At 36.9% G+C, this 72089-nt stretch overlaps 2 protein-coding genes across 3 annotated transcripts; one reads left to right on the top strand and one right to left on the bottom strand.

Annotated features, from left to right (window-relative positions):
• Positions 1-23725: 23725 nt before the first annotated feature.
• Positions 23726-28690, bottom strand: LOC100378526 (ubiquitin-related modifier 1-like). Its single transcript, XM_002736280.3, has 5 exons — positions 28628-28690; positions 28257-28327; positions 27109-27190; positions 25988-26036; positions 23726-24117 (listed from the first exon to the last, which is right to left on the bottom strand). Exons 1-5 carry the CDS (start codon positions 28672-28674, stop codon positions 24049-24051), a joined length of 318 nt encoding a protein of 105 aa, XP_002736326.3. The 5' UTR covers positions 28675-28690; the 3' UTR covers positions 23726-24048.
• A 2556-nt stretch (positions 28691-31246) lies between these two features.
• On the top strand, positions 31247-59817 carry LOC100378227 (GDP-fucose protein O-fucosyltransferase 1-like). Of its 2 annotated transcripts, none has more exons than XM_006818397.3 (8): positions 31247-31354; positions 36739-36905; positions 37917-38041; positions 38937-39060; positions 46439-46604; positions 49972-50167; positions 58068-58310; positions 59406-59817. In XM_006818397.3, the coding sequence occupies exons 2-8, from the start codon at positions 36749-36751 to the stop codon at positions 59595-59597; spliced, it is 1203 nt and encodes a 400-aa protein (XP_006818460.2). In that variant the 5' UTR covers positions 31247-31354; positions 36739-36748; the 3' UTR covers positions 59598-59817. The 2 variants fall into 2 exon arrangements, with proteins under 2 accessions (XP_006818460.2, XP_085348178.1); XM_085492052.1 differs by having other exon boundaries at positions 31259-31337.
• Positions 59818-72089: the final 12272 nt, after the last annotated feature.

A 72089-nucleotide genomic window follows, 5' to 3' on the forward strand; every position in this document is an offset into this window, starting at 1 on the left:
ACTACTTTGCCGTACTTTGCCACTACTTTGCAGTACTTTGTCACTGCTTTGTCGTACTTTGCCACTACTTTACCGTACTTTGCCAATACTTTGCCGTACTTTGCCACTACTTTGCGGTACTTGGCCACTACTTTGCCATACTTTGCTACTACTTTGCCGTATTTTGCCACTACTTTTCTGTACTTTGCCACTACTTTGCCGTACTTTGCTTCTACTTTGTCTTACTTTGCCACTACTTTGCCGTACTTTCCACTCCCTTGCCGTACTTTGCCACTACTTTGCAGTACTTTGCCACTATTTTGCCGTATTATGCCTCTACTTTGTCTTACTTTGCCACTACTTTGCAGTATTTTGCCGTACTTTGCCACTACTTTGCCGTTCTTTGCCACTACTTTGCAATACTTTGTCACTGCTATGTCGTACTTTGCCACTACTTTACCGTACATTGTCAATACTTTGCCGTACTTTGCCACTACTTTGCGGTACTTGGCCACTACTTTGCCGTACTTTGCTACTACTTTGCCGTATTTTGCCACTACTTTGCTGTACTTTGCCTCTACTTTGCCGTACTTTGCCACTACTTTTCCGTATTTTGCCACTACTTTGCCGTACTTTGCCACTACTTTGCCATACTTTGCCACTATTTTGCAGTACTTTGCCACTAATTCGCCGAACTCTGCCACTACTTTGCCGTACTTTGCCACTACTTTGCTGTACTTTGCTGTACTTTGCCGTACTTTGCCACTACTTTACCGTACTTTGCCAATACTTTGCCGTACTTTGCCACTAGTTCGCCGTACTTTGCCACTATTTTGCAGTACTTTGCCACTAATTCGCCGAACTCTGCCACTACTTTGCCGTACTTTGCCACTACTTTGCTGTACTTTGCTGTACTTTGCCGTACTTTGCCACTACTTTGCCGTACTTTGCCAATACTTTGCTGTACTTAGCCGTACTTTGCCACTACTTTGTCGTTGTTTGCCACTACTTTGCCGTTCTTTGCCACTAATTTGCAGTACTTTACCCCTACTTTGCCGTACTTTACCACTACTTTGCCGTACTTTTCCACTACTTTGCCGTTCTTTGCCACTACTTTGCCGTATTTTGCCGTACTTTGCCACTACTTTGTCGTAATTTGCCACTACTTTACCGTACTTTGCCACTTTTTTGCTATACTTTGCCACTACTTTGCAGTACTTTGCCCCTACTTTGCCGTACTTTGCTACTACTTTGCCGTATTTTGCCACTACTTTACCGTACTTTGCCACTACCTTGCCGTAGTTTGCCACTTCTTTGCCGTACTTCGCCACTAATTTGCAGTACTTTGCCCCTACTTTGCCTTACTTTGCCACTACTTTACCTTACTTTGCCACTACTTTGCCGTACTTTGCCTCTACTTTGTCTTACTTTGCCACTACTTTGCCGTACTTTCCACTTCCTTGCCGTACTTTGCCACTACTTTGCAGGACTTTGCCACTATTTTGCCGTATTATGCCTCTACTTTGTCTTACTTTGCCACTACTTTGCAGTACTTTGCCGTACTTTGCCGTTCTTTGCCACTACTTTGCCGTATTTTGCCGTACTTTGCCACTGCTTTGTCGTAATTTGCCACTACTTTGCCATACTTTGCCACTACTTTTCTGTACTTTGCCACTATTTTGCCGTACTATGCCTCTACTTTGCCATACATTGCCACTACTTTGCAATACTTTGTCACTGCTTTGTCGTACTTTGCCACTACTTTACCGTACTTTACAAATACTTTGCCGTACTTTGCCACTACTTTGCGGTACTTGGCCACTACTTTGCCTTACTTTGCAACTTCTTGCCGTACTTTGCCACTACTTTTCTGTACTTTGCCACTACTTTGCCGTACTATGCCACTACTTTGCCTTAATTTGCCACTACATTGCCGTACTTTGCCACTACTTTGCCATACTTTGCCACTACTTTGCCGTACTTTGCCACTAATTTGCCGAACTCTGCCACTATTTTGCCGTACTTTGCCACTACTTTGCTGTACTTTGCTTTACTTTGCCGTACTTTGCCACTACTTTGTCGTACTTTGCCACTACTTTGCCGTACTTTGCCACTAATTTGCAGTACTTTGCCCCTACTTTGCCGCACTTTGCCACTACTTTGCCGACTTTACCACTACTTTGCCGTAATTTGCACTACTTTGCCTTACTTTGCCACTACTTTGCCAAACTTTGCCATACTTTGCCACTATTTTGCCGTACTTTGCCACTACATTCATCGTACTTAGCCGCTACTTTGACGTACCTTACCACTACTTAGCCGTACTTTGCAAATACTTTTCCGTACTTTGCCACTACTTTGAGTTACTTCGCCACTACTTTGCCACTACTTTGCCGTACTTTGCCACTAGTTTGCAGTTCTCTGCCGTACTTTGGCACTACTTTACCGTACTTTGCCACTACTTTGCCGTACTTTGCCACTAATTTGCAGTACTTTGCCCCTACTTTGCCGTACTTTCCCACTACTTTGCCGTTCTTTGCTAAACTTTGCCACTAATTTGCCGTACTTTGCCACTACTTTGCAGTACTTTGCCGTACTTTGACACTACTTTGCCGTAATTTGCACTACTTTGCAGTACTTTGTTACTACTTTGTCGTACTTTGCCACTACTTTGCCGTACTTTGCCACTACTTTGCTGTACTTTGCCACTACTTTGCCATACTTTGCAACTACTTTGCCGTACTTTGCCACTAATTTGCCGTACTTTGCCACAACTTTGCTGTACTTTGCTGTACTTTGCCGTACTTTGCCACTACTTTGTCATACTTTGCAACTACTTTGCCGTACTTTGCCACTAATTTGCCGTACTTTGCCACAACTTTGCTGTACTTTGCTGTACTTTGCCGTACTTTGCCACTACTTTGTCATACTTTGCCACTACTTTGCCGTACTTTGCCATTAATTTGAAGTACTTTGTCCCTACTTTGCCGTACTTTACCACTACTTTGGCGTACTTTGCCACTAGTTTTCTGTACTTTGCCACTATTTTGCCGTACTATGCCTCTACTTTGCCATACATTGCCACTACTTGGCAGTACTTTGTCACTGCTTTGTCGTACTTTGCCACTACTTTACCGTACTTTACAAATACTTTGCCGTACTTTGCCACTACTTTGCCGTACTTTGCAACTACTTTGAGTTACTTCGCCACTACTTTGCCACTACTTTGCCGTACTTTGCCACTAGTTTGCAGTACTCTGCCGTACTTTGTCACTACTTTGCCGTACTTTGCCCCTACTTTACCGTACTTTGCCACTACTTTGTCGTACTTTGCCACTACTTTGCCGTACTTTGCCACTAATTTGCAGTACTTTGCCCCTACTTTGCCGTACTTTGCCACTACTTTGTGGTACTTTGCCACTACTTTGCCGTACTTTGCACTACTTTGCCTTACTTTGCCACTACTTTGCCAAACTTTGCCATACTTTGACACTATTTTGCCGTACTTTGGCACTACTTCATCGTACTTTGCCGCTACTTTGTCGTACCTTACCACTACTTAGCCATACTTTGCAAATACTTTTCCGTACTTTGCCACGACTTTGCATTACTTTGCCACTACTTTGCCGTACTTTGCAACTACTTTGTCGTACTTCGCCACTACTTTGCCACTACTTTGCTGTACTTTGCCACTAGTTTGCAGTACTCTGCCATACTTTGTCACTACTTTACCGAACTTTGCCCCTACTTTGCCGTACTTTGCCACTACTTTGCCATACTTTGCCACTATTTTGCAGTACTTTGCCACTAATTCGCCGAACTCTGCCACTACTTTGCCGTACTTTGCCACTACTTTGCTGTACTTTGCTGTACTTTGCCGTACTTTGCCACTACTTTACCGTACTTTGCCAATACTTTGCCGTACTTTGCCACTAGTTCGCCGTACTTTGCCACTATTTTGCAGTACTTTGCCACTAATTCGCCGAACTCTGCCACTACTTTGCCGTACTTTGCCACTACTTTGCTGTACTTTGCTGTACTTTGCCGTACTTTGCCACTACTTTGCCGTACTTTGCCAATACTTTGCTGTACTTAGCCGTACTTTGCCACTACTTTGTCGTTGTTTGCCACTACTTTGCCGTTCTTTGCCACTAATTTGCAGTACTTTACCCCTACTTTGCCGTACTTTACCACTACTTTGCCGTACTTTTCCACTACTTTGCCGTTCTTTGCCACTACTTTGCCGTATTTTGCCGTACTTTGCCACTACTTTGTCGTAATTTGCCACTACTTTACCGTACTTTGCCACTTTTTTGCTATACTTTGCCACTACTTTGCAGTACTTTGCCCCTACTTTGCCGTACTTTGCTACTACTTTGCCGTATTTTGCCACTACTTTACCGTACTTTGCCACTACCTTGCCGTAGTTTGCCACTTCTTTGCCGTACTTCGCCACTAATTTGCAGTACTTTGCCCCTACTTTGCCTTACTTTGCCACTACTTTACCTTACTTTGCCACTACTTTGCCGTACTTTGCCTCTACTTTGTCTTACTTTGCCACTACTTTGCCGTACTTTCCACTTCCTTGCCGTACTTTGCCACTACTTTGCAGGACTTTGCCACTATTTTGCCGTATTATGCCTCTACTTTGTCTTACTTTGCCACTACTTTGCAGTACTTTGCCGTACTTTGCCGTTCTTTGCCACTACTTTGCCGTATTTTGCCGTACTTTGCCACTGCTTTGTCGTAATTTGCCACTACTTTGCCATACTTTGCCACTACTTTTCTGTACTTTGCCACTATTTTGCCGTACTATGCCTCTACTTTGCCATACATTGCCACTACTTTGCAATACTTTGTCACTGCTTTGTCGTACTTTGCCACTACTTTACCGTACTTTACAAATACTTTGCCGTACTTTGCCACTACTTTGCGGTACTTGGCCACTACTTTGCCTTACTTTGCAACTTCTTGCCGTACTTTGCCACTACTTTTCTGTACTTTGCCACTACTTTGCCGTACTATGCCACTACTTTGCCTTAATTTGCCACTACATTGCCGTACTTTGCCACTACTTTGCCATACTTTGCCACTACTTTGCCGTACTTTGCCACTAATTTGCCGAACTCTGCCACTATTTTGCCGTACTTTGCCACTACTTTGCTGTACTTTGCTTTACTTTGCCGTACTTTGCCACTACTTTGTCGTACTTTGCCACTACTTTGCCGTACTTTGCCACTAATTTGCAGTACTTTGCCCCTACTTTGCCGCACTTTGCCACTACTTTGCCGACTTTACCACTACTTTGCCGTAATTTGCACTACTTTGCCTTACTTTGCCACTACTTTGCCAAACTTTGCCATACTTTGCCACTATTTTGCCGTACTTTGCCACTACATTCATCGTACTTAGCCGCTACTTTGACGTACCTTACCACTACTTAGCCGTACTTTGCAAATACTTTTCCGTACTTTGCCACTACTTTGAGTTACTTCGCCACTACTTTGCCACTACTTTGCCGTACTTTGCCACTAGTTTGCAGTTCTCTGCCGTACTTTGGCACTACTTTACCGTACTTTGCCACTACTTTGCCGTACTTTGCCACTAATTTGCAGTACTTTGCCCCTACTTTGCCGTACTTTCCCACTACTTTGCCGTTCTTTGCTAAACTTTGCCACTAATTTGCCGTACTTTGCCACTACTTTGCAGTACTTTGCCGTACTTTGACACTACTTTGCCGTAATTTGCACTACTTTGCAGTACTTTGTTACTACTTTGTCGTACTTTGCCACTACTTTGCCGTACTTTGCCACTACTTTGCTGTACTTTGCCACTACTTTGCCATACTTTGCAACTACTTTGCCGTACTTTGCCACTAATTTGCCGTACTTTGCCACAACTTTGCTGTACTTTGCTGTACTTTGCCGTACTTTGCCACTACTTTGTCATACTTTGCAACTACTTTGCCGTACTTTGCCACTAATTTGCCGTACTTTGCCACAACTTTGCTGTACTTTGCTGTACTTTGCCGTACTTTGCCACTACTTTGTCATACTTTGCCACTACTTTGCCGTACTTTGCCATTAATTTGAAGTACTTTGTCCCTACTTTGCCGTACTTTACCACTACTTTGGCGTACTTTGCCACTAGTTTTCTGTACTTTGCCACTATTTTGCCGTACTATGCCTCTACTTTGCCATACATTGCCACTACTTGGCAGTACTTTGTCACTGCTTTGTCGTACTTTGCCACTACTTTACCGTACTTTACAAATACTTTGCCGTACTTTGCCACTACTTTGCCGTACTTTGCAACTACTTTGAGTTACTTCGCCACTACTTTGCCACTACTTTGCCGTACTTTGCCACTAGTTTGCAGTACTCTGCCGTACTTTGTCACTACTTTGCCGTACTTTGCCCCTACTTTACCGTACTTTGCCACTACTTTGTCGTACTTTGCCACTACTTTGCCGTACTTTGCCACTAATTTGCAGTACTTTGCCCCTACTTTGCCGTACTTTGCCACTACTTTGTGGTACTTTGCCACTACTTTGCCGTACTTTGCACTACTTTGCCTTACTTTGCCACTACTTTGCCAAACTTTGCCATACTTTGACACTATTTTGCCGTACTTTGGCACTACTTCATCGTACTTTGCCGCTACTTTGTCGTACCTTACCACTACTTAGCCATACTTTGCAAATACTTTTCCGTACTTTGCCACGACTTTGCATTACTTTGCCACTACTTTGCCGTACTTTGCAACTACTTTGTCGTACTTCGCCACTACTTTGCCACTACTTTGCTGTACTTTGCCACTAGTTTGCAGTACTCTGCCATACTTTGTCACTACTTTACCGAACTTTGCCCCTACTTTGCCGTACTTTGCCACTACTTTGCCATACTTTGCCACTACATTGTCGTACTTCGCTACTACTTTGTCGTTCTTTGCCACTACTTTGCCGTACTTTGCCACTATTTTGCCGTACTTTGCCACTACTTTGCAGTACTTTGTCACTGCTTTGTCGTACTTTGCCACTACTTTACCGTACTTTGCCAATACTTTGCCGTACTTTGCCACTACTTTGCGGTACTTGGCCACTACTTTGCAGTACTTTGCAACTTCTTGCCGTACTTTGCCACTACTTTTGTGTACTTTGCCACTACTTTGCCGTACTATACCACTACTTTGCCTTAATTTGCCACTACTTTGCTGTACTTTGCCTCTACTTTGCCGTACTTTGCCACTACTTTGCAGTACTTTGCCACTACTTTGCTGTACTTTGCCACTACTTTGCCATACTTTGCAACTACTTTGCCGCACTTTGCCACTAATTTGCCGTACTTTGCCACAACTTTGCTGTACTTTGCTGTACTTTGCCACTACTTTGTCATACTTTGTCACTGCTTTGTCGTACTTTGCCACTACTTTAGCGTACTTTGCCAATACTTTGCCGTACTTTGCCACTACTTTGCGGTACTTGGCCACTACTTTGCCGTAATTTGCTACTACTTTGCCGTATTTTGCCACTACTTTTCTGTACTTTGCCACTACTTTGCCGTACTTTGCTTCTACTTTGTCTTACTTTGCCACTACTTTGCCGTACTTTCCACTCCCTTGCCGTACTTTGCCACTACTTTGCAGTACTTTGCCACTATTTTGCCGTATTATGCCTCTACTTTGTCTTACTTTGCCACTACTTTGCAGTATTTTGCCGTACTTTACCACTACTTTGGCGTACTTTGCCACTACTTTTCTGTACTTTGCCACTATTTTGCCGTACTATGCCTCTACTTTGCCATACATTGCCACTACTTTGCAGTACTTTGTCACTACTTTGTCGTACTTTGCCACTACTTTACCGTACTTTACAAATACTTTGCCATACTTTGCCACTACTTTGCGGTACTTGGCCACTACTTTGCCTTACTTTGCAACTTCTTGCCGTACTTTGCCACTACTTTTCTGTCCTTTGCCACTACTTTGCCGTACTATGCCACTACTTTGCCTTAATTTGCCACTACTTTGCCGTACTTTGCAACTTCTTGCCGTACTTTGCCACTACTTTTCTGTACTTTGCCACTACTTTGCCGTACTATGCCACTACTTTGCCGTACTTTGTCACTACTTTGTCGTACTTTGCCACTACTTTGCCGTACTTTTCCACTACTTTGCCACTACTTTGCAGTACTTTGTCACTGCTTTGTCGTACTTTGCCACTGCTTTACCGTACTTTGCCAATACTTTGCTGTACTTTGCCACTACTTTGCGGTACTTGGCCACTACTTTTCCGTCCTTTGCTACTACTTTGCCGTACTTTGCCACTATTTTGCCGTACTATGCCTCTACTTTGTCTTACTTTGCCACTACTTTGCAGTACTTTGCCGTACTTTGCCACTACTTTGCCGTACTTTGCCACTACTTTGCAGTACTTTGTCACTGCTTTGTCGTACTTTGCCACTACTTTAGCGTACTTTGCCAATACTTTGCAGTACTTTGCCACTACTTTGCGGTACTTGGCCACTACTTTGCCGTACTTTGCTACTACTTTGCCGTATTTTGCCACTACTTTTCTGTACTTTGCCACTACTTTACCGTACTTTGCTTCTACTTTGTCTTACTTTGCCACTACTTTGCCGTACTTTCCACTCCCTTGCCGTACTTTGCCACTACTTTGCAGTACTTTGCCACTATTTTGCCGTATTATGCCTCTACTTTGTCTTACTTTGCCACTACTTTGCAGTATTTTGCCGTACTTTGCCACTACTTTGCCGTTCTTGGCCACTACTTTGCAATACTTTGTCACTGCTATGTCGTACTTTGCCACTACTTTACCGTACTTTACAAATACTTTGCCGTACTTTGCCACTACTTTGCGGTACTTGGCCACTACTTTGCCTTACTTTGCAACTTCTTGCCGTACTTTGCCACTACTTTTCTGTACTTTGCCACTACTTTGCCGTACTATGCCACTACTTTGCCTTAATTTGCCACTACTTTGCCGTACTTTGCAACTTCTTGCCGTACTTTGCCATTACTTTTCTGTACTTTGCCACTACTTTGCCGTACTATGCCACTACTTTGCCGTACTTTGTCACTACTTTGTCGTACTTTGCCACTACTTTGCCGTACTTTTCCACTACTTTGCCACTACTTTGCAGTACTTTGTCACTGCTTTGTCGTACTTTGCCACTGCTTTACCGTACTTTGCCAATACTTTGCTGTACTTTGCCACTACTTTGCGGTACTTGGCCACTACTTTTCCGTCCTTTGCTACTACTTTGCCGTACTTTGCCACTATTTTGCCGTACTATGCCTCTACTTTGTCTTACTTTGCCACTACTTTGCAGTACTTTGCCGTACTTTGCCACTTCTTTGCCGTACTTTGCCACTACTTTGCTGTACTTTGCCACTACTTTGCCGTACTTTGCTTCTACTTTGTCTTACTTTGCCACTACTTTGCCGTACTTTCCAATCCTTGCCATACTTTGCCACTACTTTACAGTACTTTGCCACTATTTTGCCGTATTATGCCTCTACTTTGTCTTACTTTGCCACTACTTTGCAGTATTTTGCCGTACTTTGCCACTACTTTGCCGTTCTTTGCCACTACTTTGCAATACTTTGTCAGTGCTATGTCGTACTTTGCCACTACTTTACCGTACTTTGCCAATACTTTGCCGTACTTTGCCACTACTTTGCGGTACTTGGCCACTACTTTGCCGTACTTTGCTACTACTTTGCCGTATTTTGCCACTACTTTGCTGTACTTTGCCTCTACTTTGCCGTACTTTGCCACTACTTTTCCGTATTTTGCCACTACTTTGCCGTACTTTGCCACTACTTTGCCATACTTTGCCACTATTTTGCTGTACTTGGCCACTAATTTGCCGAACTCTGCCACTACTTTGCCGTACTTTGCCACTACTTTGCTGTACTTTGCTGTACTTTGCCGTACTTTGCCACTACTTTACCGTACTTTGCCAATACTTTGCCGTACTTTGCCACTACTTTGCGGTACTTGGCCACTACTTTGCAGTACTTTGCAACTTCTTGCCGTACTTTGCCACTACTTTTGTGTACTTTGCCACTACTTTGCCGTACTATGCCACTACTTTGCCTTAATTTGCCACTACTTTGCTGTACTTTGCCTCTACTTTGCCGTACTTTGCCACTACTTTGCAGTACTTTGCCACTACTTTGCTGTACTTTGCTACTACTTTGCCGCACTTTGCCACTAATTTGCCGTACTTTGCCACAACTTTGCTGTACTTTGCTGTACTTTGCCACTACTTTGTCATACTTTGTCACTGCTTTGTCGTACTTTGCCACTACTTTAGCGTACTTTGCCAATACTTTGCCGTACTTTGCCACTACTTTGCGGTACTTGGCCACTACTTTGCCGTAATTTGCTACTACTTTGCCGTATTTTGCCACTACTTTTCTGTACTTTGCCACTACTTTGCCGTACCTTGCTTCTACTTTGTCTTACTTTGCCACTACTTTGCCGTACTTTCCACTCCCTTGCCGTACTTTGCCACTACTTTGCAGTACTTTGCCACTATTTTGCCGTATTATGCCTCTACTTTGTCTTACTTTGCCACTACTTTGCAGTATTTTGCCGTACTTTACCACTACTTTGGCGTACTTTGCCACTACTTTTCTGTACTTTGCCACTATTTTGCCGTACTATGCCTCTACTTTGCCATACATTGCCACTACTTTGCAGTACTTTGTCACTACTTTGTCGTACTTTGCCACTACTTTACCGTACTTTACAAATACTTTGCCATACTTTGCCACTACTTTGCGGTACTTGGCCACTACTTTGCCTTACTTTGCAACTTCTTGCCGTACTTTGCCACTACTTTTCTGTACTTTGCCACTACTTTGCCGTACTATGCCACTACTTTGCCTTAATTTGCCACTACTTTGCCGTACTTTGCAACTTCTTGCCGTACTTTGCCACTACTTTTCTGTACTTTGCCACTACTTTGCCGTACTATGCCACTACTTTGCCGTACTTTGTCACTACTTTGTCGTACTTTGCCACTACTTTGCCGCACTTTTCCACTACTTTGCCACTACTTTGCAGTACTTTGTCACTGCTTTGTCGTACTTTGCCACTGCTTTACCGTACTTTGCCAATACTTTGCTGTACTTTGCCACTACTTTGCGGTACTTGGCCACTACTTTTCCGTCCTTTGCTACTACTTTGCCGTACTTTGCCACTATTTTGCCGTACTATGCCTCTACTTTGTCTTACTTTGCCACTACTTTGCAGTACTTTGCCGTACTTTGCCACTACTTTGCCGTACTTTGCCACTACTTTGCAGTACTTTGTCACTGCTTTGTCGTACTTTGCCACTACTTTAGCGTACTTTGCCAATACTTTGCCGTACTTTGCCACTACTTTGCGGTACTTGGCTACTACTTTGCCGTACTTTGCTACTACTTTGCCGTATTTTGCCACTACTTTTCTGTACTTTGCCACTACTTTGCCGTACTTTGCATCTACTTTGTCTTACTTTGCCACTACTTTGCCGTACTTTCCACTCCCTTGCCGTACTTTGCCACTACTTTGCAGTACTTTGCCACTATTTTGCCGTATTATGCCTCTACTTTGTCTTACTTTGCCACTACTTTGCAGTATTTTGCCGTACTTTGCCACTACTTTGCCGTTCTTTGCCACTACTTTGCAATACTTTGTCACTGCTATGTCGTACTTTGCCACTACTTTACCGTACTTTACAAATACTTTGCCGTACTTTGCCACTACTTTGCGGTACTTGGCCACTACTTTGCCTTACTTTGCAACTTCTTGCCGTACTTTGCCACTACTTTTCTGTACTTTGCCACTACTTTGCCGTACTATGCCACTACTTTGCCTTAATTTGCCACTACTTTGCCGTACTTTGCAACTTCTTGCCGTACTTTGCCACTACTTTTCTGTACTTTGCCGTACTATGCCGTACTTTGTCACTACTTTGTCGTACTTTGCCACTACTTTGCCGTACTTTTCCACTACTTTGCCACTACTTTGCAGTACTTTGTCACTGCTTTGTCGTACTTTGCCACTGCTTTACCGTACTTTGCCAATACTTTGCTGTACTTTGCCACTACTTTGCGGTACTTGGCCACTACTTTTCCGTCCTTTGCTACTACTTTGCCGTACTTTGCCACTATTTTGCCGTACTATGCCTCTACTTTGTCTTACTTTGCCACTACTTTGCAGTACTTTGCCGTACTTTGCCACTTCTTTGCCGTACTTTGCCACTACTTTGCAGTACTTTGTCACTGCTTTGTCGTACTTTGCCACTACTTTAGCGTACTTTGCCAATACTTTGCCGTACTTTGCCACTACTTTGCGGTACTTGGCCACTACTTTGCCGTACTTTGCTACTACTTTGCCGTATTTTGCCACTACTTTTCTGTACTTTGCCACTACTTTGCCGTACTTTGCTTCTACTTTGTCTTACTTTGCCACTACTTTGCCGTACTTTCCAATCCTTGCCATACTTTGCCACTACTTTACAGTACTTTGCCACTATTTTGCCGTATTATGCCTCTACTTTGTCTTACTTTGCCACTACTTTGCAGTATTTTGCCGTACTTTGCCACTACTTTGCCGTTCTTTGCCACTACTTTGCAATACTTTGTCAGTGCTATGTCGTACTTTGCCACTACTTTACCGTACTTTGCCAATACTTTGCCGTACTTTGCCACTACTTTGCGGTACTTGGCCACTACTTTGCCGTACTTTGCTACTACTTTGCCGTATTTTGCCACTACTTTGCTGTACTTTGCCTCTACTTTGCCGTACTTTGCCACTACTTTTCCGTATTTTGCCACTACTTTGCCGTACTTTGCCACTACTTTGCCATACTTTGCCACTATTTTGCTGTACTTGGCCACTAATTTGCCGAACTCTGCCACTACTATGCCGTACTTTGCCACTACTTTGCTGTACTTTGCTGTACTTTGCCGTACTTAGCCACTACTTTACCGTACTTTGCCAATACTTTGCCGTACTTTACCACTAGTTCGCCGTACTTTGCCACTACTTTGCCATACTTTGCCACTACATTGCCGTACTTTGCCACTAATTTGCCGAACTCTGCTACTACTTTGCCGTACTTTGCCAATACTTTGCTGTACATAGCCGTACTTTGCCACTACTTTGTCGTTGTTTGCCACTACTTTGCCGTACTTTGCCACTAATTTGCAGTACTTTGCCCCTACTTTGCCGTACTTTACCACTACTTTGCCGTACTTTTCCACTACTTTGCCGTTCTTTGCCACTACTTTGCCGTATTTTGCCGTACTTTGCCACTACTTTGTCGTAATTTGCCACTACTTTACCGTACTTTGCCATTTTTTTGCTATACTTTGCCACTACTTTGCAGTACTTTGCCTCTACTTTGCCGTACTTTGCTACTACTTTGCCGTATTTTGCAACTACTTTACCGCACTTTGCCACTACCTTGCCGTAGTTTGCCACTTCTTTGCCGTACTTCGCCACTAATTTGCAGTACTTTGCCCCTACTTTGCCTTACTTTGCCACTACTTTACCTTACTTTGCCACTACTTTGCCGTACTTTGCCTCTACTTTGTCTTACTTTGCCACTACTTTGCCGTACTTTCCACTCCCTTGCCGTACTTTGCCACTACTTTGCAGGACTTTGCCACTATTTTGCCGTATTATGCCTCTACTTTGTCTTACTTTGCCACTACTTTGCAGTACTTTGCCGTACTTTGCCGTTCTTTGCCACTACTTTGCCGTATTTTGCCGTACTTTGCCACTGCTTTGCAATACTTTGTCAGTGCTATGTCGTACTTTGCCACTACTTTACCGTACTTTGCCAATACTTTGCCGTACTTTGCCACTACTTTGCGGTACTTGGCCACTACTTTGCCGTACTTTGCTACTACTTTGCCGTATTTTGCCACTACTTTGCTGTACTTTGCCTCTACTTTGCCGTACTTTGCCACTACTTTTCCGTATTTTGCCACTACTTTGCCGTACTTTGCCACTACTTTGCCATACTTTGCCACTATTTTGCTGTACTTGGCCACTAATTTGCCGAACTCTGCCACTACTATGCCGTACTTTGCCACTACTTTGCTGTACTTTGCTGTACTTTGCCGTACTTAGCCACTACTTTACCGTACTTTGCCAATACTTTGCCGTACTTTACCACTAGTTCGCCGTACTTTGCCACTACTTTGCCATACTTTGCCACTACATTGCCGTACTTTGCCACTAATTTGCCGAACTCTGCTACTACTTTGCCGTACTTTGCCAATACTTTGCTGTACATAGCCGTACTTTGCCACTACTTTGTCGTTGTTTGCCACTACTTTGCCGTACTTTGCCACTAATTTGCAGTACTTTGCCCCTACTTTGCCGTACTTTACCACTACTTTGCCGTACTTTTCCACTACTTTGCCGTTCTTTGCCACTACTTTGCCGTATTTTGCCGTACTTTGCCACTACTTTGTCGTAATTTGCCACTACTTTACCGTACTTTGCCATTTTTTTGCTATACTTTGCCACTACTTTGCAGTACTTTGCCTCTACTTTGCCGTACTTTGCTACTACTTTGCCGTATTTTGCAACTACTTTACCGCACTTTGCCACTACCTTGCCGTAGTTTGCCACTTCTTTGCCGTACTTCGCCACTAATTTGCAGTACTTTGCCCCTACTTTGCCTTACTTTGCCACTACTTTACCTTACTTTGCCACTACTTTGCCGTACTTTGCCTCTACTTTGTCTTACTTTGCCACTACTTTGCCGTACTTTCCACTCCCTTGCCGTACTTTGCCACTACTTTGCAGGACTTTGCCACTATTTTGCCGTATTATGCCTCTACTTTGTCTTACTTTGCCACTACTTTGCAGTACTTTGCCACTACTTTGCAGTACTTTGCCGTACTTTGCCGTTCTTTGCCACTACTTTGCCGTATTTTGCCGTACTTTGCCACTGCTTTGTCGTAATTTGCCACTACTTTACCGTACTTTGCCACTTTTTTGCTATACTTTGCCACTACTTTGCAGTACTTTGTCAATACTTTGTCATACTTTGGCACTACTTTACCGTACTTTGCCACTACTTTGCCGTACTTTGCCACTAATTTGCAGTACTTTGCCCCTACTTTGCCGTACTTTCCCACTACTTTGCCGTTCTTTGCTAAACTTTGCCACTAATTTGCCGTACTTTGCCACTACTTTGCAGTACTTTGCCGTACTTTGCCACTACTTTGCCGTACTTTGCCACTACTTTGCAGTACTTTGTCACTGCTTTGTCGTACTTTGCCACTACTTTACCGTACTTTGCCAATACTTTGCCGTACTTTGCCACTACTTTGCGGTACTTTGCCACTACTTTGCCTTACTTTGCCACTACTTTGCTGTACTTTGCCACTACTTTGTCGTACTTTGCCACTAATTTGCCGTACTTTGGCACTAGTTTGCAGTACTCTGCCATACTTTGTCACTACTTTACCGAACTTTGCCCCTACTTTGCCGTACTTTGCCACTACTTTGCCATACTTTGCCACTACATTGTCGTACTTCGCCACTACTCTGTCGTTCTTTGCCACTACTTTGCCGTACTTTGCCACTATTTTGCCGTACTTTGCCACTACTTTGCAGTACTTTGTCACTGCTTTGTCGTACTTTGCCACTACTTTACCGTACTTTGCCAATACTTTGCCGTACTTTGCTACTACTTTGCGGTACTTGGCCACTACTTTGCAGTACTTTGCAACTTCTTGCCGTACTTTGCCACTACTTTTCTGTACTTTGCCACTACTTTGCCGTACTATGCCACTACTTTGCCTTAATTTGCCACTACTTTGCTGTACTTTGCCTCTACTTTGCCGTACTTTGCCACTACTTTGCAGTACTTTGCCACTACTTTGCTGTACTTTGCCACTACTTTGCAACTACTTTGCCGCACTTTGCCACTAATTTGCCGTACTTTGCCACAACTTTGCTGTACTTTGCTGTACTTTGCCACTACTTTGTCATACTTTGCCACTACTTTGCCGTACTTTGCCATTAATTTGAAGTACTTTGCCCCTACTTTGCCGTACTTTACCACTACTTTGGCGTACTTTGCCACTACTTTACCGTACTTTACAAATACTTTGCCGTACTTTGCCACTACTTTGCGGTACTTGGCCACTACTTTGCCTTACTTTGCAACTTCTTGCCGTACTTTGCCACTACTTTTCTGTACTTTGCCACTACTTTGCCGTACTATGCCACTACTTTGCCTTAATTTGCCACTACTTTGCCGTACTTTGCAACTTCTTGCCGTACTTTGCCACTACTTTTCTGTACTTTGCCACTACTTTGCCGTACTATGCCACTACTTTGCCGTACTTTGTCACTACTTTGTCGTACTTTGCCACTACTTTGCCGTACTTTTCCACTACTTTGCCACTACTTTGCAGTACTTTGTCACTGCTTTGTCGTACTTTGCCACTGCTTTACCGTACTTTGCCAATACTTTGCTGTACTTTGCCACTACTTTGCGGTACTTGGCCACTACTTTTCCGTCCTTTGCTACTACTTTGCCGTACTTTGCCACTATTTTGCCGTACTATGCCTCTACTTTGTCTTACTTTGCCACTACTTTGCAGTACTTTGCCGTACTTTGCCACTACTTTGCCGTACTTTGCCACTACTTTGCAGTACTTTGTCACTGCTTTGTCGTACTTTGCCACTACTTTACCGTACTTTGCCAATACTTTGCCGTACTTTGCCACTACTTTGCGGTACTTGGCCACTACTTTGCCGTACTTTGCTACTACTTTGCCGTATTTTGCCACTACTTTTCTGTACTTTGCCACTACTTTGCCGTACTTTGCTTCTACTTTGTCTTACTTTGCCACTACTTTGCCGTACTTTCCACTCCCTTGCCGTACTTTGCCACTACTTTGCAGTACTTTGCCACTATTTTGCCGTATTATGCCTCTACTTTGTCTTACTTTGCCACTACTTTGCAGTATTTTGCCGTACTTTGCCACTACTTTGCCGTTCTTTGCCACTACTTTGCAATACTTTGTCACTGCTATGTCGTACTTTGCCACTACTTTACCGTACTTTGTCAATACTTTGCCGTACTTTGCCACTACTTTGCGGTACTTGGCCACTACTTTGCCGTACTTTGCTACTACTTTGCCGTATTTTGCCACTACTTTGCTGTACTTTGCCTCTACTTTGCCGTACTTTGCCACTACTTTTCCGTATTTTGCCACTACTTTGCCGTACTTTGCCACTACTTTGCCATACTTTGCCACTATTTTGCAGTACTTTGCCACTAATTTGCCGAACTCTGCCACTCCTTTGCCGTACTTTGCCACTACTTTGCTGTACTTTGCTGTACTTTGCCGTACTTTGCCACTACTTTACCGTACTTTGCCAATACTTTGCCGTACTTTGCCACTAGTTCGCCGTACTTTGCCACTACTTTGCCATACTTTGCCACTACATTGCCGTACTTTGCCACTAATTTGCCGAACTCTGCTACTACTTTGCCGTACTTTGCCAATACTTTGCTGTACTTAGCCGTACTTTGCCACTACTTTGTCGTTGTTTGCCACTACTTTGCCGTACTTTGCCACTAATTTGCAGTACTTTGCCCCTACTTTGCCGTACTTTACCACTACTTTGCCGTACTTTTCCACTACTTTGCCGTTCTTTGCCACTACTTTGCCGTATTTTGCCGTACTTTGCCACTACTTTGTCGTAATTTGCCACTACTTTACCGTACTTTGCCACTTTTTTGCTATACTTTGCCACTACTTTGCAGTACTTTGCCCCTACTTTGCCGTACTTTGCTACTACTTTGCCGTATTTTGCCACTACTTTACCGTACTTTGCCACTACCTTGCCGTAGTTTGCCACTTCTTTGCCGTACTTCGCCACTAATTTGCAGTACTTTGCCCCTACTTTGCCTTACTTTGCCACTACTTTACCGTACTTTGCCACTACTTTGCCGTACTTTGCCTCTACTTTGTCTTACTTTGCCACTACTTTGCCGTACTTTCCACTCCCTTTCCGTACTTTGCCACTACTTTGCAGGACTTTGCCACTATTTTGCCGTATTATGCCTCTACTTTGTCTTACTTTGCCACTACTTTGCAGTACTTTGCCGTACTTTGCCGTTCTTTGCCACTACTTTGCCGTATTTTGCCGTACTTTGCCACTGCTTTGTCGTAATTTGCCACTACTTTACCGTACTTTGCCACTTTTTTGCTATACTTTGCCACTACTTTGCAGTACTTTGTCAATACTTTGTCATACTTTGGCACTACTTTACCGTACTTTGCCACTACTTTGCCGTACTTTGCCACTAATTTGCAGTACTTTGCCACTACTTTGTCGTACTTTGCCACTACTTTGCCGTACTTTGCCACTTTTTTTGCCGTACTTTGCCACTACTTTGCCACTTCTTTGCAGTACTTTGTCACTACTTTGTCATACTTTGCCACTACTTTACCGTACTTTGCTAATACTTTGCCATACTCTGCCACTACTTTGCCGTACTTTGCCACTACTTTGCTGTACTTTGCTGTACTTTGCCGTACTTTGCCACTACTTTACCGTACTTTGCCAATACTTTGCCGTACTTTGCCACTAGTTCGCCGTACTTTGCCACTACTTTGCCATACTTTGCTACTATTTTGCCGTACTTTGCCACTAATTTGCCGAACTCTGCTACTACTTTGCCGTACTTTGCCACTGCATTGCCACTACTTTGCAGTACTTTGTCACTACATTGTCATACTTTGCCACTAATTCACCATACTTTGCCAATACTTTGCCGTACTTTGCCACTACTTTGCGGTACTTTGCCACTAATTTGCCGTACTTTGCCACTACTTTGCAGTACTTTGCCGTACTTTGCCACTACTTTGACGTACTTTGCCACTACTTTGCCATACTTTGCCAATACTTTGCCGTACTTTGCCACTAATTTGCCGTACTTTGCCACTACTTTGCAGTACTTTGCCATACTTTGCCACTACTTTGCCGTACTTTGCCACTACTTTGCCGTATTTTGCCGTACTTTGCCACTACTTTGCAGTACTTTGCCGTACTTTGTCACTACTTTGCCGTACTTTGCCACTACTTTGCCGTACTTTGCCACTACTTTGCCGTACTTTGCCATACTTTGCCACTACTTTGTCGTACTTTGCCACTTTTTTGCCGTACCTTGCCACTACTTTACTGTACTTTGCCAATACTTTGCCGTACTTTGCCCCTACTTTACGGTACTTTGCCAATAATTTGCCGTACTTTGCCACTACTTTGCGGTACTTTACCACTACTTTGCTGTACTTTGCATCTTCTTGCCGTACTTTGTCACTACTTTTCTGTACTTTGCCACTACTTTGCCGTACTATGCCACTATTTTGCTTTACTTTGCCACTACTTTGCCGTACTTTGCCACGACTTTGCCGTACTTTGCCACTTCATTGCCGTACTTTGCCACTACTTTGACGTACTTTGCTACTACTTTGCCATACTTTGCCAATACTTTGCTGTACTTTGCCACTAATTTGCCGTACTTTGTCACTACTTTGCAGTACTTTGCCACTACTTTGTCGTACTTTGCCACTATTTTGCCGTACTTTGCCACTACTTTGCCGTACTTGGCCACTCCCTTGCCGTACTTTGCCACTACTTTGCCGTACTTTGCCACTACTTTGCAGTACTTTGTCACTACTTTGTCGTACTTTGCCACTACTTTACCGTACTTTGGCAACACTTTGCTGTACTTTGCCACTACTTTGCCGTACTTTGCCACTACTTTGCTGTGATTGGCCGTACTTTGCCACTACTTTGTCGTACTTTGCCACTACTTTGCCGTAATTTGCCACTTTTTTGCTGTACTTTGCCACTACTTTGCCACTACTTTGCGTACTTTGTCACTACTTTGTCATACTTTGCCACTACTTTTCCGTACTTTGCCAATACTTTACCACTACTTTGCTGTACTTTGCTGTTCTTTGCAGTACTTTGCCCCTACTTTGCCGTACTTTACCACTACTTTGCCTTACTTTGCAACTACTTTGCCGTACTTTGCCACTACTTTGCTGTGTTTGGCCGTACTTTGCCACTACTTTGTCGTACTTTGCCACTACTTTGCCATACTTTGCCACTACTTTGCCGTACTTTGCCACTGCATTGCCACTGCTTTGCAGTACTTTGTCACTACATTGTCATACTTTACCATACTTTGCCAATACTTTGCCGTACTTTGCCACTACTTTGCGGTACTTTGCCACTAATTTGCCGTACTTTGCCACTACTTTGCAGTACTTTGCCGTACTTTGCCACTACTTTACCGTACTTTGCCACTCCTTTGCCGCACTTTGCCACTACTTTGCAGTACTTTGTCACTACTTTGTCGTACTTTGCCACTACTTTACCGTACTTTGCCAATACTTTGCCGTACTTTGCTACTACTTTGCGGTACTTTGCCACTATTTTGCCGTACTTTGCAACTTCTTGCCGTACTTTTGCACTACTTTTCTGTACTTTGCCACTACTTTGCCGTACTATGCCACTACTTTGCCTTACTTTGCCAATACTTTGCCGTACTTTGCCACTACTTTGCCGTACTTTGCCACTACTTTGCCGTATTTTGCTACTACTTTGCCGTATTATTAGCATGAAAATGTGTACTTTGATCCTAATTATATTTTATATACTGAAATGACTGGTTTAAATCCTGAACTTAACGTTGTACAAGATACCACCTTTAACCGGGCTGCTCCGTTTTATATGCCTGTTCTCTAAAGTTCCAACAAGATATTTCAGAACTACAGAATGACTCACTTTGAACAGAAAGTATTTGTTTCGATATAAGAAAGAGTTGAAGCCGAGACTAAGTTTTGAATAATAAGTTATTAACATGAAAATTTGTACTTTGACCATAATTATTTTATATACTGAAATGACTTGATTGAACCCTGAATTTAACGATGTACAAGATCCCACCTTTCACTATAACCCGTTATTCAAAAATATGACGCTAAGGGCTAAAATACCGAACTTAAGATTAAATTTCCGGGCTCTACCGACAGATAAACGGTATGTTATTGGTCAACTGTAACCCATTATTTAAAATTACGCCCGCTAAGGGGGTTGAACCATTGACCTTAGGAATAAAGTCCCACGCTCTACCGACTGAGCTAACCGGGCTGCTCGAATTGTATGGCTGCTCTCAAAAGTTACAAGATAATTCAGAACTACAGAAGGACTCACTTTGAACAGAAAGTATTTGTTCCGATATGACAAAGAGTTGAAGCCGAGACTAAGTTTTGAATATTAAATTATTAGCATGAAAATGTGTACTTTGATCATAATTAATCTTTTTTTACTGAAATGACTAGTTTAAATCCTGAACTTAACGATGTGCAAGATCCCACCTTTCACATTTGACTATAACCAGTTATTCAAAAATACGACGCTAAGGGGTTAAAACCCTGAACTTAAGATTAAATTTCCGGGCTCTATGGACATATATACGGTATGTTATTGGTCAGCTGTAACCCATTATTTAAAAATACGCCCGCTAAGGGTGTTGAACCCTTGACGTTAGGATTAAAAGTCCCACGCTCTACCGACTGAGCTGATATAAAAAGAATATATAAAATTTGAACATAATCAGTCAAAGCATATCAGAGATATGGCGTTTGAAGTGCATTCATTTAAACAAAATGGCCGCCAGTCATTCGGAATCTGATCTGAAAAATAAATCCCACAATGTCCAACGTATGTACCAAGTTTGAACAAAATCCATCAGTAAATGCTTGATTTTGATTTTAATAATTTTTTAGCACAAAAATGGCCACCATTCGGCCATCTTGAATCAGAAAAACTGATTGATGTGCATATGTATAATATTATGTATGATGTATGTGTGAAGTTTGATTGTGATTGGTCCAGACATGTCTAAGATACGGACGCACGCACGAACACACGGATGCATGTCTGAACGGGGACTAATAAAATGGAAAATGCTTAATAGTATACACTTGTTTTGTTGACTTTAGAAAAGCTTTCAACAGCATTCAGAGGGATGTGCTCTTTCTCCAGTTACAAAACATTGGTATTAAGGGGAGCTTTTATGAAATAATAAAATTTTGTATGAGGATAATAAAGTAAAATTACCAGAGGGTATAACTGATGGATTTCAGTCCACTTGTGGAGTTGAGCAATGTTGCAATTATCACCAACTTTATTTAACATTTTTCTAAACAATCTGCCAGAATTATTTGGGGATCAAATTGACAAACCAGTTCTAATGGGTGAGAAACCTATAAATTGCATCCAATATGCAGATAACCTTGCAATTAATTCAGAAACAGAAGGCAGCTTATAAAGCTGTCCTAACAAATTAAATGATGTTAAAGTAAACGTAAAGAAAACTGATTCAAAACATGAATTTTAAAATCAACACACAAGAAATAATAACTGTTAGTGAGTTTTGCTATTTAGGGGCAATATTTACTACAAATAAACAAAACTGAGAACATACAAATTATTCAGAGTAAGTTATAATATGGAAAATTATTTGCAAAACATTTCAGCCTCAGGAAAATGCTTTCAAAATTCCTCAACCACAACCACAACTTAGAAATAGAACGATCAAGGTAGAAGAACAAAGTCCAAAATAGAATTAGGAAATACACATTGTAAAAAGTGTAACACTGAAGCACTAGGGAGATGAAAACTATTTCTTGTTATTTTGTACTTGCTATATAGAACAAAGAAAACAAATTTTTGATGAGTGTGCAATAAATATTTACACAATGGATGTGAATTCCATATTTCAAAAGATTATGGAGAATAATATAGCATTAACAAAATATTTGAAGACCACAATTTTTAAAACCACAGAAAGTAATTAATTTATTTTTTCTTTTATTTTCCCTTTTAATTTTATTTCTTTTGAATTTTTTTGTATTTGTATTGTATTGTATTTGTATTGTTCTTTACCATACAAAAACCCTCTGAAGGTTTTTAGTAGTGTAATAAAGTTATTATTATTAAATTTCCAGGATCCATCGACTGATCTTAACAGGATCAGTTAACTCAGTCATAGAGCATGGGACTTTTAATCCTGTGGTCAAGGGTTAATCTCCCTTACCAAGGGTAATTTCAAATTTGTTGCAGTAGACAATATGTTATATTTGTAGGCATATTTTGAAAATATTAAGCTTTTGAATTTTAAGCTTGATTTACCGGTAATCATTTATTTGAATGGTGTAAAATTCATCTAAAAATGCTTGATTTTGGTCATGTGATCTTAATGATCTATACTGTTAATTTACTTCCAATTGTCTTGATATACTTCATTGTAGCTGGAGTGGATGCTTTAACCTTTTCATCACCAGTTCTTTATTTATATCACAAATTCACAAAATAGTCCCGTTTATAGTCTGTAATGTCAGTCAGAAGATTGAGACAAAAATGAAAATTGACTCAGATTTTGTTTGTTGGCTCCAAGTTTAGGGTTCATTTACAGAAATATTGAAGAGTATAAGAAAAAGTGCAGAACAATTTGGGCGAGAAATTCTGGTGGTAAAAAGGTAAATATTGAGTGTTATGCAAAAAATAAAGGTATTGCTTCTCGTCTTAGTGAAAATTTAAAAATGATAAAGTGACAAGGTTCTCTATTTTATTGTGTATTAAGATTATTTAATAGCATAACAAGATATATATTCTATATTTAACCTTTATTAAATAAATTGTGAAATGGAAAGCAAACATTTCCCTGTTCTACACTGGTATGCAAAATGTGTGAGGTACGGGTTATTTTTGAGAGCCATACTGAGAAATATTATTTGAGCAACTTTGATTTTTTTCTTCACCTTCACCTGAAATGATTTTTGATTGGCTTGTAACCAGTCACATGATCAAAGTTGAAACACTAACTCGATATGAAAGTGAAATTATCTGCATTTTGGTGATTTATTCACCTTAAGTTTATGAATGTCATCAGAAATATACATATTTACATAATAAGCAATAAATCATTATTTTTATCCACCATGCAATGTTGAAATGAACACTATATTGTCATTTTCTTTAATCTCATACTCCAGTTCTCCCTAGAAAAAAAACAATAAAATACTTCAGAACATTTATCTCTCATATGATGGGTAAAAAAACATACTTGACATAAATTTCTAGATACACCCTAACTCAACATTTATTTCTAGTCACCCTAACTCAACATTTATTTCTAGACACCTTAACTCAACATTCATTTCTAGACACCCTAATTCAACATTTATTTCTAGACACCCTAACTCAACATTTATTTCTAGACACCCTAACTCAACATTTATTTCTAGACACCCTAACCCAACATTTATTTCTAGTCACCCTAACTCAACATTTATTTCTAGACACCTTAACTCAACATTTATTTCTATTCACCCTAACTCAACATTTATTTCTAGACACCCTAACACAACATTTATTTCTAGACACCCTAACTCAATATTTATTTCTAGACACCCTAACTCAACATTTATTTCTAGACACCCTAACTCAACATTTATTTCTAGACACCCTAACACAACATATATTTCTAGACACCCTAACACAACATTTATTTTTAGACACCCTAGCTCAATATTTATTTCTAGACACTAACACATCATTTATTCCTAGACACCCTAACATTTATTTCTAGACACCCTAACTCAACATTTTTTCTAGACACCTTAACTCAACATTTATAATGATTATAAGAACTGCGGCAATATTTTGCAGTATTCATTCCTGACAATATCAAAAATAATAAACATTTGCTAGTTTTAGATATATTTTGAGTCAATAATTTGACAAGGCAAATCATTTGACGTTTGACAGTCATTCCGCATCAAATAATTTTGTATTCCACAACAATAATGAGTTCCAAAGTATGCACAATATTGTGTCTGCTGCCCTCGTACACCACTTGGGCACTATTTGTTATTACTGGGTCAGTTCTAATATGCTTGTGCTGTATATGCAGTTGTACATACAAAGATCTCTAATTATTTCTCGGACATACATACATAGACACCCTAACTCACTATAAATTCTTGCTTTAGTACATGCTAACTCAGTTATCTCACAAATGCTACAGAACACTCTAACTCGCCATAAAATCTAGCCTTACTACACCTAACTACACCCTGGTAAATATTACAGTAAACCCTAACTCACCATGCATTCTTGCCTTAGTACACCCTAACTCATTTAACTTCCTAATAGAACAGTGAACCTTAACTCACCATCAAATCTTGCCAACTTAGTAGATCCCAAGGGACGACGTCAAAAGATCGATGTCGGATAAAAAACTTAATTCGTTTGGTTTTTTCCCACTGAAACTCAATTGATAAATATCGATCATGGCGTCAGACTACATACACCATTAAATACAAATTTATAATCGGACAGTAGTATGGCATAGCAGTTGGTTGTAATAATGAAGCGGAATATACGTATGCGCAAACTACTTTCTGGGTTCTGCGCATGCTCCAGGTCCATGCCCTGAAATTGACCTCATTTGATGCACATATTTACACTCCGACCAAACCATTTTCTCGTCTTGGATGTTTGTTTTTTCATTTTCTGTTATTTTTGTCTATGATTGGATGGAAAAAAAAAAACTACAAATACTCCAAGATTTTTTTGACTTCATTAAAAAATAAAATCGTTTTTGTAGGGTGGAAAATTTTGAGGTCAACCCCCCCCCCCCCACACACACACACACACACACACACACTAAAGCAAATAAGTTTTTTATCCAACATTGATCTTTTGACGTCGTCCTTAACTCAATGAATTACTAGATACAACAGTACAACTTGACTCACTATACATTTTTGCTTCAGTATACCCTAACTCAGTTACCATAAATTGTAAACTAAATAGTATACCTTAACTCAGTTAACTCCTAGGTAAACACAATAGCCAAAGACTCACCAATAATTCCCAATCAGCATCATTGACAAGAACCAGGATTCCAGGTCTCCTAAATTAAAAATATAAATAATAATAAACTGTATAAATGATACTGTTGATAATTCTATCATATTTTATTAAATCACAAAAACTACAGAAAAAAATAAAATTAAGTCTGATGACTCAATTAGTGAAAATGGCAACCACTCGGCCATATTACTGCATATTAGCTGCTTTATTAGAGGTATTCACGTTTCAGATCTCGGTATGTGGTGAGAGTCAGTACCAAGTCAGCATGCGTGCAGAGATCCCATAACGTGAATGTCGTAATTGTCGTTGAAAGCCAGTGACATTGTGTGGCTAATAGCCTACAATATCTCAAACTGCAATGTATGAAAAGATCACGACAGATTAATTTTGATATTTCATATTTGATAACAGATCCAACATCATTCTATGTTTTTTAATTGTTCTGGGAGTGATGTTTCACATATTTCACATTCCATAAAATTGTACCATATATTTATTTATTCTGGCTCCTATAGTTATACTCACATCTAGATATACTTCAAAGATCTCACCAACTATGGTCTGTGAGTGACCATTACTCTGATTGGCTGATAAATATAGTATGCTGCTAATCTGAATATGCTAATTTTCCAAACAATAGATGACAGTTGTAAATTGTCTTCATTATTTCACAGTGACGAAAGTGTGATCATTTATTCATTTATGATGTTGCATAAGTTTACATGCTTAATGAGCAAGTTCAGAATTTAGTAGAGAATGGGTAACCAGTGAAACAGTTGTCTGCTAGACAGGGAAATTATTTTCTCTGCTTTTCATGATCTGCATAATATGCTTGATACAGCTCTCAATAATACCAGTTATTCTGAGATAAATTTACACTTAAATTTGTGTTCATGTCTTTAAAATGGGGGGTAGTCACCTGTGTATGCGCTGGAATTGAGTCCCAAGCCTGAGCGATTATAACACACACTAAGAACGCAAAGGCTCATGGGTAGACACTTGTTTACGCTATAGCCACCTGATGCATCCGTAGGTGACAACTTCCCCGCTTCAACTGGAAAATGTTGGAAAATTTGGCAAAGACATGTCAAGCATCATATCATTTAACTTACACAGTCTCTCCTTGTAGAAACAGTTCAGGTCTTTCTTTTAGTAAATTATCCTTCACCCAGATTAACAATTTCTTTATTGTCCCTGTAAATACAGACATTCATGTACAATAAATCAGTGTCTATATTTCAGTGTGTTTGGTGAAGTCAGTGTACATTGTACATCAATAGAATATTAATGATTAAATACAGTGAATTTCGTAAAGAGCGGCATGCATCTTCTTCATATAAAGTATTAATAAATGTTTAATAAATTTCAAATGATGGTTGAAAACAATTTTGATCAATCACATTAACGGATACAATGCAATACATTAGCCAATGATTGAAACCAATCTGCAAAGACTCATGGGTCTATGAAAACACACTTTTTGGATTCGAAATAAGCACAAGTGTCTTCCACTGCATATCACAGCCCAAAACACTACAATTTAATCAGTTTAACTCCTTTATTTCCCATTTGGCAATTGACTGAGAAATATTATTTATTTATTGATATGTTTTGCAGCCAGTTGTCAATACTGTAGTTGACATTTGCAACCCAAGACCCATGGTTACAAATGGTATATAATGGCCAGTAAAGATCAATTCTTGGTATGTTGTTAATCACCTGTTATTTAAAAACACTGCCTACGTCAGCTTTTTAAAATGAGGTGATTTTTTTTTAGCAATAAAATAAATATCATTATAACCAACGACCAATTGTGTTTTTGTTTTACATTTTCTGAAAGCAGTAGCGCCTGAAATTCTGGTCTCACAATTAACCTTCTTATACATTCCGAGCCATTAGGGGCTATACCAATGTAAAAACAGGGGAGGCTAGATTATTTTGGAAAATAAAATTGTTAGAAAAGCAATTGAAATTGAGAAAGAACAATTTTTGTATTTCCCACCATAATATAAAAGTATGGGGGAAAATATGAATACACGAATTGTCGTTTTGCATAATACTAATAATTACTTTATTGCCTCCTTGTAAATAATTAAACATTGGTTCATACTAGCAAAAAGTTATATTTTATGAAATGTGACATACATAAGTCAGATAAACTCATCATAATTTGTTATCTCTACTTGAAAGTGACAACAATGTACACAACATTGTGCTGTTCTCCAGGAACACAAATAAAATTACGAAATCGGATACTTACACGCTGTGGTCGATTCGTCTAGTGATATGTGGTGTTTTTTCACTTTGCCAAATAATAGTTCTGCGCCCCCACTACGAGAGATGTAAACAGATGATATTAAAGGGCGGTGGTCGTCGCGCAGCGCGTGTTCGAATTTAATGTAAACAAAAACGCGCCGTATACGTCGCTATGAGGCTCATATCAAACAGCGGCGGCGCGATGACCACCGCCTTTTAACAAACACAATCCTTGACAAAAAAACGCTAGTTTGCCATAGTTATGAAATATATACTAAACAATTCGAAGATCTTCAATGTGAAATGTTCCAAACAGTAATCGAACTTTAGGTGAAATAACTCATCAAGTAAACAGACAAAGTATAATACGCGCACCTAAATTCAAGCGTAATCGACATGCCGGTTTGGCTGGACGCTGCCATTTTGTTTTGTGTGTGTGTTTAGAGTCACTCTACTCAAGTAAGCAAAATATACTCAAATTTCGTACGAGAAGTAAACGACTACTAGTTTTGTTCACATCCAACCTTATAAGAACAATACTAACTACCTATATATACTGTGTGGTCACGCTGCTTATTCATTAATCAACAGACCGTGAGAAATTTCATTTTTACACGCATTGTAATAATAATTATCTTTATATTGCGTTTGTATCCCTAATAGGATTTTGACTAAAATGCAATACAGATGTGAATAAAGACAAACAAACAATTCAAGTGAGAATACAATTACACACAGGAAAAACTGACAAGCAAATAAAAGTAGGTGAAAAAAAGCAAATTGGATTGTTTTCCATATTTGTGTTGGTGAATGTTTGGATTACTATTGTATGTACATGACCTTATCTTGCGATAGCTGACTATAATGTTTTCAGATTTTCCTCCCTTGTTTTGAAACAGTTCTCTATTTATTTGGCTATTTGTATTATTGTTCTCTCATCTTTATTATTTAAAATGTATTTTAGTATTTCTTTATTTTTTGCTAAATGTGGGGGTGATAACAGCTGATAAAGTGTTTCTCTTTCTCCCGCGTAGAGATCACATGTTAAAAGAAAATGTTCTTTGTCCTCTATGCCGTTATTTTCACAACATATATGTTTTCTGTCAGATATATCTGTGTTGTTATATCTCCCGGTCTCTATTTGTAGTCTGTGAGCACTAATCTTCAATTTTGTCATTGATGACCTGTGATGAGTATTTTTGACTACGTGTAAGTAGTTTTCAAAGCCAAAGTCTGTTTTCAGTTCTCTGTAAGTGCGCAATTTATTTTTGTGATCTTTCCCTTTGTTATCATTGTCTAAAATCTGTTTGTTCGCATTATTTTCTTCCTGCCACAAATGGTCTATATCTAGATCTTTAAGTATAAGTTTTAACCCGGAAACCCAGTTGTAGGTGCCAGAGTTGTCTAGTTCTAAGCCGAGACTGTATGCTTCATGTACCAGAGAATTTTCAGGCATTTTTTTTATTCGAGACCAGTATTTGATCATCTGTTTTATCCCTGTTGTAACTAATGAATACCTTCCTAATTCTAAAAGACATGCCACATTGGTCGCTTTGCTGTTAACTTTGAGTAGGTATTTGCAGTATTTCATGTGTAATTGTTCCATTGGTGACATGATATTCATATACATCTTTTGGTGTTTAATTATACTATCTGACCAGATTTCTGCACAGTATAAAAGTATTGGTTTTATCATGTTATCAAACATTTTAAGATATGTTTTTATTGGTATATATGTATCTGAGAATAATAACTGTTTCATTTTGAAGCATGCTTTCATAGCTCTATTTTTAAGATCTTCTTGAGCCAAGCAAGTCAAATTTACCATTTGTTTTCAATTTAATTCCAAGATAAGTGTATGTTGACACTCTTTCTAGTTCTACACCATCTATGTGAAAATTTTGGTTTTTAATGTGTTTATCACTTTTGTTGAATATCATGGTTTTTGATTTATTAATATTAATGCTTAATTTCCATTTTTCGCAGTAAATTTGAAGACCGTTTAGTGCATTCTGCAAACCTGAACTGCTTTCTGATAGTAGAATTATATGTCGTCTGCGTTTAATAAACATGACAGTGTATTATTTCGCAAAGATGGCAGATTGTTCTCTCCCATGTTTATATGTTCTTTAATGTCATTAACGTATATAATAAATAATAGTGGGCTTAGGCCACCCCCCACCCCCCGCCTTATGCCTCTTTCTACTGGAAATGTTTTTGTTAAGCCATTTTTTGTTTTTACGCATGCAAGGGAATTTTGGTAAATACTATTAATTATTTGGTAAAATTTTCCTGTGATACCATTTTTTCTTAATTTGTACATTAGTCCAGGGTGCCAGACTGAGTCAAATGCTTTTTTGAAGTCAATAAAACATGCAAAAATGTATTTCTTGTTAAGATATTTTGTGACTAGTTGTTTAAATACAAATATGTGATCCTTTGTTCCAAATTTTATATTTTAGTTAAAGTCTTTTTTATTGAATTCATCAATTAGCTTGTCTATTTCTTTACTATATAAAGCCCTGTTAAAGTGCAATTTAGATTCGTTATTCGTTTGTAAATCACGTCACTATGTATGAACATGGAAGGTACTCAGTTAGTGCCTTCCATGGTATAAGTCCCAGGATGCGACCATCGCCTTTTAATCTTTCATTTTTACGCGAGTAGAAACATACTGTATTAGGAAACTGTACATACATTGTATACAATAGGGTTTTATTCAGAATGTTGATGATTCTGACAGCATTGCTTATCCGAGAGCAAGTGTTGAAATTTTTACAACTACAAATACTGGATTTGAACGGATTTCTGTTACTGTGATCTGTGATCTGCTATAAATATCATTTATGAACTTTCTAATTTTATTTACATTTTTTTAATGAATTTGGTGTTTCTGATATAATTCAATGCTCGCTGGCTCGCTTCAATTTGCTCAGAAAAAAAGCCCGCGTAAAGATATTGGCATATCGCCCTCAATGGCGACAAGATATCCCGGAAATAAAAATAAACAATCTGCCTCAGTAGCGGGCATGTGAGCACGATCCAAGCAAGAGAACGCCGTTTACGTGGCTGCTTTTAACAAATAGTGAGTAAGAATTGTTGGTGAGTTGAAGCCATTGATTTTTAGTTAACGGAAGTATCTCCTGACACTTCAGCACTTCAGCCTCGGACATATGACTATCATAACAAGATTAACCGTGGTTTGTAATATGGCGACCACGAGCCAAACGAGCGTTGCGCGCAATGGCGTCACGGCTTTAGCGGGTGGATATTTTTAATAAGTCAAACATGTGGTGAGCTGAGCCAATTGCATGGGGTCATGAGAACGCCAATGAAAGATTTGAGAATATTGCAATGTTATACTGTCGTCCTATAGAAACGGTTGTCTGTTGGGTCATTCCAGTTTGTATCCACACCCCTACATGAATGGTTATAGTTAAAAATGTGCCCCTCAAATTAGTTTTTAATAAATCCTCCCTGGATATATACAACGGTGTTTCAACACCCCCTGGATGATCATTCCCCCAAATGTACCCCACCGAATTAACAGTCCAAAATTTACCTATCAGATTTAACATCTAACCACAGGACTGTGATCTAACTGAATGAATCATACAGTGACCCCTAACTAGGGGAGGCCCCGAACAGAAAAAAAGTTGCAGATACAAACTGCAATAACCCAACCCTATGAAATCCCATAGTAAAATGATCACCCTGTGGAATTCATTTATGATGACCCCTCCTCCCGGAACAGAAAAAGTACATTATTTTATACCCTCCAGAATTATATCATCCATATGGGGTGGTGGGTGGGTTGTGGGGGTTGGATACAAACTGGAATGACCCATTCCTCAGACTACTTTGGTCAGATGCATGCCATGATTGTTTTGGGGCTTAAAGGGTGGTGGTCGTCGCGCTGTGCATGTGCGACATTTGTGTTGATAAACATTGATTTTATCACAATCCAAAGTCTTCATCTTTGTTTATATGAGACCCGTATATCTCACACATGCGTGGCTACAACTACCGCCCTTTAACTTTTTAATCCAATAAAAAAAACGATCAAACTAACAATACTATAATGTAATAAAGTGATGTCCGTTATTATTTCATCTAATAACGCAAGATAGTGCCAGATGTTCACAGGCAGTAGTATTACTAGTAGTTTTTCTTGAATAAATAATCTCTACAAACGGGACAAAACATATGCAAATTATTTCTGTGTTTATTCTCTATATTTCTGTAATTATGAACCAAACAAGAATAGAGATAGCTTTGATAAAATATCGGCTTCCTACTGAATATTCAATTATTTCAATTGCTTATACAGTTTACAAACGCATTGTCCACAAAATCTATGAAGCGTCAACGCCAACACCGCCATTTGACCTTTATAGAAATATTTTCTCGTATTCTGGGAGAATTCAAAATAATTAGAAATACTACTATAAAGTTACTCATTATATATTCATAAATGTTGTAGATGAAAGTAGGAAATATTAAAAATGCTGTTAATAACCCAATAATTGGTCAATTTGAACAGAAACAATGACGATCGAAAGGTCAAAATACACAGATTTAATTTCTGGTTAGATCAAAAAGTATGCACCTGTATGTATGCACTAGAATGACATTACAGTAGTCTGAGTCTATTCTCGAAGAAGGAGCTACGTCAAAATCTGATAAACATTGAACCAATCACAGACAAGAATATACAATGTTTCCTCCCATGCTAAAGTATAATGACTTCCTGTTCTGGTCCATCTTTGAGAATAAAACATAGAACACAAACAAGAGCCACGATCTGAGAAACAATTTAATTAAATTGCATTCCTATTTATAAATTCAATTTAATTACAATTTAAAATTATTCAATTATATTACAGTTATCATTTAGTAATTAAACTATAAACTATATTAATATTTATATCAATTAAACTATATCTAGTTATAATACCTTAAGTTTAATTAAAGTTAAATTTAATTTAAAGTATCATGGTATTAGCATTAGGGTGAAGGGATAGGTAAAAACAGTAATGCCAAGACACAACCAATAAAAAACCATGTTTCAGTATGAATTGAAATTTATGATAAAAATCAAAAGAATGGTTTTGTGGTCATTGTAGTAATTTTAAACCAATTACAGTTGCAGCTTATTGAGTGAACAACAGAAACCTGAGGATTTTATAAACTTTTTATAAATATAAATTTTTATAAATTAGAAAAATTGTTCAATCAAAAAAAAAAATTTTATTATTGAGTTACCATCCAATCAGAAAAGGCTTTACTTTGAATAAGTGGTCGGTCGTAGTTACTATTTTAAATTACACATGTTATTTATTTTCACTATTTTGCTGAAGGGATGAATCAGTGAAAATACCATTTTTGCCATATTTCATGTGGCACTCATCAACAATCAGTGAAAATACCATTTTTGCCATATTTCATGTGGCACTCATCAACAATCAGTGAAAATACCATTTTTGCCATATTTCATGTGGCACTCATCAACAATCAGTGAAAATAAACTTCATACAAATGTCTTTTCAGGATAAGATTTAAAGTATTTTACAGTACATGTGACTTATTCATATTTTGGGGAAAGTTAATATTGAGCCAATATCTATCTACTATTTGAATGAAATTAACTTGACAAAATATGTAAATTATTTACTTACAGATAGTGATTACCCCCAATGGCAAATTCAAAGTCACGATGTTATAAACCTAAAGTGTGAAGAACAGAAAGCTCTATTCTCACTGTAAGATAATTGGGATTTAAACATAACATTATTTTTCATTTTTGACAAAATTATTCCCTAAATTTTGGTCTATGGTAGGGACATCTTGGGACATAAAAGTTCATACAATTCAATCATAGAGCAGGTTCAAATAAACTCCAAACATATAGAAGGAAATACAAAAAAAAACGTTTTAAGGGCAAATCACAAACTTTACAGTTAAAAAGTAGAATGCTACTTGTGATTTTTTTTACACATGTGTATATTTTAGTGCATGTGGCAGTACCGGTAGTAATATTTTGTGTCAAAGTCTGTTCACAATTATTCGTTTTAGTATTACCGGTAGTCAACAGTATGTGAACCATTTTTATTCACTGTCAATCTGTATTTTGAGAAAAACGGTAAAATAATATGAATAAAATAATATGAATAAAATAATATGAATAAAATAATATGAATAAAATAATATGAATAAAATAATATGAATAAAATAATATGAATAAAATAATATGAATAAAATAATATGAATAAAATAATATGAATAAAATACCATGTTAGTAGTGGTTTCCATAGACCACAATGAAAACACATTTCCTTCGATAAAACCTACCGGTATTAAAAATTGTGTCAATTTTTTATAACTTCTAGACACCAGGAAGTACTTTGTAAGACACTATATTTCTTTTTTCCACCATATTTTACCAAGCTCAATTTTGAGATATTGAGATATATCTGTTATCCATAGGAAACTATGGAAAAATGCCCTAAAATGGACAAAACATGCTATTTTCACTCCATTTTGTACATTGATATTCTCTGAACTGAGTACGGTGACCCCATATTTTTATTCCATTTTCTTCATCCTCTTGACATGAAATATCAAATAAAATATCATGTATAATATTTTTAATTCTGTGTAGTATTCTACCTTTAATAACAGAACCCATAGGTACTAGTATAATCTAAAATGAATTACTGGTAATAGTAATAATTTTACTTGTTCTCAGTTACATGTTGAGTGTATTTTTGTCTGCATGTATAGCCAATACACAATTGTCAACTATAGAACTGTGAGAAGTATGGAAAAAGTGAATATTGTGCATTTGCACTCAATTTTTAAATGTTGTATAAATTTAAAACACAGCTAAGGCATGTAACGGGGTATATTATAAATAATTTATGATCTCATGCAGTGATGTAATGTGTTCTAATTTATGTGTTTAATTAATTAGATGCAATCTATTGTAGATTTGAATGAGACTGAGAGTCAGTAGAAAACCATTGAGTTAATAATGATAAGAATGAACTTTTCCTGACTTTAGTGTACTACAGTGCCCAACAGAAACCTGTACCATAGTTCATAAATGTATTTATATTTATTTATTGATCCAAATTATGTTATTGTAAATGGTTGGGAAACTCAATATAGTCTACATATAGTTTACACCCATACTGATCACATGGCTTCATTCAAATATGGATGTGACATACAGGTAGTCATTGACGCTGCAGGTCAGCATTCTTTAACACCAACCTGACGCATATCGTGCACAGAGTGCCGAAAGTTTTTTTGAAAACCTTGAACATTTGGAAGTCATTGAATGGTCAGGACGTATTTGACTGATTAAATTATTTCACTTATTTCTTAGAGACATCATAGAAATGAGCAGGGCCAAAAATTGTGCACTCAGCAGTCGGAGTGTACACCGATAGTTTCTTGAATGGAGTACGTTCTAAGTGTGATGCTTTTGTGCCCGAAAACGTTTCATTTTAACATTTCCAGCTATCTGAAACCTGAAATTACACAGGAAATTTCGAACTGCAAACACAAATTTAATTGGCTTTATTATGTGATGGTTTTTGCTGTTACAAAGATTAAATTATGTACATATATAATACTAATATTTCACTCACTGAACAATATTTCACTGAATTGTGTAATTAGAAAAAGAAGTATCAAGTTCCGTGCATAAACACTAGTGTAAAACAGCGGCGGAGCGCTATTTTAGGCAAAATTTGCTAGTAAGACGTCATATGACACAGGTTTGTGCTGAGACAGCAGTGACGACACAACGGTGACATAGTGTCTGTGATAGCCCACTTATTCAAATTAAAGTAATGCTGATTGGATGTCAGTTGACTCATTAATTAGTATTAATATATAATTACTATCACATCTTGGTTACTTGGAATTCTAACAGCTTACTAGTACTCCTACAATAACCTTATCATTATATAAATGGTTTGTAGTAATAATTTATCAGGAGATCATAGACCAAATGACATCAAACGTTTGTGTGAGTGCTGAGATTCTAGTACCATGATACAGCAATTCTGCGTCCAATGTAAACAAAGGAAAGCATCAATTATTGCCATATTGTTGTTGTAGTTTACCTCATTAGTAATAGTAATTTGTTATTGTATCTTTAGAAAAAGAACATTTCTATCAGTTGTTAGCAATAAATATATATGTAACAAAAACTAAAAAGTAATACAAGTAGCATTAAACAAAAATTATGCAATTTCATTTTGTGCTGTGAAGCACCTGTTTACAAAACTTCCCATGCTTTTGATCATGAGAGTTGATCAAGAGCTTTTTACAGAGCAGCAAATGTTATTGTTTGCAACTAGATGTATAGTAATTACTGGTATATATCGTTGTGTGGCTTTTAAGCAACAAATGGTCTTTGCTACATGAATTCATTACCTTCATCTTCTCCTAATGGGTGCAATCATATATTTCAGGTTAAACAAAATGACTGCAATTCATCTGGATAGAATTATTATGCTCCAAATCATTTTGCTATCTTCCAATATATTTTCTAATATCCTGAGTTTCACTCTGGTGACAGCAACATTCACAGAATCTGAAGTTGATCCTAATGGCTACATTCTGTATTGTCCATGCATGGGTAAGTGTTATTCATGAACATTGGTCATACTGTAAATGTATTAATTATTCACTGGCTTAATCTAAATTAATCTACGTTGTTTCCTTGACATCTTCATGAAATTAAAACACAGTGATATGCTCAAAACATCAAAATAGTGAAATTAAATGTTAGTGAAAATAATTTGTTTTACAGTAATCAACACATAGTATATACTGTATATATATATCACATCTTTAATAGAAGTGCACATAAAGCAAAAATTGCGTTTACTGTATAGAGGATCATTAAGATAGACTTATTTTGACCATAGACATACCACTGTCAATTACATAGGTATGTGTGCTACCAATAATTTTATGGGCCTCGTGTCATGACCTAGGCACATAGTCAGCCATAGCTGTAAGTTGTGGGTGATAATTTCCAACATTATGATTATGGTTATCTGCATAGCATTCAAGGGATGTTTGAACTTTAACTTCATTTTGGCTTCAAGTTCAGAACAGAACCTGCTGAAATCTAAGAACTATGGGTAATTGAAAGATAAATGTAACGAGCTATGGTCAAACCGTGTTGAATGACCACCCAATGGACTTCATTAAAATGGTCTTTACAGACAAGTTTTTATATGGAAGTTTGATTATTTTGTTATGAATCGCCAACTCAGACATTTGACGTAATATTTGTTGAGAAAAATTTAGTTGGTACTGTTGCAAAAAAAACATATTTATTTGAGTTATTATAAATAAAATTAAATTAGTTTAACTAGAGGAAATAAAAAATTGTTCTGTATAAACTAAATTATTCTGTTCACTAAAGAAAATATTGCTGAAAGGGTGATCAGATAAGATAGGCTATCACTATACACAGTTTTTAAATACAACTGCATACAAATATAGGCAAATGGTTGGACTGTATTTAAAATTACACAGTACTGTAAAGACCAATCATGTATTATTATGTATGTGTATGAAACACAAATAACTCAAATATGGTTCAAATTTATAACAAGGATTGATCTGTTTTTTCAAGGTCGCTTTGGTAACCAAGCTGACCACTTCCTTGGAGCATTGGCTTTTGCGAAAGGATTAGATAGAACTTTGGTACTACCTCCTTGGATTGAGTATCCCCCAGCTGGAAGCCCTGGACCACGATCGGTGAGTTACAATAACCTGCAATATGAATGCGTATTTAGTGGAGTTGGATGAATTGGAAAGACAATATTTATTAATTAAACATGGTTCTATTTTAAATTATTAAATTTGGACTGTACACTTAATTTCACTTAGGCATGAAAGTATTTCCCCAGAAAACACTCACGTACAAATCAACAAATTTTCAATGATTAGAGAAGACTTTTGTTATCGTGAATTTGAGTGTCTTTCTCTACATCACGACTGATTTGTAGCTTTGGACTCTACACTGCAAATAGATTCCATTAATTTTATTAAAAACAATTCAAAAAAACATATACAGATGCATGTGTATATTTCAAATGGTACAAGTGATACTGTCACTACAATTTAGCACTGAAAGCTTAAATTCTAAAGTTTAAACATGAATTCTGTATGACGGTTTACTGGTACATCTACTAAAGCGTTTGTCAAGTTATTTTCAAATTTATCTTGCAATGTAATTATTTTATATAAAAAATGCCTAAAAGAAATTTAGTTTTGGAATAGTAATATGTTAGAGAAGTGTTAAAATTAGAGATTTATCAACTCTCATTTCAGATGGCTGCCTTCATTGGCTATAGAAATAATATAAAACACAATTTTAATAATAAATAATTAATATCCTCAAATTTGGCTCTCGAATATATGTAATACCTAATCATAGAATAAATTATAAAATTTGTTAGAGAATTGTTGAAGTTCACACCAAAAAGAGAAATACAGTACATCAGTTTAATTAGTCTGCACTACTTCTTGCAATCCATAGTAGAGTATATTTTGCTTGACACAAACTTACGTAGTAAGACATAATTTAGGGTCAACTGAATATTCTGTCAACATAACATTTGTAGTTTATATTATTAATTTTTTTTTACAGATGCAGATTCCATTTGATAAATATTTTCAAGTGGAACCTTTACGAGAATACCATAGGGTGATCACTATGGAAGAATTCATGGAAACCTATGCACCACAGTTATGGCCGGTCAGTCAGAGAATTGGTAAGTTATGCACCACATATATGGCCAGTCAGTCAGAGAATTGGTAAGCTATGCACCACATATATGGCCAGTCAGTCAGAGAATTGGTAAGTTATGCACCACAGTTATGGCCAGTCAGTCAGAGAATTGGTAAGTTATGTACCACAGTTATGGCCAGTCAGTCAGAGAATTGGTAAGCTATGCACCACGTATATGGCCAATCAGTCAGTTAATTGGTAAGTTATGTACCACAGTTATGGTCAGTCAGTCAGAGAATTGGTAAGCCATGCACCACATTTATGGCCAGTCAGTCAGAGAATTGGTAAGTTATGCACCAAATATATGGCCAGTCAGGCAGAGAATTGGTAAGCTATGTACCACAGTTATGGCCAGTCAGTCAGAGAATTGGTAAGCTATGTACCACAGTTATGCCCAGTCAGTCAGAGAATTGGTAAGTTATGCACCACAGTTATGGCAAGTCAGTCAGAGAATTGGTAAGCTATGCACCACATATATGGCCAGTCAGGCAGAGAATTGGTAAGCTATGTACCACAGTTATGGCAAGTCAGTCAGAGAATTGGTAAGCTATGCACCACATATATGTCCAGTCAGTCAGAGAATTGGTAAACTATTCACCACATATATGGCCAGTCAGTCAGAGAATTGGTAAGCTATGCACCACAGTTATGGCCAGTCAGTCAGAGAATTGGTAAGCTATGCACCGCAGTTATGGCCAGTCAGTCTGAGAATTGGTAAGCTATGCACCACAGTTATGGCCAGTCAGTCAGAGAATTGGTAAGCTATGCACCACAGTTATGGCAAGTCAGTCAGAGAATTGGTAAGTTATGTACCACAGTTATGGCCAGTCAGTCAGAGAATTGGTAAGCTATGCACCACATATATGGCCAATCAGTCAGTTAATTGGTAAGTTATGTACCACAGTTATGGCCAGTCAGTCAGAGAATTGGTAAGTTATGTACCACAGTTATGGTCAGTCAGTCAGTGAATTGGTAAGCCATGCACCACATTTATGGCCAGTCAGTCAGAGAATTGGTAAGTTATGCACCAAATATATGGCCAGTCAGGCAGAGAATTGGTAAGCTATGTACCACAGTTATGGCCAGTCAGTCAGAGAATTGGTAAGCTATGTACCACAGTTATGCCCAGTCAGTCAGAGAATTGGTAAGTTATGCACCACAGTTATGGCAAGTCAGTCAGAGAATTGGTAAGCTATGCACCACATATATGGCCAGTCAGGCAGAGAATTGGTAAGCTATGTACCACAGTTATGGCAAGTCAGTCAGAGAATTGGTAAGCTATGCACCGCAGTTATGGCCAGTCAGTCTGAGAATTGGTAAGCTATGCACCACAGTTATGGCCAGTCAGTCAGAGAATTGGTAAGCTATGCACCACAGTTATGGCAAGTCAGTCAGAGAATTGGTAAGTTATGTACCACAGTTATGCCCAGTCAGTCAGAGAATTGGTAAGTTATGCACCACATATATGGCCAGTCAGGCAGAGAATTGGTAAGTTATGTACCACAGTTATGGCAGTCAGTCAGAGAATTGGTAAGCTATGCACCACATATATGTCCAGTCACTCAGAGAATTGGTAAGCTATGCACCACATATATGTCCAGTCAGTCAGAGAATTGGTCAACTATGCACCACATATATGTCCAGTGAGTCAGAGAATTGGTAAGCTATGCACCACATATATGTGCAGTCAGTCAGAATTGGTAAGCTATGCACCACATATATGTCCAGTCAGTCAGAGAATTGGTAAGCTATGCACCACATATATGACCTGTCAGTCAGAGAATCGGTAAGCTATGCACCACATATATGTCCAGTCAGTCAAAGAATTGGTAAACTATGCACCACATATATGTCCAGTCAGTCAGAGAATTGGTAAGCTATGCACCACAGTTATGGCCAGTCAGTCAGAGAATTGGTAAGCTATGCACCACAGTTATGGCCAGTCAGTCAGAGAATTGGTAAGCTATGCACCACAGTTATGGCCAGTCAGTCAGAGAATTGGTAAGCTGTGCACCAAATATATGGCAAGTCAGTCAGAGAATTGGTAAGCTATGCACCACAGTTATGGCCAGTCAGTCAGAGAATTGGTAAGCTATGCACCACAGTTATGGCCAGTCAGTCAGAGAATCGGTAAGCTATGCACCAAATATATGGCAAGTCAGTCAGAGAATTGGTAAGCTATGCACCACAGTTATGGCCAGTCAGTCAGAGTATTGGTAAGCTATGTACCACATATATGGCCAGTCAGTCAGAGAATTGGTAAGCTATGCACCACAGTTATGGCCAGTCAGTCAGAGAATTGGTAAGTTATGTACCACATATATGGCAAGTCAGTCAGAGAATTGGTAAGCTATGTACCACATATATGGCCAGTCAGTCAGAGAATTGGTAAGCTATGCACCACATATATGGCAAGTCAGTCAGAGAATCGGTAAGTTATGTACCACATATATGGCCAGTCAGTCAGAGAATTGGTAAGTTATGTACCACATATATGGCCAGTCAGTCAGAGAATTGGTAAGCTATGTACCACATATATGACTAGTCAGTCAGAGAATTGGTAAGTTATGTACCACATATATGGCTAGTCAGTCAGAGAATTGGTAAGTTATGTACCACATATATGGCTAGTCAGTCAGAGTATTGGTAAGCTATGCACCACATATATGGCTAGTCAGTCAGAGAATTGGTAAGTTATGTACCACATATATGGCAAGTCAGTCAGAGAATTGGTAAGTTATGCACCACATATATGGCAAGTCAGTCAGAGAATTGGTAAGTTATGTACCACAGTTATGGCAAGTCAGTCAGAGAATTGGTAAGTTATGTACCACATATATGACAAGTCAGTCAGAGAATTGGTAAGTTATGTACCACATATATGGCCAGTCAGTCAGAGAATTGGTAAGTTATGTACCACATATATGGCCAGTCTATCAGAGAATTGGTAAGTTATGTACCACATATATGGCCAGTCAGTCAGAGAATTGGTAAGTTATGTACCACATATATGGCCAGTCAGTCAGAGAATTGGTAAGTTATGTACCACATATATGGCCAGTCAGTCAGAGAATTGGTAAGTTATGTACCACATATATGGCCAGTCAGTCAGAGAATCGGTAAGTTATGTACCACATATATGTCCAGTCAGTCAGAGAATTGGTAAGTTATGCACCACAGTTATGGCCAGTCAGTCAGAGAATTGGTAAGCTATGTACCACATATATGGCCAGTCAGTCAGAGAATTGGTAAGCTATGTACCACATATATGGCCAGTCAGTCAGAGAATTGGTAAGCTATGCACCACAGTTATGGCCAGTCAGTCAGAGAATTGGTAAGTTATGTACCACATATATGGCTAGTCAGTCAGAGAATTGGTAAGCTATGTACCACATATGTGGCCAGTCAGTCAGAGAATTGGTAAGCTATGTACCACATATATGGCCAGTCAGTCAGAGAATTGGTAAGCTATGCACCACAGTTATGGCCAGTCAGTCAGAGAATTGGTAAGTTATGTACCACATATATGGCTAGTCAGTCAGAGAATTGGTAAGCTATGCACCACATATATGGCCAGTCAGTCAGAGAATTGGTAAGTTATGTACCACATATATGGCAAGTCAGACAGAGAATTGGTAAGTTATGTACCACATATATGGCTAGTCAGTCAGAGAATTGGTAAGTTATGTACCACATATATGGCCAGTCAGTCAGAGAATTGGTAAGCTATGTACCACAGTTATGGCCAGTCAGTCAGAGAATTGGTAAGCTATGTACCACATATATGGCCAGTCAGTCAGCGAATTGGTAAGCTATGCACCACAGTTATGGCCAGTCAGTCAGAGAATTGGTAAGTTATGTACCACATATATGGCTAGTCAGTCAGAGAATTGGTAAGCTATGTACCACATATGTGGCCAGTCAGTCAGAGAATTGGTAAGCTATGTACCACATATATGGCCAGTCAGTCAGAGAATTGGTAAGCTATGCACCACAGTTATGGCCAGTCAGTCAGAGAATTGGTAAGTTATGTACCACATATATGGCTAGTCAGTCAGAGAATTGGTAAGCTATGCACCACATATATGGCCAGTCAGTCAGAGAATTGGTAAGTTATGTACCACATATATGGCTAGTCAGTCAGAGAATTGGTAAGTTATGTACCACATATATGGCCAGTCTATCAGAGAATTGGTAAGTTATGTACCACATATATGGCCAGTCAGTCAGAGAATTGGTAAGTTATGTACCACATATATGGCCAGTCAGTCAGAGAATTGGTAAGTTATGTACCACATATATGGCCAGTCAGTCAGAGAATTGGTAAGTTATGTACCACATATATGGCCAGTCAGTCAGAGAATCGGTAAGTTATGTACCACATATATGTCCAGTCAGTCAGAGAATTGGTAAGTTATGCACCACAGTTATGGCCAGTCAGTCAGAGAATTGGTAAGCTATGTACCACATATATGGCCAGTCAGTCAGAGAATTGGTAAGCTATGTACCACATATATGGCCAGTCAGTCAGAGAATTGGTAAGTTATGTACCACATATATGGCTAGTCAGTCAGAGAATTGGTAAGCTATGTACCACATATATGGCCAGTCAGTCAGAGAATTGGTAAGCTATGTACCACATATATGGCCAGTCAGTCAGAGAATTGGTAAGCTATGCACCACAGTTATGGCCAGTCAGTCAGAGAATTGGTAAGTTATGTACCACATATATGGCTAGTCAGTCAGAGAATTGGTAAGCTATGTACCACATATATGGCCAGTCAGTCAGAGAATTGGTAAGCTATGTACCACATATATGGCCAGTCAGTCAGAGAATTGGTAAGTTATGTACCACATATATGGCTAGTCAGTCAGAGAATTGGTAAGCTATGTACCACATATATGGCTAGTCAGTCAGAGAATTGGTAAGTTATGTACCACATATATGGCTAGTCAGTCAGAGAATTGGTAAGCTATGTACCACATATATGGCTAGTCAGTCAGAGAATTGGTAAGTTATGTACCACATATATGGCTAGTCAGTCAGAGAATTGGTAAGTTATGTACCACATATATGGCTAGTCAGTCAGAGAATTGGTAAGTTATGCACCACATATATGGCTAGTCAGTCAGAGAATTGGTAAGTTATGTACCACATATATGGCCAGTCAGACAGAGAATTGGTAAGTTATGTACCACATATATGGCTAGTCAGTCAGAGAATTGGTAAGTTATGTACCACATATATGGCTAGTCAGACAGAGAATTGGTAAGTTATGTACCACATATATGGCTAGTCAGTCAGAGAATTGGTAAGCTATGTACCACATATATGGCTAGTCAGTCAGAGAATTGGTAAGTTATGTACCACATATATGGCTAGTCAGTCAGAGAATCGGTAAGTTATGTACCACATATATGGCTAGTCAGTCAGAGAATTGGTAAGTTATGTACCACATATATGGCCAGTCAGACAGAGAATTGGTAAGTTATGTACCACATATATGGCTAGTCAGTCAGAGAATTGGTAAGCTATGCACCACATATATGGCTAGTCAGTCAGAGAATTGGTAAGCTATGTACCACATATATGGCCAGTCAGTCAGAGAATTGGTAAGCTATGTACCACATATATGGCTAGTCAGTCAGAGAATTGGTAAGCTATGTACCACATATATGGCTAGTCAGTCAGAGAATTGGTAAGCTATGTACCACATATATGGCAAGTCAGTCAGAGAATTGGTAAGTTATGCATAACAGTTATGGCCAGTCAGTCAGAGAATTGGTAAGCTATGTACCACATATATGGCCAGTCAGTCAGAGAATTGGTAAGCTATGCACCACAGTTATGGCCAGTCAGTCAGAGAATTGGTAAGTTATGTACCACATATATGGCTAGTCAGTCAGAGAATTGGTAAGTTATGTACCACATATATGGCTAGTCAGTCAGAGAATTGGTAAGTTATGCACCACATATATGGCCAGTCAGTCAGAGAATTGGTAAGCTATGCACCACAGTTATGGCCAGTCAGTCAGAGAATTGGTAAGTTATGTACCACATATATGGCTAGTCAGTCAGAGAATTGGTAAGCTATGCACCACATATATGGCCAGTCAGTCAGAGAATTGGTAAGCTATGCACCACAGTTATGGCCAGTCAGTCAGAGAATTGGTAAGCTATGTACCACATATATGGCTAGTCAGTCAGAGAATTGGTAAGCTATGTACCACAGTTATGGCCAGTCAGTCAGAGAATTGGTAAGTTATGTACCACATATATGGCTAGTCAGTCAGAGAATTGGTAAGCTATGCACCACAGTTATGGCCAGTCAGTCAGAGAATTGGTAAGTTATGTACCACATATATGGCAAGTCAGTCAGAGAATTGGTAAGTTATGCACCACAGTTATGGCCAGTCAGTCAGAGAATTGGTAAGCTATGTACCACATATATGGCCAGTCAGTCAGAGAATTGGTAAGTTATGTACCACATATATGGCAAGTCAGACAGAGAATTGGTAAGTTATGCACCACAGTTATGGCCAGTCAGTCAGAGAATTGGTAAGTTATGTACCACATATATGGCAAGTCAGTCAGAGAATTGGTAAGTTATGCACCACAGTTATGGCCAGTCAGTCAGAGAATTGGTAAGTTATGTACCACATATATGGCAAGTCAGACAGAGAATTGGTAAGTTATGTACCACATATATGGCAAGTCAGTCAGAGAATTGGTAAGTTATGCACCACAGTTATGGCCAGTCAGTCAGAGAATTGGTAAGTTATGTACCACATATATGGCAAGTCAGACAGAGAATTGGTAAGTTATGTACCACATATATGGCCAGTCAGTCAGAGAATTGGTAAGCTATGTACCACAGTTATGGCCAGTCAGTCAGAGAATTGGTAAGTTATGCACCACAGTTATGGCCAGTCAGTCAGAGAATTGGTAAGTTATGTACCACATATATGGCAAGTCAGACAGAGAATTGGTAAGTTATGTACCACATATATGGCTAGTCAGTCAGAGAATTGGTAAGTTATGTACCACATATATGGCCAGTCAGTCAGAGAATTGGTAAGCTATGTACCACAGTTATGGCCAGTCAGACAGAGAATTGGTAAGTTATGTACCACATATATGGCCAGTCAGTCAGAGAATTGGTAAGCTATGTACCACAGTTATGGCCAGTCAGACAGAGAATTGGTAAGTTATGTACCACATATATGGCCAGTCAGTCAGAGAATTGGTAAGTTATGTACCACATATATGGCCAGTCAGTCAGAGAATTGGTAAGCTATGCACCACAGTTATAGCTATTTACCATCATCAACTACAGACTCAAATTTTTATACTTTGATAGGTTTTTGCTACAGCTACCGAAGAGAGAATATCTGTGGGATGAAGGAGGGGAATCCATTTGGTCCATTCTGGGATAATTTTAATATTGATTTTGATTCTTATGAAAGTTATGGTCCATTGGGATATACCACTACACGCTCACCTGTCAGGGACGCTTGGGATACAAAGTAAGTATATGTGGTCATTTAATGGCAGATTTGGGTTCAACGGGTTAACTGTTTAATGCATAGCTAACTTTTTTTATTAGAATCATCTCTGTCATAGAAAGGTAACAATCAAACAATCAGAATTCTGTATAACTTTTGCATCACTAATTGTTTGCTGAAAATTATACATGTTGTACATGCATGCTTATTACATGCTTGAGTGCGTTCTCAGTACATGCCAAGTACATGCTGAGTATGTGTCAAATGCATGCTCAGTGCATGCTCAGTACATGCTCAGTGCATGCTCAGTACATGCCAAGTACATGCTGAGTATATGTCAAATGCATGCTCAGTGCATGCTCAGCTCATTCATGGATCAAAGGAAGTACATCTCTAATGGAAGTTTATATAAACTGAAAACTGCATTTGTATACTGAAATATTTTGTAGCAGGCAATGCCTGGTGAATTAAGGCACCTGTGAGTTTATTAATTTACTAAAATTAGAACTAATGTATCCATATTAGTTCGTGTGTGAGTTGGACGGAATTCAAAATGGCACCAAACACAATTTGTGTGTCGCTGCTAAACACTATTCAAAGTTGAACTGTTTTCAATCTGTTGGCAGAAAACAATTGACTTATCATTGAACATCATGATGCTGTATCCATTGCCAGAAATGAGTGGACAAGATGGCCGACTTCCGCCCTGGCCAGTGTTCCCCAGTCAAATAAGCATCACAGGATGTGCCATAGAGAATGCATTGCATAAACATCTATTAAAACAAAATTTAATTTTGAGTTTATATTTTTCATTTTTTCACTTTTGTGTGCTTCGTAATAGACAGGTGACGTTCCAAGCTTTCGATATGTTATAGATGTTTCCATCAAAACTCCACCATTAAATGCCCAACTTGCCGTAAAACTTGATGATATATCCTACACTGGCCCAGTGCATTACCAATGGACGATATGTAATTGTGTGCCAAACTCTATTTTTAAAAATAGGTAAATGCAGTAACGCAGGTGACTGTTCAAGTTTGTTCGCTTCGTTCTGGATACTCTCTGGTTCAATGAACACGGCGACGCAGCCAACGCAGTTGTAGACGCAGTATTCGCTGCCCAAATTAGAGCTAAAATTCATGCATTTTTTACACAGATGTACGATCCAGTTGTTAGCAAATATAACTGTTTTAATCCAATTAACAACAGGAAGTAACCTGAATCAAGATTTAGTTTATGTCCGTTATTCCATGTTAAAAATTATCCCACTTTTCGAACGCGAAGCACTATCGCCATACTGCTTTTGATGCTGAAGGTCAGACCACAAGATCAATATATTGTATCAGCGTTTTTCCTCTTTGTAAAAAAAGGGGTTTCATCACACTGTCTGTCCGCGAGTTGTGTATTATTCTACGACAGTATAGACTTTTGTTTTGTAATGCGTCAGACAAACGTAATTTGCATACCAATCGCCGTTGACTGCCACAATGATATTTACAAGATTAGTCTGTCCACATATTTTTGTATTAAGGATGCGGTAGAGTTATCATGCTCTAAAAAGTAAAAACTGTTTTCATGAGGAAAAGTGTTTTGAAGCGTAGCAAATTATATATTTTCTTGAAGCCCTTGTTCCTGGCTTTTTGAAAAAAATGATCTGTGACATGTACCACGAATTAGTCACGTGATTACTAAGTAAACATAGAGGTGTTATTTTGAATAAAAATTAGTTTTGTATGAAAACCGTAGGGGTTCTGTAAAAAAAGAAAGCTGAAAAATCAAGACAGCATCAGCCCCGTCAATGCCTCGAGAGTGTTAGAACATAGATTGCATATTTGTTTACAATGAGACCAATTTACATTTTTCCTGTTATTTCACCCATAGACAAGGAATTTAAAAGCCTTTTATTTTTTATTGCGAGAAGTTCTCAAAAAATGCTTCAAGGGTTTTATTCTGCGCCAATACGTTATCAATGTGTGTGAATTTCATGAAAGTAGGTCAATTTCTGACGACGCACAACTCACTTGAATGACCTCCATGGCGTCAGATTTCTTCTGCCTGGAAACGCCAAAAAACAAAACATTTGTCACGTTGCGCTGCGCTAATTTTGGACATTTAAAGCATCAGATGGACTGATTTTTACAACAAAACACATAACATGGAGTCACTTAGTAGCCTTGCAGTAATAAAATCCAAAACTATAAAGTGTTGGGTCCGTATTCGTCCTCCAAAAAGAAGCGAAGTTGTTACAGTACACGGCGGCCCTGCATAACTTCTCTGTCCGACTTTTTGGAAGATGGAAATTGATCATGTTTGCTGACGAAATTTTACCCTCTTGGTTTGAATACTCAAAGTGTGAACCTCATTGTACTGTCGGCAATGCATTTCTGTTATAGGTAAAGTTTCGCTTCCTCTGAACTGCGTTTTGAGTTTTTCCTTGGGGCCTCTTTTTTTGTGATTGATCAATAATCAGGAGCCGGAGTTGATATGACCGCGTCGTCTTCAGTGTGCACTGTTTCTGTCGTGAAGGGATTATGCAAATTACGGAATAAGTCAATGTTATTGTTTGCGTCCAGACTTTTATCTCAAAAACAAATTGTACAGTATCCCGTTATACAAGTAGTTTTTCTTAATTTTTTTTTTAAAAAAAGGGTATTCTAGATGTGTTTCAGTTTTAATTTTGATAAAATTATGAGCCCAATAACTTTACAAAAGTAATAACAAAAAAAGCAAAATTCACGAAAATAACTCTACCGCATCCTTAAGTATATAACGAGTGGCTGTCTTCAATGCCATCTTAAGAGTGTACCTAAGGGTATATTGTCCTCTGGCAACTAACACCATTTATTACATGGCTTCATATGATCAGCTAACAAATACAAGTGGACACAGAACAAAGGAAACAAAAGATTACCTCACTTACTATTGTTTCCAACCCCAAGCTGTGAACTACTTAACATAACAATATACTCTCAATTAGGCTAAACAATAGACCTTAAAAGTCTATGACATCATCTGTTGTCTTGAATAATTTTGCATGTAATTATAGTCACTGCAATGGGATAGACAGGAAATCTCTACTTGACCAGATTCTATTGTCTATTTCCGGCAATGTTGAATGAGCTGTCTTTCTTTTCTTATTTTGTGAAACAAACAAGCAAAATAATGCCACACACTGACCGAAAGTGCACTGTTTTCAAACTCTTAGGGTACCTGTATATAGATTTTTTCCATTCTCACTATTACTTTTCTTGCCAATAGAAATACCTCTGTAATTAATGTAAATGCATGTGCTAGTACATGTAATAGAGCAAACAAGTACACGGTGCATGAGTACATGGTCAGTACATTTCTAAAACCTGTTAAATAATTAATGCACAACTTTCTGCAGATTTCCAGCATCCAATTATCCAGTAATTGCATTTAGTGGAGCACCAGCTGCCTTTCCTGTCAACAAAGAACATGTTCCCTTACACAAGTACCTCCTGTGGTCTAAATTCATTGATGATCAAGCAGAAGAATTCATCAGAAATGAGTTAGGAGATGGCCTGTTTGTTGGAATTCATCTCAGACATGGAAGTGACTGGGTAAGTTGGGTTTGAGATGGAACAATGTGTCATGGGTATACGTTGAATGGGTGACTCACATGTAATATATAGAATTTTGTTGTTTGTTTGTCTTTATTCACATCTGTATTGCATTTTAGTCAAAATCCTATTAGGGATACAAACGCAATATAAAGATAATTATTATTATTAGAATGAGTAAAGTATGATAGAATTGAATACAGTACAGGTAACAGTATGAATATGGTAATTATTATTATTAGAATGAGTAAAGTATGATAGAATTGAATACAGTGCAGGTAACAGTATGAATATGGTAATTATTATACTTGGTCCCTAGCTGAATCGCAGATGTCAAAAACCGTGACTTATCGAGTGTTGCGACTTACCGAGGGGTCTCGTGAAAGGGGGTTATGCATTGAAAATAGATAGAAAGCACATATATTCACATGGAATTATTTATAGTAGGTTTTTCTTATTGAACAACATCACATGTCTGCATGGATTCAACTCATTGCAGCGAGTTTTATGGAGCTTTATGAAAGGGGACCACCCGAGAAGTACGGAATATCCTGACTTCATACCCCCACCAACACTATTACCCTTTGTATCTCAGTAACTGACGACCAGTCGGTGTTAAGTTGTCTCCTTCAGCCCTTTAACAGCCAATTAAATACACTATTCCGACAAAACATTTGTTCTTTTACTTCAAACCTGATAGCAAAATACAATAGGATTTTTGGGAGCCACCAAACTACCCACGACTTAATCAACATCGCGTCTTACTGAGGTGTGACTCAGAGATGGGTCACTGTACATTTAGCAATCGGACACACTAGAATTTGCAGTTTTGTAAAACCATTCCAAAGTGTATCAGCATTAATGTGCCCTCTAAGCCAACATATGCCATATTGATGCAAAAATATTTCTGTGACACAATTCAGTATGTTAAATATCACCTTTTCACGGAGCTCCACATGCGTCATTCAAACATTGATCTGATTAATAACATGATAGCACCCATCTCAAAACTCTAACAAGCAGCATGTTGCTTTTTTCAACTGCTAGTGAATATTCAGTCAGAAATATTCAGTTTCGGCCATCATTTTATATAATTTGGCAAGACAAAAACACTGTAAAAATTCTATAGTTTTGCACATTTGGCATTTGTATTCTAACGTTTGATTGTGAATAATAAACTCTCTTCGACGTCATTAAAGCAACAGAAAAATGAGCATTGAGATAATGATCATGAAAAACATGTTGCTATAGTAATTGGGTAAACTGAAATTCACATTTTATAAGCAAAATAAGTATAAAAACAAAGGGAGTCAGGGGCCACAACATTATTTTTGTTAGTGCCACAAGTCACCTATACAGTAATATACAATTATTTTTTATGAAGACAAACCTATTCATCAGTCAACATGCTGACTCAGAATTCCTACAGAATCAGTCTAATAATAAGCACTCATTTGAATGTTCACATTTCCCCTTATATGGGGTGAACTACAACGTCAATATTGATGCGTTCATTGGATGCAGCAGCTATAGTGCATGTGAATGAAAATGGAATTATGTCACTGAGCGCAAATGATCGCACAGCACAAAAAGTTTTATATTGTCATTTTAGTCTTTAATCTCATTAAATTGTTTCTAAAAGCAAGAAAAAGATTAACATATATTAAAGGGTGGTAGTCGCAACACGTATGCGCAAAACAAAGATGGCAACTTTAACTGTTGCGTAGATCAAACTGAGACGTTACAAAAGAATTAATTAGGAATTTTCAGGTGATAGGAAGATATCGAATGAGTCACCGGCGGTAATTAGTGCAAGTCGCGCCCAGGTCAAACCGCGTACTTGTGATTTATATTAGAAGAGCGCATTGGATTGTGGGAAAATCAATGTTTATCAACACAAATGTTACCCATGCGCAGCGCGACGACTACCGCCCTTTAATAATGAATAATAATAAGGTTATCACAATAATATGGCAAAGTATGCACAGGGTTAGGTAGACCTCTGCTACGTGTCAGTTAGTAAAATCACTTCACTGCCTTCTTCCATATTTTGTGGTACATGTACTCACTTGATAACCTCTTAGTATAGGCATGGTAGTGGTAAATATTTTTAGAATCACTAACCATACTCATTTGTGATTATGTATTATATCAATATACAATATTATCTTGATTGAATATATGGATCTATCTATTAGGCAAACTAGATAGTAATTGCCATATTGTATATATATATATATATATATATATATATACACACCCCAGGAAATACCCTGTACTGGATTGATCATAATCCTGAGTGATGGGCGCCCTCTAGAGGTGATTATTGTAAAACATTCAAATTATGAAATACCTCTCGAACTGTTTCCCCCCTTTGTTTATTTCAGTTGATTAACACAGGAAACGCCCTGTGCTGGATTGATCATATTCCTGAGTAGTGGGCGCCCTCTAGAGGTGATTATTGTAAAACATTCAAATTATGAAATGCCTCTCGAACTGTTTCCCCCCTTTGTTTATTTCAGTTGACTAACACAGGAAACGCGCTGTGCTGGATTGATCATATTCCTGAGTAGTGGGCGCCCTCTAGAGGTGATTATTGTAAAGCATTCTAAATATGTTATGTCTTCCCAATCTCTTTTTTCCACCCATTGTATATTTGAGTTGATTAACACAGGAAACGCCCTGTGCTGGATTGATCATATTCCTGAGTAGTGGGCGCCCTCTAGAGGTGATTATTGTAAAACATTCAAATTATGAAATGCCTCTCGAACTGTTTCCCCCCTTTGTTTATTTCAGTTGACTAACACAGGAAACGCGCTGTGCTGGATTGATCATATTCCTGAGTAGTGGGCGCCCTCTAGAGGTGATTATTATAAAACATTCAAATTATGAAATGCCTCTCGAACTGTTTCCCCCCTTTGTTTATTTCAGTTGATTAACACAGGAAACGCGCTGTGCTGGATTGATCATATTCCTGAGTAGTGGGCGCCCTCTAGAGGTGATTATTGTAAAACATTCAAATTATGAAATGCCTCTCAAACTGTTTCCCCCCTTTGTTTATTTCAGTTGATTAACACAGGAAACGCCCTGTGCTGGATTGATCATATTCCTGAGTAGTGGGCGCCCTCTAGAGGTGGTCATTGTAAAGCATTCTAAATATGTTATGTCTTCCCAATCTCTTTTTTCCACCCATTGTATATTTGAGTTGACTAACACAGGAAACGCCCTGCTGTCATATCCTGTGTGACCCGACCTCATAGTTTAACTTTAAAGTGAAACTCAAGAATACTTACTCAATAGATTTTTCATAATACAAACAAATTGTAAATGCACTTATTATTCGCTAGGTTTTTATTACCTTGCCCGTACCATCAAAGATGGAAGGGAAAGGTATATTAAGGGAAAAATTTTGTCCGGCGTTGTCGTCGTCGTTGTCGTTAACGTCGTTGTCGTCGTTGTTAATAATTGTTATTGTGTGCATGATAACTTTACTAATTCTATTCCAAACTTCATCAAACTTGGTCACCTTGTTCATCAGTATAAAGTCTTCCCTGAGTTTGAACAACAGATGTCCTGTATGAAAATATCATGCAAAAATTGAGAAAACTGATAAAATATTTTGACTGTTTCTACTTGACTGATCACTGGTGATACACATCAAAGGTCACTGATCTCAGTGGAAATATGCATTGTTGTATGTGTTCAATGAAGCAAATGATTTATCTTGTAATAATATCCTTGGTAATGTATCCCTTACTGGGTTTCAAAACCAACTCATGGATAGATTGCACAGTCTGATACACATTTGCAAACCTACCAATAAATCTTTACAGAAAACAAGATGTCAGAAAATCAATATAAGCACTCCTATGAACTGGGTGCCAAACTTTGATCAAGATCTGAAGCTAATAGAAAATCTGTTTAGTTCAAAGTTATCAAATCAAAAACAATACATAAAAAATGCATAAAAAGCAAAACATTTCATCCACATTTTAAAAAGAAAATTGTTCTAAAATATATGTATTCTGTATTTGACAAACAGTTCATTCGACAAATGAAAACTCACAGGAATATGTTTCAGCTATTAGAACAGAATGATAGAGTTTTTATAATACTAGTTTAAAAACGCACTTCAAAGATGTAGATTCTCAGGAGGCAACAGTACTGTTGACTTCTCCCTCCACTGGACACCAACTAACTATTTAAGTTGATTTGCATACAAAGCAGAGCTTGCAACATGATAGCTATTCATAAAGGGTGTTTTTTTTTACTTTTCATATAATACAGTAGTCACACAATGAGGCAGTTCATATTTGTCTCAGTGAATCATTAATTTTTGACAGACACCTGTACAAAATACTTGGACTAAAGCCAGCTAAAATTTTCTGTTATCTTGCATGTTTTATGAATCTATTCACATCTAAATGCAGCACTTTTTTTTCAATGAGACATTTGTTTTTATACTAAAATATCTGAATTACTTTGAAGAAAGCTGGAAATTATGTCCCTTAAAATAATTAAACAAATAAGGCACCAATGTTTTTGTAAGATATTTACATCTTTTAAGGACATTCGGTAGACTGATTCCCCACTGTTGGTTCAACTCCAAAACTTGTTTGTATTCATAATTAATTATGACAATGCATATTTATATTGAAACAAACTATGATAAAGGGAATTATATTATATAACAAAGGGCAAGGTCACCAGAGTTCAACTATGTTTTATTTTGGGTGTCAAGAATTTAGTAGAACTCATTGATTAAGGTAGAGATGCAGTTTACTTGACAGGTATTTTAATTAGTTAATTAGGAAACCAAGATGACCTCCCTTGTCCACAAAACTATATATTTTTGGAAAACTTATTGTATGGATTTTAAAATGTTGTTAGTATTTTTTTTTACGGACACTGTAGTTTGAAATATGCACAAAAATGTGCTTTTTTGGTCAAAAGTGATTTAAAAAAAATTAGCTTCTAAACCATGCTTCTGTTTTCTGTCAAAATTGGTTTACGGGTACATCTACCAGTTGTCAATTTTGCAGTGCAGCAGCTCAAATTTCACTACTTCAAGTTTATGCATAAATTAACACCCAGGCTAGTTGTCTGTAGGATTGCTGCAACACTATTCAACCAGAAACAATGACCCAATGGAGTTTTAAAGATAAACACATTGTCAATCATTTGTGAAAATTTCAAAACAAAAGGTCAAAGGAACTATTTATTTTTAAAGTTCTGGGATGTGCACTAAAAAGAAGCTGAGATAATTGCTAATTTGCATAACAATTCACTCAGTAAGAAATTTGATAATGCTCATAATTAAAATGGCTGTAACAGTTCCAAATTTAAATGTATTATCGTTTTGTTAAAAGTTAAATATAGTGCATAATATGGAGATCCCGTCATTTCTTTTTTCACCATGTTTCTTTTTTATTATTTATGTACAGCCTTGCTAAGCATTCAAAAGAGAGAATGTTTGCACCTGTTATCTATATTTTAAAATAGTTTTTTGAGTATGATCCCCTATTCACAATTATACAAAATTTTAACAGTCTATAGTGGTTGGATAATAAAAAGCAAAAAAAAAATTTCACCCTCAAGTGCCTACGAACTTGCATCTCTACCTTAAATAGCAAAGCTAAGAATTTAAAATCTTGTGAATACACTTAAAACATCAGAAATGTAGTCATAAAGCAAAGCCCATTTGTCTTGTGTGCAAAGTTTTCATGGCATCTACATAATCAGCAGATTTTCATTATTTAATTTTTGTGCTAGTACTAGATTTTTAGCTCCGCTGTTGATAAAGTCGACACTGCGGAGCTGTTCATATTACTGATTGTCTGTCGTCGTCGTCAACTTTACAATTTCAACTTCTTCTTCAAAAATTTTTCAAATTTGATATGCAAGTAATTTGGATGGTTCTTTCTCAGATTTGTTCATTTCATGTCAAAATCTCAAATTCTCTAATTTTTATGAATATTTTTGCTAAAAAGTGATATTTTCAATTTCTTTTTGAAAACGGCAAATCCAATTGCTTTGATATTACATATATAGGTACTACATGTGGACCTCTCTCAGATTTATTCATTTCGTGATGATATCTTTAATTCTGTAATTTTGATGAATATTTTTGTCATTTTTGATAAAAAGTGATATTTTCGACTTCTGATTGAAAACATCAGGTCTGATTGCTTTGATATTATATATATAGGTACTACATGTGGACCTCTCTCAGATTTATTCATTTCGTGATGATATCTTTAATTCTTAATTTTGATGAATATTTTTGTCATTTTTGGTAAAAAGTGATATTTTCTACTTCTTGTTGAAAACTTCAGGTCTGATTGCTTTGATATTATATATTTAGGTACTACATGTGGACCTTTCTCAGATTTGTTCATTTCGTGATGATATCTTTAATTCTCTAATTTTGATGAATATTTTGGTCATTTTTGGTAAAAAGTGATATTTCCGACTTCTTGTTAAAAACCACAAATCCAATTGCTTTGATATTACATATATAAGTACTACATGTGGACCTCTTTCAGATTTGTTAATTTCGTGGTGATATTTTCAATTATCTAATTTTGATGATTATTTTTGTCATTGTTGGTGAAAAGTGATATTTTTTACTTCTTGTTAAAAACCACAAGTCTGATTGATTTGATACTGTACATATTGTTCATCTTTTAATGATATCTTCTGTTCTTTAATTGAAATGTGCATTGCTAACAGCGGAGTTATCTCAGCCAACAGGCTGCTTGTTATATACATGTATGATAGTAAATCAATTTTAGAGGATATTGAAATGTTATAGTATCCACCTTTCAACTTTAACTCGTCATTATTTAGTTTCCAACTGCTGACAAATGTGGTACAAATTTATAAAATCTTTGCTCACATTTGCCTCTGATGTAGTAAAATGAGTTCCGAAATCTAAAGTCAAAAAAATCAAATTTTTTACCAGGTTTTCAACCACATCTGATTCACTGTTAATTACATTGAAATGTGTTTGTTTGCATGGTGCTCTTATATATCAATTTCTTTCCCAGTATAGTACATGTATTGGTAGTATAAGTAATGATATTGTATTTGTGCCACATTGAATTGGATTGTTCAAAAACTGTGTCTTTTCTTGAATGAATGACACATGTGGATATGCAAATTTACTCTGGAAAAAAACATCATTTTATCTCAGTAACATGAACAAACTATCAATTATTAATCACAGCATATTTTTTAATTTTAATTAAAACAATAAATGCATAGCAAAATTATATCAAATCATTCTACTATATGGTGAGCAACAGATGGGAAGATCTTTAAAGGCCTTCACAAAGTGCCATGGGCAGAATTCAGGGGAATAACTGGCTGTCTGTAAAGTATTAAAACTGTGTCTAAGCAAATATTGAAATCCTGACTATAAACAGATAGCAAAGGGTTCCATAGTTTATTCACCATCACAAGATTGACGAGAGTTCACTCACAGGACACTTCTACTCTTCTCTGTCCTCAAAAATCTAACTACCGGTACTAGTAGTTCTTAAAAGAAATCTTGATGTTCAAGTTAACCATTTCAAATTTGGCATACAATCAGTACTGTGATGTGCATAGTTGAAAATGGACAGGTTTTTGATTTCCTAACAGTGAAATATGCAGGTTTACAGAATCTTTCTTCAAAGATGTTGTCTGTACTCTGGCCTCTACCATGGAGCTTTAAAAATATTTGTTAACTCCATGTCTGTACCATTATGCCAGTACTATGGAGAATTACCTTCCTGCCTTTCTCTGCCATCTATCTTCAATATTTAATCTGTACTATTCAATGTTGAACTTTAACCTCTCTACATTTTAACTTTGATCCCAACTCATTTTCCCCACATCTATTTGTTTATTTTCCCAGAAAAAAGCATGTGACCATGTAAAAAATGACAACGTTGGGATGCAATTATTTGCATCACCACAGTGCCTTGGTTATAACAATGAACATGGGAAATTGACCTATGACCTCTGCTTTCCTGGAGTGGATGAGATATTAAAGAAAACAAAAAAAGCTGTGAAAAAAATCAAAGCAAAGGGAGTGTTTGTTGCTACGGATGATAATCCGTTGATAAGTGAACTCACCAAAAGCTTAAAAAGTCAAAAGGTATGTGTAATTATTTCCTTTTTCTATTAATTGATAATTGTATGTTTAAAAAATAATTACTGAATGTGTTTCTATTCTATCATTTAAAATCTACTCTCTCACAATTTCACATATGGTAGGAATGAGAAATGCATGTACATGAATTATTTATTAACTGTCCAACATTGAACATATATCTTTAGTGTTATTAAATAATCTTAGTACAAAAACAAACTAATACCTCGTCATCGTTTATCGGTTTTCCTTAGGACTAGAAGCTAATCATTTTTTCACACACCTATTTGCATTTTAATGAAAGCATGCAATGAAAATTACAAATTGTTAACAGAATTTATTTTTAATTTATGAATGAATAACAAATACTTTGCTTAAATGGAAATAGAAAAAAAAAATGAATAATGGCTTTATGTACGTTTCCATGCAGCCAGTACTTATTATGCAGGTATTCATGATAGCGCCCTCTATGGAATGATATCGGCTATGTTCATGTGAATAATAAAAATTCATTTATGAGTCACCAATTGTAGTGTGTAGGTCAAGGTCACTATGCTCATTAATGTGATGTACAATTATTACACACAATTAGAAAAAGAACAGAACAAAAAAATCACTGCTTAGTTTAAACAGAAAGGGCAGCTTTTATTATTATTTATGAAAATCTGCACATTTTTAAAGCAAATTAAACATGTATGTATGCTTTTTATTATTATGTGTATATGTAGTGTAAATATCGTGAGATTGATTTACTGGAAATAAATAATTTCTTAATTTCTAAAAAATGTACTATTTTCAGATTACTTAGTCATAAAAAACCATGGCAACTGTGACATCACAATATAGTATGAATTTAAACATTTTGCTGTACAAATGGCTTACAATAAGATAATTTAAGCAATGCTAATTTCTAAGTATGTATTGTAGCTGATGTTTATAAGTGAAGAATAATAATGCAAATATTTTATTTTATTCCCAAAATGACAGTTGACAGGCCATATTGTGCCCCATTTTTATTTTAAATATGATGTGGCCGGCATTTGCATTTATAATGTATGTGAATTACAAATAAATTTTGTGTATTTACTGTATATTCCACAGGTTAAGGTAGTGGTAAGGAAACCGAAAGAACCACATGTTGATTTGGCCATCTTGGGTAAATCTCATCTTTACATATGCAACTGCGTGTCTTCTTTCTCGGCATTCGCAACCAGAGAACGTGAAGCGTCTGGAAAGACAACTTGGTTCTGGGGCTTCAATGAAGAAAAAAAAAGAAAAAAAGAAGAACTCTGAAACTATGCATTTTTCTTGATCAGCATTCCTTTTTGTATTTTTATTTTTTTTATGTCTTTTTCATGATAGTAACGCTCAATCATCAATTTGTTTTAATATCTATAAATATTCTCTGCAGCCACATTTGTTTGGTATTTCCCCAATTTGGGTAAATTGTTCACATTTTCTGTAATTTTCATCGTATTCAATCTTAATTTTGGAATAAACAAACAAAATGTGACATTGCTTCTAGTTTTGATATATAAATTTGAAATTTTCACAGTATTTTATGTAAAAAAGAGAAGACTATAAATAGAACTATTTTGTGGATGGTGTCTGCTGTTGACTCAAAGGGTTGATATTACAATACAATGCTGAGCCAAATAATTACACATGGGGTGATACATGTACAGGTTTATTCACATGTAAACATCACCTAGACAGCTGGCTATACACATGTAAACATCACCTAGACAGCTGGCTATACACATGTAAACATCACCTAGACAGCTGGCTATACACATGTAAACATCACCTAGGCAGCTGGCTATACACATTTAAACATCACCTAGGTAAATGGCTGTAAACATGTAAACAGCACCTAGGCAGCTGGCTGTAAACATGTGAACATCACCTAGGTAAATGGCTGTAAACATGTAAACATCACCTAGGCAGCTGGCTGTAAACATGTGAACATCACCTAGGTAGATGGCTGTAAACAGTACCTGACACATAGAAAATTAATTTTTATTTTGAACAAAATATTTTTAGGTAACTGCGTGCTATATAAGAACAAGTACTGGTGATCTTGCATATTACTTTGTGTAAACTCGATCATTGCAAGAAATGTCATTTGGCTTGGTGCCAAAATGAGATCCTAGTTAGGGCTTTTTTCACGATTACCATCACTTGAAAAAATACCAGCAAATAAAATAAAATATATGAAAAAAACAAAAACTAAATTATATTTGAAAAAAAGCTGTAACTAGAATATTATTTCAATCAGCTTTGCTCAGTACTTCAAGGATAATATAGTGTAAATGTGTTAATTATTCACAGATTTTACAATATCTGTAATTATTGTATTGTACTGTTATATTATAGAATATAATATGAAATACAAAAATATTGGGGAAAATTAGCTCTGTATATTTTCTCAATGGAATGTACATAATGCAATTCCAAGGACACATCACTATATTTTCCTATTTTTTTTCTTTTGAATTTAATAAATATTGATAATTTAGCTTAAATTTAGATCACTATGAGCTATATAATATATATGGTAACTGACATCTTATGAATAATTTTATTAATGCATAATATTTTCAATCGTAGTACTGCCAAGTTTTAATATGTGTGTATTTAATACTATGAAATACCATGCATTCTTAGAATGTGATGCAAGTGATGTAGTTAAAACAACATGGTAATGTGATCATATTTTCAACTTACAATCAATAAATATATTCATAGTTTTAATTAGAAGTTATCGGAAGTGCTTCTCTAAAGGGTCATGAAGGGGCTAATACATTATCTTAATAGGCAAAAAAATATATTTGTGTTTCTAGTCACCAAACATTATTTAAAAACATGTGCATCACTGTTTTTTTTTAGGTTATTTTTTCAGAATTTAAGAAATAATTAAATAAAAGTTCAGGTTCATATGAAAAATCAATAATTAAATAATAATTTCAAAATATATATAGGTTTGCATTCATTATTTTCAGAAAACTACTTGAAATTGAGCAGAAACACTTCTTTTCTAGCCTTAAACCCATTGAACACAAAAGTTCAACCGTTCACAAAATTAAACAAAAGTTTTATTTTCACATGTGTCAACAAATTGTAGTCCAAGAGAAATTAACAGAGAACTACATAAAAACAAGTAGAATATTTTACAAAGATTGAAATCGTATGGTTGATAGTAATGTCAAATAAAGATGCACAATTTTCAATTACACCAATCATATAATGGAATGTGTTAATGTTTTATCAATCTAATTCAAATCAGATGAATAATTAAAAGAATGAAAAGAAAAAGAAAAAAGCCTAAAAAAATCTGATTTTAATCAGATTGATCTTTTACCAGTTTCTACATAAGCATATGCGATTCGAGGAATTACAATGAATAATTATAAACTCTTCACAACATTCCTTACAAATCAAAACAGATTTATCATCATATCAATTTGCATATATGGTATTGTTTTAAGGTCACATTACAGGGTTGTTATGACCTTTTCAATTTCTGTTGCTACTAAATCGCTATATCAAAATAGAAGCGTAATTCACTCTACTCAGTTTGGAATGTGTTACTTATTGACCTTAATCAATGGATGTTACCATGGCAATGCATGGTTTATTCGCCATCAACATATGGGAAGCTCTCAGTATTCACTATAAATCATTTACGCTTCTAGGATTTTTTAACAATTATAAGATTTTTATAGCATTCGCAAAGACAAAATTTCATGAAAGTCACTGACGTTGCAGAGTCCCAAAGAAATTATGGCTGCTATGACAAAGGTAAATTGTTTAGTAGAGTCAATAATCACACCTGTATATGTGGTAAACACCTGCATTGTAAATCAAAACAATGAGATTGTTTATATGTAGTAACACTTGGTTACCAGGGACTTCAGATAACAAGATAGTAATAACGAAACCAGTTTCATTTGCAGCACAGTCCTTCTATCCCTATATAGAAAACAATTTTTTTGTAGTGGGATTTTGAAAATATATCATTTTTTTTTTTAATATCAGTGCTGGAGTTTGACCTGTAAAAACTTGTGGTACGAATAGAAAAAACATTTTTTGAGTTCAATTTAATAAATTCATTCTATAAAATTTGTTTTGGCTATATACCGGTAATAGTTTTTTGTCTTTGTTTCTGATTATTTTTAGGGTTCATGAAATTTGGACCTATTCTCTGGCACGTTTTTTCTTTTGCCGTTTGAACATTATTGCCCATGGACTTCTCAACTTATAAAGCACATTGGGGGACGATGAGAACATGTGCAACTAACGTTTAGAAGTTTTATTGGTCAACTGGTTTGGCAGCCATCTTGGCCATTTTGAATTCTTTCTGAGGATCTAGCTGTCTGATTTTTTGTGGTAGCATTAATGATATACAGGATACATTTTTCATGAAAGGAAAAAAAACATCATATGAAATTTTTTCACATTGATCTGAATTATGTATAATACCTATTAAAGTTTACAAAGCTCTTGGTCATGTTGTTTGGTTGCTATCTTTGATTTCTAGACAGTAATTTTTTTTTTACAGATTGGCTCATTTATTTTGAATTTTGTCTTCATGAATGACAATAAAATGGCAACAATTTGGGCATTTATTTTTCAGTAGTGCTTTAACCATTCTACTGGATATTTGGCATGCAGATATTTTACATATCCATATTTTCATATAAATATAAAATGGTCTGCTCTGGTGAATAGTTATGTAACTACATAGTCAGCACACACTTCTAATCATCACTGATTGGCTGTCTCCAGGACTTTAGTATGTTACCATGGAAACTCGCATAGGTAGTATGTCCTGTACCAAAACCCTGCCCACAACATCAAAATCGTACAATCGTAGATGGCATCTAATCTAGTATGACTAGAAAAAATGATTAGTCACATGGTTTGACTGCCATTTTAGATTTTCTGCAAAAGTGACCACAATTTGGGGTCTCATGAGAGCTTAAACCAATTGACTGTTTTTTTTTTGCATGTAGCATGTGTGACAAAAACATCTGAGAAAAATAATATATATATCAGTGGAAAATACTAAGTCATATTCAGCCTTCAAACTTGGACAAGACAAAGCTGCTCTGCTAATTTTATCTGATTTTTTTCCTGTGTAATCAAATAACACCCCTAAAGGTCTGTTCCTGGTCACAAACTCCAATTCTAGCATAGGATACAGAGATTTTGGCAATTTCTATGATAATGGGTAGGCCCAAAGGTGTGGTATTTATGATGTAATGTAGTATTATTCACTGTACACATCATCTCACTATCATAACTTGAAAACCCATGTATCATATTGTATCACTCTGAGTAAACATACTACATTGATAAACACTATTTCCTCTTCATAAAAAATAATAAAATTTAATACAGTCATTACTCATATGAGTGATTGTCCGTCGTTGTTTGTTATCTGTGTCAACTTTTTACATTTTCGACTTCTTCTTGAAAGCTACAATTCTTATTGCTTTGATACTTGGTGTATATGTACCTTGGGCAGACTTCTCTTAGATTTGTTCATTTTAAGATGGTATCTTTAAATCTCTAATTTTGATGAATATTGTTGCCATTTTTGATAGAAAGTTATATTTTTGACTTCTTGTTGAAACCTGCAAGTCCGATTGCTTTGATATTATACATATAGGTACCTTGGGTAGACCTCTCTCAGATTTATTCATTTTGTGACAATATCTTCAATTCTCTAATTTTGATGAATATTTTTCTCATTTTTGGTAAAAAGTAATATTTTCCACTTCTTGTTAAAAACCGAATGTCCGATTGCTTTGATATTATAGATATATAGGTACTACATGTGGACCTTTTTCAGATTTATTCATTTTGTTACGATATCTTCAATTCTCTAATTTTGATGAATATTTTTCTCATTTTTGGTAAAAAGTGATATTTTCCACTTCTCGTTAAAAAATCAAAAGTCCAGTTGCTTTGATATTACATATATAGGTGCTACATGTGGACCTCTCTCAGTTTTATTCATTTTGTGACAATATTTTCAATTCTCTAATTTTGATGAATATTTTTTCAAATTTTTGGTAAAAAGTGGTATTTTCCAGTTCTTGTTAAAAACCGAAAGTCTGATTGCTTTAATATTACATATATAGGTACTACATGTGGACCTCTCTCAGATAGATATATTCATTTTGTGACGATATCTTCAATTCTCTAATTTTGATGAATATTTTTCTCATTTTTGGTAAAAAGTGATATTTTCCACTTCTCGTTAAAAAATCAAAAGTCCAATTGCTTTGATATTACATATATAGATACTACATGTGGACCTCTCTCAGTTTTATTCATTTTGTGACAATATTTTCAATTCTCTAATTTTGATGAGTATTTTTTCAAATTTTTGGAAAAAAGTAGTATTTTCCAGTTCTTGTTAAAAACCGAAAGTCTGATTGCTTTAATATTACATATATAGGTACTACATGTGGACCTCTCTCAGATATATTCATTTTGTGACGATATTTTCAATTCTCTAATTTCGATGAATATTTTTCTCATTTTTGGTAAAAAGTGATATTTTCCACTTCTCGTTAAAAAATCAAAAGTCCAGTTGCTTTGATATTACATATATAGGTGCTACATGTGGACCTCTCTCAGTTTTATTCATTTTGTGACAATATTTTCAATTCTCTAATTTTGATGAATATTTTTTCAAATTTTTGGTAAAAAGTGGTTTTTTCCAGTTCTTGTTAAAAACAGAAAGTCTGATTGCTTTAATATAACATATATAGGTACTACATGTGGACCTCTCTCAGATATATTCATTTTGTGATGATATCTTCAATTCTCTAATTTTGATGAATATTTTTCTCATTTTTGGTAAAAAGTGATATTTTCCACTTCTCGTTAAAAAATCAAAAGTCCAATTGCTTTGATATTACATATATAGATACTACATGTGGACCTCTCTCAGTTTTATTCATTTTGTGACAATATTTTCAATTCTCTAATTTTGATGAATATTTTTTTCAAATTTTTGGTAAAAAGTGGTATTTTCCAGTTCTTGTTAAAAACAGAACGTTTGATTGCTTTGATATTTCACATATAGGTACTAAATGTGGACCGCTCTCAAATTTGTTTATTTTCTAATGATATCTTCAGTTCTTTATTTGAAATGTGCATTGCTGATAGCAGAGCTATCTCAGCCGAAAGGCTGCTTATTTTATTCTTTTTACAATATTTTGACAGAGACCTGATAACATAAATTGTAAGCATCCACTTTTGAACAAATGTACATGCGATCCAGAGACAAATCATTCATTGTAAAATACTTTATTTAAATAAAATACAGTGAATATACTATTATTCCTATATTTTACATTCAACTCATCAAGAATCCGTGAAAATAAACTCCATACAAAACACCCCAACTGGTTTTTCAGTGAAAATTAATTCCAGCTAAAATACACTATTTTACAGTATTTTTGTCTTTATATGTGTAATACATTTATTACAATTTTCACTAGTTCACATGTTATTGCAAAGAGCATTATGCAAATACTATAACATTGAAGATGATGTCAATTCATGCTTGGAAATATCCTAGAGTTAGATGTTGATGCTCAGAAACCTGAGCGATAGATTTAGGAAAAGTAATTTACACAGGGAAATTTACAGTGGAAATTACAAAAATGTATATAAAAAATCTATATTTCTAAAAAAAAAATCTGCACAAAATGAAACAAAAACAAATTCATTAAACAGACTCACTAAAGCTGAAAGAAAAAAAAAATTCATGCCCAGAGATTATAAAGGTCATACATTATTATACGGTTCATTTTCAAATGCATTTTTCTGCTTTCATCGTTATGGAGACAGTGTGCTAGGCAACAGGAGCTGACTCTGCATCAGTGTCATCATTGACATTGGTTGTTGCTATGACAACTCCATTCCGCATCACTGCATACATTATTATAAAACTGCCTGACATAATTTTTGTCATTTAGTTAAGGAGGTAAGATAAAGCTCCCTAGCAAGCTATGAAATACAATAATTAGGGAAACTAATTAATTAAGAAAAAAATTTGAAATTACTTTATCAAAATACTGGATGTTGTATTAATGCATATGTTGCACTTGTAGGGAAAGCCAAAAATATGAGACTTGGTATGATGTTGCCATGACAAAATACACAAACATCTCCTTATCAGATAGTCTTCATTTAATAAAATTACAATTTGAATATTCTGTTTAGTCAATATTTTATACATATGTAAAATTGATTTTTTTAATATATTTAATGGATTTATCAATATGTTGATTTTTTTCCCTAAAAAAAAAGAGAGAATAAATAACAAGAAATTTTAAGATTCACTCTCCAAAAACAAAAACCATTTAACGTCAATCAATTTTCATTGAATTTTTTGAAAACAACATGTGTTGTATATACTGTCTGGGCCAATATTCACAAGATTGGATGTCATATCAAATCTGTGAAATTGTTGGCAACGAAAAAGAAAAGATATGTCTTTTATTGTGTACATTAGAGGTGTTGCAATTTATTATAGATATTGACCTTTAAAACTAATCTATTGTTTTGTGTAAACAAATAAATGTACTTAGCCTAATTATGCCAGAATGACAATGACTAATATTTGTATTGACAATTACAGAAACAAAAAAACAATCATAGCTTCTGTTTATAAGTTACTGCCCTTGAACTAGTTTCATTGGAGTAGACATGTCAGCCTGCTGGCAGGTCCATGAAGGTATGCAATGGGATATATATACATTTCAAGGTAACATCAACATAAAGGTGGCAACTTTAAAGTGGGACAAATTTTTTCAGCTTACTTCCCCCTCCCGAGTACACTGGTAAAGTACACAGCTGAGAACTCAGGCTACAGATGCAAAATTAATTCATTAATTTCACAAAATTGTTTTTTATTCAAAAAGAATAAAAAAATGACATGTTCATTGTTTGTAAAAGCTATTGTCATCACCCCCTATGTCCATAACATCTGCACTTTGTTTTACACTAATGTACCAGATGACACATTGATGTGGAATTTTGAATACTAGTAGTTTATTGAATTTGCCCCAAAATATATTGACCTTTATTATGCAAATTATTTATTATACAAATTAATTTTTGTTAGTGCAATATACAGGTAGTAAATAAAACTAAAACTGGTAGACAAAAAGGTGTTATATGTTGTACTATACACTTTAATATCTAGGGTATGGGAAAATATTCATGGTTGCCTGTGGTGACGTGTGATTTTGATTAAGCTAAAAATAGATTTTAATTCCACCCACACGTGCGTGTCCGATTGGAACTGTTCTCTCGTTACTTTTGCCGGTTTGCTTACCAATTTCTGAAAAAATTTGGTTTATTCTCAATAATATCTGTGTTTCGTCACGCCGTGTACGGGTACTAGTACTTGCACGATGAAACGACAACTGATACGTCACACAATAACAAGTCACGTGTTGAATCATTGCTATAATGAGTCTTGTCACGTCCTCGTCATCCGTATAAACGTGTAGCGTTAATAAACCTTATTGATAGACGTTCAAGTCTGAACAAGGAACCCGATTGCAGACAAAAAAATGTTATAAACCACGTAATGTTAAGTGCAGTTGAGGATTAGAGGTTGTTACTGTTAGCATTTTTTTAAATATCGATTATAGATATTGTAATTCTACTATCGGATCCACCCGGGGCTGAATACTTAATAGTAGCTTTTTTTTTATTTATTTATTTCACCAGTATGACCATTATAACAGAACTTATAAACAAAATACAATAGTAGTAATTCCGGCGTGGACCATGGTAATAGTCCTTATGGACTAGTCCAGTCCATGGCCCAGACTGTCAAGTAGAAATTTACAATTTACTGGTAAAGGAAAGGAAAATTTCTATTTACATAACGAAAATTAAAAGGTAATCTATATGATTTAGATATAAATATGACTAAAAAATTATGTGTAATAATAATAATATAAACGAACTACTGGTACAACGAATTTATATGTGTTCCAGTTCGCGTCGACCGGATGAAAACTTCAATAAGTATGTGCTAGAAAACAACATTCGTAAACAGGGACGGAAGCGTTAAGAAGGTATGATTCGATTCACACATTGTTATTATCTGCGTCAGTGTTCGCGGCAGACAATGACACAGGTCCCTGTTTATAGGCCGAAATTACAATACGACCTTTGCGACGACAACAACACAGGTCGTGACACGAGTTTCTCAATGGTGATAACAACGTGCATACGCCGAGGATGTCGGAGACGTGACATCATAGTTTGCTTGTAATAATATGTCCTCGTTGTCAGCGGCCTTGAACATTCAATTCAAATCCGCCGTAGAATCCGAGGTCAGTCAGCGCGGAGAAAACACCGAGACTGTTTCCGTTATACAATCCACCGTTGAGTACTTCAAACTCAAATAAATAAATAAAAATACATTAATAGAAACATATAGCCCCCCCTCCCCTTCACGATTGTGTGTGTGTTATTTTCTAAAGTATATTTCTTTCGGTAAGCCAAGATCACAAACTGAATGCAATTGGGGAAGATTTGCAATAAAATAATAATAATCATCGAATTACAATGAAAATGTGTAAACAAATCTTCTTCATATATGCCACGTAAATACGGAACTCTATTGAGAAACGCGCGAAAATGCCCACAGTAAGTTTTCTTCGTCTCGTTTCGTATTGTAACATTTGTAGCAAATATTCCACGTTGGATTTTCGCGCCAACGTAATTCAATGGTAACTCATCGAGGTACCCTCGAAATGCTCTTAGCTAGGCACGCCTTCACCCCTATTCCAAATTTGGGTAAGGCATGTCTGGTATTCGCGAAGCCCTGCGTAGTTATAGCTGGTGTAATACATGACTCACGCGGCCATGAATAGTAAACTGGGTCTTTTGTTCTCTCGCCTTGACTACTCTGTTTACTATTATTTATCTGGTGACGTAGTCAGCAAAATTACCCGTACCGTCCCCGCTTCTGTGACGTAGCAGTTAGCGGAAAAGCCTATAATAGCGTCAACTGATTGGCCCATCAATTTTAGCCACTGTAGGAAATCCACCCATGTTGTCAATCAAATATGCAAACAAGTGACCTCTATGACACGGTGTGTTGTGATTGGCTGTCGGAAATAGGCACTGACGTCATGGTTTCTCGAAAGGTAAAGTTCGTAACGGTTGTACCTCATTTCGAACACGCCATTCATTGAGTTTACGTGTGCGTTAGACTCACTCCAATATTTTGGCGTGAAATTCATCGAAGCAGTCATTTTACACTACCTGATCGACAAAGAAGGCTGTGAACCACTGTGAAAAACCACTAGTTTTAATATTATCCAGATATTCGAGCAGCTTATCGAAGAAATATGTCTACAGATGCACAAAGACTAATCAGCGTTTCGTTCGGGAAAATCGCTTCCTACCGAAAACAACGTGGCGGTCTGAACCTACGCAAGAATCTGCTTGTTTCCTATGTGATACACAACGCAAGGACCGCTATTTATGAACAGATGTACGGCTTACAGCGTACTTATGACGATTCGGAATCCGAAGATCGGGATGAGTTAGAGTGTACTGAGGACGATGATGAAACCGCCAAGCCGGCATGGAACGACGTGGTCGATAACAATGACACATCAGAACAACACGAGAATGAAACGGCGCCAAAGTGTGAGTACGAAATGGACGATGAACGAACCGCTGACGAAGATAAGGAAAACGTTATGGTTACTGAGACAAATACACCAGCAAAGGATAAAGTTGAACCAGAAATTCAAAAAGACACTTGCTGCCACGATCGAAAGATTTTGGGCGAAGTGAATCACTCGCTTTGCTCACAGACATGTTGCAACAAGCGGAAGCGAACTGAACTCGAAGACGCATGCGAATCTATCTCACCAAAACGTTGCAAATTTGAACAAGACTCTGAATCACTTGAAGAACATTCAATGACCGTTGACCAAACTCAAATATCAAACCTTGTGACCAGGTTTAATTCTGGATTGTCAAGTTTGGCGGACGGCAAGGATCAACATAGCTCTGACTCATTGTCAACAGAAAACGGTGCTAACCGGAACAGACTCGTGTCGTGCCTGAGTCACAAGAACTCCACCCAACTTAACACTACAACTCATTTACAGCAATATAGTCTACCGTCCACGGGTGTTAAATGTATAGAAAACTGGGCCAGACCAATCGAGGCATTCTAGCATGGACGGGAACTCTTTATTGTGCTAAAATTTAAAAAACAGCCTTGTACATAAAGGTACCCATATGGCCATTGTATTATATTAATTATTGTACGCCATGTACTTCCAAAGAACCACTGCCAGAAAACTACATTTGGATATAATTGTGCCAAAAATTGTTTTTTTTCTTAGTGGTAGTATAATTTTGTTTCTCGTTTCAATACGGGTTATGAGGCATTTCCAGGAAGTAGTCGTAGTTCGTTGTAAGTTGTTGACAAAGGAAAGGCGGAAGTGATATCTGGTCACTGTGTGTGGGATTACAAACGCCAACAAAAGCAGAACTGATAGTGCAAGAAATAACTGAAACAGGAAGTTGGAATATCTCTCCCGTATTTCCAAATTCCTGTTCTGTACGTTTTTTGTTTGCCGAATAATTCGTTGACTTCGAAGGCCATTCGGTTTGTTTTCTTCGGCTTCTTTTGTTGCTATATATAGGCATATATTGTGACGTCAGTCGTTCGAATCACGTTCTGCTGTTGTTGATCACATTTTATATTATCGTGTTACCTCCATGGTTTTCCAACTTTCTGAATCATTCTGTGATACGCAATATTTTGTTTTTTTCTTTATTTTTTTCGCACAAAGTGGCGAATAACAAGTTGAGTAAACGGTTTTACCCACACTGTACAACGATTACAATCACGCCTTTGTTCCATTTAAAAAAGAAATTGCCTTTCTTTCCATCATTTGGTGACAGTTATTGTTTTATAGTTTGTCTGGTACGTTATTTGATTGTCATTTTGTTACGATTTATTTTGTATCTTTTTCACAAAGCCATCAAGTCAAGTCGTTGGTGCAATGTAAATTATCACAACAAAACAAATGGTTATTTTTTGTTAGTTGTGTACAGCTTAGATGTAGTATGAACTCAACATTTCTTATGTACAGAGAGACATATTTATTATGTTGTTTTTCCTCCAACCTCAGTTTTAAAACGGGGAATTTGCAACAGACTCTATATGAAAATTGTTATCTTTAAAATAAAAGACCCCACTTTGTTGTGGAGTGAATTCTACACATTTGTGCTCATTGTTTTTATCCTTTTGTGACGTAACAGCCTTATGGTGGTGCCTTTGCGATGTTACCGTGGAAACGACCGTGACGTCGCATGCCGTCTTTTGTATGCTAGGGAGAACTCTAGCTTTTGAAAACAAAGCATTTAGATAATCTGCATATTGAAGGACGATCTCGGTCTGTGGGATTACGCTCTGCCCAGGAAGACTTTGCAATGGAATTCGGCAGTTAGAAATTTACCCTTCGTCAGTATACGTGTGTAAAAGAGTGAGGTCAACACGCTGGTGTGACGCATTAGTTTTCTATCCAGGATGTTGACGACCTTTAAATATGGCAAAACAATGCAACGTTGCTATAAGCATCCTGCTACTTTTGGTCATGTTGTGGGTTGTATTTAGTCTGTCTATTTGACCCCATGCTAGAATTCCCAATGTTGCTCACTATTTGGGCGTTCCTCCATGAAAGTCAAGGTCAACTTGTTCTAATA

Source organism: Saccoglossus kowalevskii, chromosome 17 (genome assembly GCF_978046115.1).
Source record: "Saccoglossus kowalevskii chromosome 17, keSacKowa6.1, whole genome shotgun sequence".
Lineage (NCBI taxonomy): Eukaryota > Metazoa > Hemichordata > Enteropneusta > Harrimaniidae > Saccoglossus > Saccoglossus kowalevskii.

Excerpts from the sequence above, each read along its gene's own strand:
- LOC100378526 (XM_002736280.3), bottom strand. The coding sequence starts at position 28,674 with ATGGCAGCGTCCAGCCAAACCGGCATGTCGATTACGCTTGAATTTAG. Across the intron at positions 27,191-28,256 it reads AGACGAATCGACCACAGCGT|GGACAATAAAGAAATTGTTA; the intron begins GTAAGTATCCGA and ends CTGTATTTACAG. Across the intron at positions 26,037-27,108 it reads TTTCTACAAGGAGAGACTGT|GAGACCTGGAATCCTGGTTC; the intron begins GTAAGTTAAATG and ends TTTTTAATTTAG.
- LOC100378227 (XM_006818397.3), top strand. The coding sequence starts at position 36,749 with ATGACTGCAATTCATCTGGATAGAATTATTATGCTCCAAATCATTTTG. Across the intron at positions 36,906-37,916 it reads TCTGTATTGTCCATGCATGG|GTCGCTTTGGTAACCAAGCT; the intron begins GTAAGTGTTATT and ends TGTTTTTTCAAG. Across the intron at positions 39,061-46,438 it reads GCCGGTCAGTCAGAGAATTG|GTTTTTGCTACAGCTACCGA; the intron begins GTAAGTTATGCA and ends ATACTTTGATAG.